This window comes from Lissotriton helveticus, chromosome 8 (genome assembly GCF_964261635.1).
Source record: "Lissotriton helveticus chromosome 8, aLisHel1.1, whole genome shotgun sequence".
In the NCBI taxonomy this organism is placed as follows: domain Eukaryota; kingdom Metazoa; phylum Chordata; class Amphibia; order Caudata; family Salamandridae; genus Lissotriton; species Lissotriton helveticus.
The window spans coordinates 1,390,000,798-1,390,072,886 of record NC_136069.1 but is presented as its reverse complement, the minus strand read 5'-3'; positions in this window follow the sequence as shown (position 1 = coordinate 1,390,072,886).

The window sequence follows — 72,089 nt, the reverse complement described above, 5'->3', positions numbered from 1 at the left end:
GAACCACCTTCCAGGAGCGGAGCCGACGGCTGCTTCCACGTCCATCTTCGACTTCAGTCAAGACCAACAACTGCCCCTGGACGCTCAGCGCGGAAGACTTCACCTGGAAACCGGGAACCTGTGTTTCGTTGAGACTCTCTTTACCCCTGTGCCCTACCATTGAGATACTGTAGAAATAATAAACTGCGGCTACGAGATAGCCTCCTACATACGGCCTCCACGCTTGTTATTCCGGTCCGCTCCCACCCCACGCTCACAGGGGGATTTTGAGGGATGATGCTGAGGGAAAATTAAATAAATCATTATTTTTTGCCTCAGCATCATCCCTTGAAATCCCCTACACGCGGCCCCACCGCCCCACCGCTGTTACCTGCATGGTCCGCGGCTGTCCTACTGGTCCTTCAAAGGGTCGCTTTGGTGGAGATCTTTTTGTTATTACGCCATATGATGAGTGTGAGGTAGTGTTCGTGAAGTGATGAATGAATTAAAAGTGGCTACAGGGTAACATATTTAATGATAGAGATCTCTCTGTTGCAGTTAAAAAAAGAACAAGAGGTTAGTGGCTGCTAGAGGGTTGTAATGGCCCTAAGTAGCTATAAGATACTATGCAAGTGTGTACGTGGGGTATACTAGACATGTTTCACACTTATAATGGTCTTGGGAAGGGCTCCCTATTGCTTCATCAGGACCAAAGAAAAGGTAGAATAGAATGTTTTCGAGCTTGCAAGAGTTTGGGTAGGTGCAGTAGCTGGTGCCTTTCACCACAACCTTCGTTACGGAATGCACCCTCTCGTGTGACTCATGGGGACATCCTCTAAGTCTCATAGATTGGACCACCTTCAGGGTCCCACTGGTGGCACTACTTCATTTGCTGAGGCCATCTCCAATACGTGAATGTTCTATCCTACCTTTTCTTTGGTGCTGCTGAAGTTCTAGGGATCACCTCCTGAGACCATTATAAGCATGAAACATCTCGACCTAGTATACACCAGCGTATATGGTTTATCCTGATATTGTTTGGGATGGAATTATCACCGGATGAAAAGTAGGTGACAAAGTGCCTTATTTTGTGATGCCCAGATTTTTGGGTATTGGTCTGGGAGGCCGTGGTGTTCTTTTTAATTTTCCATTCTATCACTTCATTTACTCGTAGGTTTCTGTTTTTGAAGATTGAGGTATTTCGTATTACCCTTACTTTTGCATGATATTGGACAGCTGCTCGTTTTATGTCGCACTCTCCTGGTGTACCTGCCGTTTTTACTTAACCATGCTTGATTGGCTAAGCTGTGCACTCTTTGGATTTACTTTATATTATTATACTATTCTACTGAGTCACAAATACACTGTGAGCAATGCTGGATTCCATATGATTCATCTTCTAGTAATATATTTTTAGAAAACATGAGTATTTCTTCCTTTTTAAAATGATACATAGGAGTTTAGAGATGTGGATTCATCCACTTCGGGTTAGTGGATGGGTTTCCACCATGAGCATGGAGCTGATATAAATGCCAATCTGTGATTGGACAGTGATAACTCACAATGAAGTCATTTATTTGCTCGATGAACACCGAATATTGTGATAGTGTTACAGTGGTCTGTGTTTTCATTTGTTTACTTAGCCTTGAGAAAGTTGCGGGAATGAAACATGTGTTGGCTGACTAAGAATCCAACACAAGGTTAAAGAAGAATAAAGGAAAGAGGAATGCAACGAGACTGATTTACTGTCAACTGTATACTGATATACTTGACAAGTGCATTTTGAGCGTGTGCTGGGGACTGTGTTAGTATGGAAAGGTAACTTTTTATGTGGGAATAATCTTGTCTCTGTATCCAACCCTCACTCCATTGCATTCAGTCTTAACTTGTGACTTTCCTCCAGTCTAGCATGACCGGATGCCCGTGAGTGTGGCGCTTTGTGTTCTTAGGCACTATACTTACCTAAAATTTTGAAATTGCAAATCTCGGGTTCTACTGATTGGATTTTTTTAGTTCTGGTATCATTTTAATTATTGATAAGTACTCAATTGTTCAAAATTAGTGTAGGTTTCTTATTGTGTTAATTTCATTGTAATTACTGTTTGTGTGATGCAGAAATCATAACACAGTTCCTTTATATTAAGCCTGACTGCTTATGTGCCAAGCTACCAGAGGGTTATGTACAAGTTAATTTAGTGACATTTATGGTACACCCTGAAAAGGATTGTGGTTGTTGCTTAAGAAGGATTTCCACATGCCTCAACCAATAACCCAATTTCTTACATATATATATTTTTTAATTCCAACATTTCCGATTTAAATAACCTCTCCTCCACTTCCTGTTTTCTACCTCTCTCCATGACCAATGGAGTTTTGTAAATGGGAGTGCCATTACACAAGTAGGCATCTTAATTTTATTTCCATATGGTGCATGGTGAACCTCATGAAGGTTCTCTGATTAGTCAAAATTGTCCCGAGTGTTAACCAGAAGATATCAACTGGAAGACTTTGAAGATACATTTCCTCCTATTGTCAAAGTCAAGTCATTGCTTGCCAATATGACACACCAAATATTGGTGACACCTGAGGATTCTTTAATGTATACACTTTGGTTTATGCTGCTTAAACAATCCAATCATTGATCAAATACTTGAATTATTTTTTGCACTTCAGCAAGCGAAAGGTGGCCTTCAGATCTCAGGGAAACATGGGACAGCATGCATGGATGCTATTGTATCTCTTCTAAACTTCAAACAGTACAGAATTCTGCTGCTAGGCTTGTTCTCAGTCTACCTAAAAAGGAGTAAATTTCTCCACATTTGTGGAATTTGCACTGGTTTCCTGTACACAAGCGGATTCTTTTTTTAAAAAGTCCCTACTAGTGCACAGAGCACTACACCACTCAAAACCAGACTATTTGTCCTCTAAGACTTCCTACTACAGCTCTTTGAAAAAGCTGTCCTCCTCCAATAATTACGTGGCCAAGGTACCGAGAGTCAATCTTGCAAGAGCTGGCGGGCGGTCTTTTTCTCTTTTAGAGTCAGTGGGCTGGAATATCCTTCCTTTAGAACTCAGGCTAACGGAGGTTAATAAACTATGCTTAAAACCCGACTCTTTGTGCTTTAGACAACTGGTTCATTCTTTTGCCCTTACTGTTCCGTTAACTCCGGGACACTCGTTTGAGTAGCTGTGCGTTTTATCAATCCTGCTTAACATACCATAACAGCTTACTTTCGATAAAATAAGTTTAGCAGTGTCAACAACTAGTGCTCCAACTGCAGCTTAAAGAGTAATAGAGCTTCATTTCTAGAAGATCACTAATGCTCAAAAGAGCCAACTGTTACAGTTACCATTCACTGGTATATATTTCTTTCATTCCTAACTAGACTGGATGGTCATGAAAATAATGTAAGATAGAAAGGCATCAATTGCTTGTTAGAGGCCCTCTACTTCTCCAGGTCTACATACTTTTCAAGGAAGAGATCATGGTAGAAATCAGCTGTTTTCAGAAATATCTCGACCCTAGCAGTCAGTCCTGCCTTCTTGGTTAGAACTTAATCCAAGATAAGAATTATGCAATCAATCTGGACAGAACCGGTGAAGTATATGTAATGTTCTTTGTAGAGCAGTGACTTTGGAAAATGAAGGGAGATTGGGTCAAAACTGTTTAACTAACAGACATGCAATGCAATTTGCACAAATGCCTCAGGGAAATCCTCTAACCAAGGCTCTAAGTTGAATCAAGAGAACAGACTTTTAATTTCAAACCAGAATCCACTGTTTATTGGAACTCATTTTAAAACAGATCTTGGCCTACTTCTTTTACCACAAAAAAGAGCTGTTTGACTTCAACCACTGTCGAAGAAATTCTGGAAGCACATCAAGGCCCACATGCATCATTGTGTCTTTTTGCATTTCTTAATTTGCGAAAAATAAGGAATCGCAAATTAAGAAATGCAAAATGATATGCATCAATATTTTCGGTATTCTTGTGGGATTCGGTAAAAATCGCATTTTTTACCGAATCCCAAAGAAATACCGATTTCTTAACTTAATTTTCGCAATTTCCATTGATTCCTATGGGCCAAAAGGCCCATAGGAGTCAATGGAAATTGCGAGTGGCACTTAGAAAATTTCATGGGTGCAGGGGGGGGTCCAAAGGACCCCCCCATGCACCCCTGAAATGTACTTTTCAGCATAAGTTACATACACACATGTCCTAAGGACATGTGTGTGTGTAACTTTACAGTTTAAAAAATGCATTTTTGTGCATATTTAATCAATTTCGCAATTTACCACGAAGTTGAACTTCGTGGTAATTTGCACTTCCAATTTTTAAAAAAGCATATTTTTCTATAATGATGCATAGCATTTAAGAAATCGCACAATTGCGATTTCTTAAATGCTAATGCAATTTTAGAAATCGTAAAAAAGATGCGACTTCTAAAATGGCATGATGCATCCCAACAAGCACTTTTGCATTCGCAAACGGCCGATTTTAAGGAATCGCACCGTCTGCGACTGCAAAAATGCTTGATGCATGTGGGCCCAAGTGTTAGGCAATCAATAGCTTTGTCTGCAGAGTCATATATCAGTGACAACAGTTGTTTTACCATGGGCCAGACTCAATCTGAGTTCTCATACGTCAACATTCTGACTTATTGGACACTTGCCTGTCGGAAATACAAGTGCGCAATTCCTGCCCTCAGTGCACTGTACTATATCTTTCATTGTGAGGTTGATGGGTCCTTGTTCTGACCAGCAATCAGGTGGCAAGGTCTCATATCAAGGGACAAGGTGGATTCACTCTTCATCTTTGAACAATGTTGCCATGAAATAATTATGAATTTAGGCCCAGATCTCTGTACTGGGTTTAATGTTTGACATTGTTCAACAGTCTGTCCATCAATTTTCCTTTTTGCATGAAATTTGACTATGGCGGTGACAAATCTAGAATCCCTGTCAGCAGACTATCTCCAGGGAGGGAGAATATACATGTCGATAGGTTGGAATTGAGGTTTCCATCCTCAGTTCACTTTTTACTCAATCTTCAAGTATTTTATGAGATCAACTTTGGATTGGGTTCCCCTACAAAAGGTTTGTTTGAGGGTAAAACAGATTCTCTGTTCTTCCTTTTCTTCCCAGTCCAGCCAAATACTAATATTTAGAGGAGAGATGTGATTACTTTTCAGCGGCCACAAAACGCCTGTAAGTATTCTTTCCTTATCTTCTCCTCTCCAGAATAGTGACAAAGATCAGGCACAAGGGAGTGTTAATAATGCATATAGGCCCTGGCAGCTGCAATACCTGAATTTTAAAAAAAGCATTGCTGATCCTAGCCCTGTCAGAAGCTATTTTTCCCAGACTGTATCTGATGACCTGGAAATTCAAATTCTAGGAGTTGCATATGAGAAATACCCATCCAGAAATCTAAACAGTCAGTGACACTGGACACTTTTCACACCTCAGTGGAAGCTCGGCAGGGGCCAGGTGCTAGTACGCCTACTGGAGGATTATGCTGTCAAAGCATAACTTTTTGAAAATTATTTTCACAGCTATTTATTAAAAATCTAACTTTGCCAGTGAATTGGGTGTTTATAAAATATTTAAATAGTGGTTAACTCATTCTGGTTCCTTAATAGCAAAGTTATGATTTATTCAAATGTTAGTTAGTTTCATAGGACAATTACCGTCTTTTACAGTGAAAATAGCTCATGGGAGCTATTTACTTGAGATACATGCTAACACAAAATGTTTGCATTTACCACTTTTAAATAATAGGCACCCTACCCTGTGGTACTATAAGACCTATGTAGGGGTAACCTATTATATAATTAAAAATAAAATTACTACCCATTAAACTTCATTATTTTACCTGCAGTTGTAAACGTTGCAGCAGTCAGGCTGAACAAGGAGACCAAAAATCATGGCGTTCCGTGTCAGCCTATTCAATTGCACAATATGTGCCAAAGTCTACAGGTTACATTTATCTTTCCAAGCCATCGGTGTATTTCCACAGTCTACAGGTTACATTTATCTTTCCAAGCCATTGGTGTATTTTTCTGCACCATGTGCTACGGCCGTACAGGAAAGTTAAATATTCCATTTTGGGATTAGTCAGTTTTATTATGTCTTAGGGGGACAGAGCATATACATTGGAGACTGGGCAGAAATGCCCCAGTGTACAGAGTTCAAAAACCAGAAAAAAACATTCAGCAAAAATTGGGCGTGACAAATATTTATTTTAACTCAAATCCAACAAACGTTGGAAAAGTGCGCACATGTAGGGTTCAAATTTACAACTCCAGTCTAACAATTATTGAAGTGAAGAAAGTGCATACATTAGATGGGACAGATTTATGGTTCTCAAACCAATCTTTGAAACCAAGGAGACGGGGCTCTAGTGATCCAAAGGGACAGAGCACCTAGGTAACTTAGTAGTTAAAAAACAATATCTAACAATATATTGGGAAAGAGCACATATGTGGGGGCACATTCACTACACCAATGTAATTTCCCCATAAAAATATACAAACAAATATAAAATGAATAAACTGTATTACATAACTCCCCCATCCCCAAAATAATATATTGCAGTGTCCTCTCAGGCCCAGATACACCCAGGGTTTTAAATGGTAGGAATAATATTTTTTTTTCTATTGAACCTTGGATCCTCTGCAAATAAATTTTCTGTAAAATGTTTACAAAAAATATGTTTGTGACCGTGGGGTCTAAGGAGGCAGAGTATCACTAGCCAGTACCCCTAAAGTTTTTTTAACTTATTTTCAGGACAGGGGACTACCATCACATCTTCAACCCAAGATCAAGGTTCCCTGTAACATCTGTGAAGCCTATTGGGGTAAAGGTCCAGATTACATGCAGAAATTGGCTGCTGACCATGGTCCAGAACCCTCTACTCATTTGCTTTTCAGCTCACTCGCAAATGATCATTCAAGCGGATAATGCACAAAGGAGAGAGTACAGAGTTCCTTTATGTTGAATGGCATTACCCCCGCCCAAATCAAACCACCTTTCATTCAAGACACTCCTGATGACTAAGCTCTTTAAACTTGTTGACTAACTACATTTCCCTCAGATAAGGGATCATATAAAGGAACATTGCATATGAGCCTAGTCCTTTAAATTGGACTAATATCCCTTGTTATCACATATCTGGCAAATGCTAATTCCCTAATACTCTGAATTAATAGAAAGGTAGCAACCAAGGCTTAATAAACCTTCTTGATAAATAAATGAATACATAAATAAGAAACAAATATGGAAAATTCTGGTAGCCTGCCGACACCAAGCCAAGGGAATGCTTTCTCCGGTGTACCTGCAATCCTGAGCCACTGTCACCTAAAACTGTATTGCGGCACAATCAAGTAACAGAGGGCACCTGCAAGACCAGATATAAAAGGACAAACTTTTGTAAGGCCTGAATTTGTAGTCAATTGTTCCTTGGTCAGGAAATGAAAGTACATATACACCAAAAAGCTGCAAACTGTCAATACCAATAGCCATTTAATAGGTCAGAAGCTGATGCTAATATTGCAGAAACCTACTGCCTGAATACTTCCTTCTTTCCATGCCACAGACTGTGCAAAGTTGCAGCTACTTGCCATACAGCCTCCGCAATATGTTTAAGAACTGTAGTAGAGTGCAGCTTCAATATAACAACAGTAGACTACTCTCACAAGTTCTACAGGTTTTAGACAATTGGAAACTGACATCACCAAAGGTCAAATTTTAAAATATGATATATCGTCTCATATGATGCTGTTAAAGCATTTAGGCTCCAAGGTGAGAGTGCTTCAGGAAGCCAAATGGGGTATCTATGCAGGCAGATTTGCAGAAAGTCACACCACAGTCACTCAGACCAAGATCCGATACTGACGACTTAGATATCTTGTCAAGGAAGGAGGGGTTTCAAAGGAAGGGACTGAAAACTATTCACAGCTTTAAAACTACATGGCAAATTGGAAGGATATTTTGATTTTCACAACTGTAAGTGATCAATACGAAGGCATGGCACTGCCTATTGCAGACCACAACAGTATATTCTGGGTACTTTTGTGACTGCTCCAACTGTACATGTTGGAGGGATGGTATTTAGAAGGAAATGGAGAAAAGGATTCGGTATGCAAGTTTTCCATCAGCCTGAATTAATCCACTCCTTATACATGAAACAACTCTTAACAAATCATTGAAGCGAGCACACCATTGGTGCCTCCCTGTGGCGTCTCTGGCAGGAATATTTGCAAGATACTGTGCTAAACCTATTGGGCATTTTTTAAACATTCTCGTTGCCTGCGTTACTACAGTAATACATGGACCTTAAATGTACATTGGTCTGATGCATGCCACTCTGCATCTCATGTTAATAACATAACTCTGATGCAATGTAGCATTGTTTGCAACCCTGATATGATCTTGTCGTCTTGTGACATGCACATCTTTTAGAAATATGGACAACCAAGGGCCTGCTATACAACCAAATATCATGTAAATGCTGGATCCATCTCAGGTTTTCAGGCTACCAACATGAGCTAAGCGTACATTAAATGTTTCTAGATGGTTCATGTGTTACACAGTTTGTTAAAATCTAGCATTGAACCAACCCTCCCTCTGATGTAAGTTGAGAATTCCTGACATAGTATATGGCCAAAGACTTTATTATTTTTAATGGGGTGCCCTTTCACAGTCTGCATCTGACACAGCCAGTTTTGGGGCAGGCCAGTTTAATGTATTCATGTATGGCACTTTCCACGCCCCAGACATAAATGTTCAAATTAGTGCTAAACAGAAGGAACCTATAAAGCTTTTTAACAGTATTGCAGTGTCAATACAAAGAACATTTACAGAAATAAGCTAGTGTAGTACATGGAGAATGAGAGTAAAAACGCCAATAAGTTGACTCATTAGTTTAACACAAGTTTATATAAACCTGTAACACTAATTTATAATAACCTGTTTAAAGAGGCACCTGTCCCACTATATGAACTTAGATATTAGGTGACAATTACCAAAAAAGCAAACTTTTTGCATACATGCAAGAAGCAGTTTAGTTTCCCTAGATTCATTTTTGTGCTGGCTAAATCTAGTGTATAAGTGCTTTGTGTTCCCAATCTTTAGATAATATGATAGGACATGTGTGTATCCATTCGCATTCTGAATGTCATTGATCTCGGAGTGAAGAGATGACCCATTTGAATGTAATTTGCTGGATCGGCTGAAAAGTTTACTAATGTCTGTACTGAAATGCTAGGATGTCGTGTGTAATATTAGACAAATATGCAGGACCTGCAGGGTGCGGCGGCTGGCACAGGTAAGCACAGTGGGGCGGTGCAGGGCGCGGTGGGAGGGAATCCTACAGACGACGGAATAGGTATTATTTATTTATTTAATTCCGTGGTCTGTCGACTTCCCCCTCCCATCCTGCCCCCACCCCACTGCATTTACCTGTGCCGGCCGCCTGTGCCTGCAATGTCTGGGGGTATATATGAATGGCAGCAGGCGTAGCGCAAACTAGTTGAACATCAATAAAGTGCTGAACAAGGGTAGGACCTCTGATGTATGATTAAAAATTATTTACTATGAGGCATGAAAAATAGGTGTTTGGTGGATCCTAATGTGCATCAAAGTAATGATCTCTAAACGTGTAAGTCTTTATTTGCCCGTAGTACATCCTAGACAACATACCATGGCCATGGCATCGGCAAAAACGGACAGCTCTCTCCAGCACAAGATTACGGTTAGCACAAGAGGCATTGAATTCAGTAACTAAGAAACAAATAAAAGCAGTGGGCATTCATTATACAATGATGAATCCTCAGGCCACCATTCAATGATGGCAGGGCAGCGCATTTGTATAATTGTATAAGCAGTGACCTATTGAAGGATCAATATGTTACTCAAAACTCAAATCAAAGTTGTCCAATGCTAAAATTGTTTTGCTAATTTTGCTGGCCCTGTGAAGTATGTCCTTAGATCCTTACATGTTGAGGCTATTCCCAACCTACCGCCAGTGCTGAGCCTTTTTTTAAACTTGGATAAGTTCACGCTAATACTTCATAACATTAAAAAAAAGATATATATATATATATATATGTCCTTTCTTTCTAACATCTTGGGGATTTTAAAGGTACCCAGGGTTTTCTGGATTCCCATGGAGGAAACTGTGAAAATAGCCAAAATGTAGCAACCTTTTGTATTTTTGGGGGAAAAAATGGGACAAATGCTGTGCAAGAAAATGGGTGTTTTGTATTCTAAAATTAGCATCAACAATCTTTTTGATGTGCTAAGATCATCCTCTTCCTAGATTGCAAGAACAGGCAGAGTTGTAAAAAAAAAGTGTGTTTTTTCTCAACACCATGGTGCTATTTTGTAAGTGATAGTCTTTATATCTTATTTTGCCTAATCTACCTACTTGCAATTTGTAGTGGAGCATGTGCAAATCCCATAAATAAACTCAGGAAAGTAGAATAAACTATAAGTTCTGCAAGAGTTTATTTGTAGAGATCGCTATTAGTTTTTTCTAAGAAACACATTCTTGAAATAAAAAACTAATGGAAGAAAGTAGATAACAATAGAAACAGTTGACAATGTTTGAATATGTAATTATTTAAGCCAATAGCCGATTTAAAAATAATTTTACTGTTGCTATGATCAGACTTTCCGGTCCCCTATATATATAGTGTTTGTTAGTTTTCCAAAAACTCATGAAATCCATAGCCATCAATAGAGACTTAGCTTTCATTGATTTTTTATTGCATACAGACCATGCATTAATTTGCATGGTAAAATCCAATAGATAAAAAAATGGGAGTAATGGAAAGCTATGTATTGTTGTAGTGCAGTGAACAATTTGAGTACACAATGTGGGGATTTGCACAACTCTGAATTTGGAGCTGTTCATAGCATAGTTGTTGATCCTGGTCCACTCTGCAGGATCACCCCCAAACCTTTTGGTTTTTACCCTGCATTTTTTGTGAATTCGTTTTAGTTGGCCTTAGGACTTTACCATTGCTAACGAGTGCTAAAGTGCGTGTGCTCTTTCCCCTAAACATGGTTACATTGGTTATACCCAATTGGCATATTTAATTTACTTGTAAGTCCATTGTAGAGTGGTATATTATATACCCAGGGCTTGTAAATTACATGCTACTAGTGGGCCTGCAGCACCTATTGTGCCACCCACTTAAATAGCACCTCAAAACATGTCCCGGGCCTGCCACTGCAGCCTGAATGTAGTTTTTGCCAGGTCTTAAACTCCCCTTTTAATACATATAAGGCACTCCTAAGGTAGGACCTTGGCAGCCCATAAGGCAGGTTGCTGTGTATTTAAAAGGTTGGACATGTACTTTTAAGTTTTACATGTCCTGGTAGCGAAAAAGCCCTACATTTGTTTTTCACTGCTGTGAGGCCTGCCCCTCCCATAGGATAGCATTGGGTTTTCCTTATTACATTTATTAAGCTGTAATTTCTATTTGGGAGATGGTAGTTATATCATGTTTTGTATATTTGGATTTGTGGTGAAGGCTATTTAATGGTAAAGTTGGGTTTTTGATCACAATTATTAAAATACCGCTTTTAGAAAGTTGGATTTGTCTGCCCTTCTGTGCCTATAGTCACCTTGGATCACATGAATGGGTGTAACTAACAGTTACACTTTGTAAATTCCTCCCAGACAGCAACCACTGTAGAGGGATTAGATGTGCCTGAGTGAGCCAACTTCTGGCAGGATGAGGCAGAGCTGAGCAAGCCCTACTTACAACGGAATAGCCCATGCCCTGACATCACACAAAGGACCTAACATCACTTCAGCCAGCTTATACCCAGGAAATGGGAGGCAGGGAATTCCATACACTTCAAAGTCACTGTCTAGTAGCTTCTCCCACCTTTAAGAACTAGGGCCGCAGGGTATAAAATTAGGACCTCAGACAGCAACTCTTCAGTACACTTTTGGACCTGTGGATATTCTGACAGAAAGAAAGACTGCTGTACTGCTACAAGTTCTGCCATCTGACTGGACTGCTGCTCTAAAGGAAATGCTGCCTTGCTGTGCTCACATGCTGCCTTCTGTCCTCTTTTCTTTGGGAAGGAGAACTGGACCTGCAACTTCATCTTGAACCCAGGAACCCAGATTGACTCCAAAGGTTAGTCTGCATTCCTCCTGATCTGAGCCATAGGGACATAAAAGGCTCCCTATACAGCCCCTGGACCCAGCTGCAATGAGTTCCTCACCTCCAAGTGGTGCCGCTCAGGTCCTGGACCCCTGATGTTGCTCAGCGAGGTTAAATCAAGCTTTTAGGCTCTTTGCAACCATAAATTAGCCTGTTTGTACAGAGAATGTGCCGCCTTCACTGGAAATCAGTTCAAAGCACCAACCGCCCATATTTCTGCACTGCAGCATCAGCCGCTCATGGGGTACCGCCAACATGAATCTCTAGCCTGCCTGTCTGCGGAACCCAGCTTGCTCTTTGCTCTATTCTGACAGTCTCCTACAACACTCTCCTTGCTCCTAGCAGCCCTCGCCAACTCATGCGGGACTCTTAGCACAAAACTTGAGAAATGAAACTTAGCAGGACTAATCTTGGACTGTAGCCAACCTGCGCTTTATCACAGTCGGCCTGACCTTTGGAATTTGACCCGGTGCAGCATGACCAGATATCCAGAGTTGGTGCTTTGTGCTTTTTGGTGCTTTGTTCACTTTATTCTTTAAAAATTCATAATTCTGGTCCTACTGATAGGATTTTTGTAATTTTCATCTTGTCTTATTTATCACTTGATGCTCCATTTTTCTAACTTAGAGTGGCATCTTTTTGTGTGGTGTTTTTACTTATCTGTTGTTTGAAGTGTTGCACAAATACTTTACACATTGCCTCTAGGTTATGCCTGACTGCTCTGTGCCAAGCTACCAGGGGGGTGAACACAGGTTTATTTTGGGGTTTGCTTGGGCCTTAACCTGACAAGAAGTGTGGTAGCTGCAGAATTGTGGTAGCTGCTTGACCAGGAATCACACACCAGTCAACCAATTACCCAATGTCTCACAATAGCGTTCTGCACTTGGAAGAATATGTGTTCTTTCTTGAACACAGACTTATATTTGGAAGGATAAAAAACAAAGAGAAATTCAATTGATAGTAATACATATTATCCTTGTCTATATTCCCACATATCTCATGATAAAAATGGTTTCTCCCTTGTATTGGCTGGGTCTACTACCTGCAACAGGATAAAACCACAAAACACAACATGGAGGCATCAAGAATTTCCTTTTGAATTTCAATCATTTGGGGATGCAGGTAGCTGCTATATTTTATATTTAGCCCAAGGTCAACTGATATTCAGTCTAACCTACCAACCCCAGACATTTTCTAAACTAGACAACAAAGAGAGTCCACGGTGATGTGGCCTATTTGGGTCCCACCATTCTTTCATACCCAGAATGCCGTGATGTTCATGGCAGGAAAGGCCCAAAAGTGTAATATGGAAACATTTAGATTTTTCCTTTGAAACTTTCATTCTGTGGATATGGGATGCTGTGTTATTTGTGTTTGGGATAAGGTGACACCCATGGAAGCCTATCAATCCAAGACATTTCTAAATACTAGACAACCAGCATAGTCCAGTATCCCATGATTTGCATGGAAACTGCTATATTTTCTCACACAAATGCCTTGCAAAAAACTAAATTTGGCTAAAATCAGATATTTTGCTCATTTTTCAGTATTTACAATTTCTGGAATCCGTTGAGACCAACAACATTTCTACTACTCAGCATTCCCACAGTCCTCTAAATATAAATGTTGTCATACTTATGTGAGTGAACCTATCTTCTGTAACAAGAAAGGCCCCAAAATGCAACATTGAAACATTATGATTTTTCCTATGAAATTCCACTCATTCTGGAGATGAGGTTAGCATGGTAATTTAGCCTATTCTTAACTGGCAACCAGAGAAACTGACCCATCCCAGATATTTCCTAAAACTAGACATCCCGCTCATTCCAGAGTGTTGAGGCTTGCATGGATTGTACTATATGTTCTTGCTCCACATGGCATGCAAAATATCACACTTTGCCTAAATCACAAATTTCCCCTCTTGTCAGAATTTGCAAAGATTGACAGAATTCTGACCATCCACTTTTCCCAACCGTCTCCTGGAAAAAAATTATCCCACTTGTGAGAATGGACCCATCGCCCATACCAGGTTCCTGTCAACACTTGGACAATGTGAAGTCAAAGTAGTTTCAATGTGGTTGTCACACAAGTTTAATGTTGGCCTGTTGCTATTCTGTGCATTTGGCCTACACACTCATGAGCGGAAGTATGGGAGCACAAGGGTTGGCCATTTGCTGGACTTTTCTATCAAATAAATATAGGAAAAAGAGTGTTTCAGAGGGCATTCTGGGTATGGAAATTAGTGGGGATCCATTTCAGTCAACTCTAGATTCCGCTGGGTCTCTAGGTTTCACAAATGTCAAGAGTTTGTAGGGTTCTGTGAGTTACAACCGGCCCCAGGCGAAATTATTCCAGCCATCCCCTTAGAAATAGTGGAAATTGGATGTTTTAGGCGTACTTTAACATTTTCAGGGCTTCCTGGGAAAGAAACCATGCTGAGATCTATGCAGGCACGAAAAGAAAAATTGATGGGCAGAATGTTGAACAATGTCAAACATTCACCCCAGTACAGAGATCTAGGCCTAAATCCATAATTTTCTTGCTCCATCATTTTCTTGCTCCCCATGCCATTCCAGTTTATTCCCAGCCATATGCAAATCAGTCCTGACCCTGCTGCCCATGGGAACATTGCAGCCCAAACTACCAGGCCAGGTCCTCCCTGGACCGGAAACAACCATCCCAGGCCGGTTACGAGATATCACCGCTCATTAACCAGGCTACCATGACTCCGGTGGCATGGACAACACAGGACCCACATCTGGGCATACACGTCCCAATCGGGATGACAAATGCAAAAAGAACAATTGATAGACACAATGCTGAACAATCTCAAACATTCACACCAGTACAGCGATCTGGGCCTAAATCCATAGTTGATTTGGTACCCATGCCATTCTAGTTTATACCCAGCCATATGCAATTCAGCCTTGACCCTGCTTCCCATGGTAACATTCCAGCCCGCACTGCCAGGCCAGGTCCTCCCTGGACCGGAAACAAGCATCAAGGGACTGGTTTCCCCTCATCAGCTAGGCTAGCTTGACTCCAGTGCCATGGAGAGCACGGGACCCTCGTCTGGGCATATCCGTCCCACTCGGGTTGACAAATACAAAAGGGAAATTGTTGGACAGAATGCTGAACATTGTCAAACATTGATCTATGCAAGCTGCACGCCTTGGATTCCCCTGGCTCTCAAGGTTTCAGATGTGCCCACTGCTGATAGTGGTCCTGATTATTGCAGTCATTTCCCATGACAGGTGTGAGGAAATTTGGTTTTCTTTGGACCTAGTTTAGATATATGGGCTGCAAGTGAGGAGATACATCCTCCATTCTTCCTCTCACTCGGGGCAGAAATATTGTCTAGTGCTCTAGGGCTGGGAGTGAAGGCCATGTGCAGCAGGTGTTGGCCACACATGGCAGGAATGGCTTTCCAGCTATGGCAGTGGTTGACCACCCACAGTGTGTTGGGAGCAGGTTTGAAGCTGGGCCAGGCCAAAGGGTAGATTCTGCTCAAATTCTTTCTGTGCATGATGCTTTCAGACATGTGCAGGTTGGGGGCATGCTTGGGCACTGGGGCTTGGTATAGGCCAGGTTCTGCAGCCTAGAATCTGCACACAGCTAAGGTACTGTGCTGTGGGGGTTATTTGCAAATGGGTTAGGCGCAGAGAGCATTTGTTCTGGTATATGTAAAAAAAAATCACAGATATCATTGTTGATGTCATTGAATATGTCATGAGTGATGTCAGATGTAAAGTTATAAGCAGTGCCTGGCAGGGATAGGGGTTATGGTTCTTAATGGTATCTAATTTTGAGTTATGGTACAAAACAATAATTGACACATTTCTGTGTTTTGGGGGGTTTGGAAGATGGTTTATTAGTAGGTACAGGTATGTACCTACAGCTAGTAATAACACCACAATCACAAATAAGGTCCAGTCAAGTCTCAATAAATGAATCCTTGCTAAACCCTTGGTAGCTTGACTGACGAGCAGTCAGGCTTAACTCAGGAGCCAGTGTGTAATGTGTTTAATATCACCAAAACAGTAAATAAGTAGCACACAAAACACACAATAATAATACAACACTAATTTATAAGAATAGGGAATATTTCTATCTTTAAAATTACACCAAAATGACAAGGATTCAATGTAGGAAACTGGAGATATGAATTTTTAAAGGTTGAATGCAAAAATGTGCTTTCTAGCCCCTAAAGTGAAAAGCACTAACTGTGGAAATCAGGTCACGTGGAACCGAGGCCAAGTCAAAGTTTCAGGCTTGAGCGTGGGTTGGATACATCGAGTGGTTGGGGCCGGTCAAGATTTTACCTTTGCACTTAGTCACTTTTTTGGAACTTTTTCTCTCAACATCATTCATTAGCTTTCACAACCCGGACTTCTGTTCAACAATAGGGGCCAGCTGCAGTGCAATGCATCAGTGAGACCTGAAGGTCCTTGTCTTCGTCGTCGATGTTGAAGAGCTAGGGAGCTTTCAGCATCACAAATCTGCACGGTCAGGCCAAGTCGTGGTTCGACGGGGTCGGATTGACTCTCATTGTTGAGGATGGTCACACTATGGAGCTGTTTCTCAAAAGTTGCCCAAAAGTTTCCAAACTTCCATAACTTTTCTGAAGGTCCTTTGAGGGCCTTGAAGTGGCCACAACACCAGCCAAGGGTCCAGAAGCTCTGATTTGCCTCTTGTGGGTTTGGGATTACAATCCCCACAATGCACCTGGTCAAATTCAGTAAAGTTGAAGGTGGAGCTGGTCAGCTGGGCTTGTCCTTGTTGGAGATGATGCAGTTGATTTCTTCCAGCACCTATCTTCCTGTTGCTGAGCCGGGAGTCCACTCCTTGATCTTTGAAGCCAGGCAAAGTCCTCTCATTGTGAAGCCTTGACAGTGTAGCCGGTACAATCCTTCTGAGTGCAACCAATGGAGTTCAAGTTGAAACCCTCCATTATGACCACTTCCTGGGACGTGTGGCATATTTCTATCCCGGCATGCTCATCTCCACAAAAATCAAAATGGAGAAAATCTTTCCTTGGAGTTCAGGTCTGGATAACACAGCTAAGGCTAACTTTTCCCTACACTTCCCTTCTAGCCCCTCTCCTAATCTAAATAGAGGGGCTCCCATCTGGCTGGGGGATGCAGGAAGTGGGGTAGGGCCTGGTTCCACTGCTATCTGGGCTTCTCCCTGTGAAGGCCACCCCCCTTCCTGTCCTGCCATCTGCAAGCAGCAGATCTCCTCCCACCAGATATTTATATTGGTTCATCCCAGGTAACTTCACATTTAATCAGGAGCAGATTGGCTCAGCCTGCCATAGGCTGGCCAATCAGAAGAGACTGCTACAGATATGTTTTAGGTAATTTCAGGAAAACAAGTGCTAAAACTACTTTTCTACATTAGTTATTTTAAGTCATACCTTTGCAAGTTGTTGGATTTATTGTATCTATTATTTTGATACTTTGAATTATGTTTCCAGCTCACTCCTGTCAAAGGGTAGGCTTTATTAAAGTTTAATAAAGCATTCACGTTAGCCTATGGAGATAGCAGTACTACAATCGGGAAAACAACATTGGAATTGTATTCCTCACCAGGGCATATAAAACATATTTTATGATGTCCCTGCTTTTAAATACAACACACCCAAATATTGGGGCTCCTAGGGCAGACCTTATGTGTGACTTAAATGTAATAGAAAGGTAGTCTAAGACTTGGAAATACTTTTAATTCCAAAGTCGAATTTGGACGTCATGTTATTTCAAAAGCAGCCTGTAAGGCAGGGCTGGCTTTAAAATCACAGTAGGCACTATAGCAGGGCATATTTAAGTGCATTAAATCCACAGGGGTCTCTAAACCTCCCTGGCTTATTATACACTAGGGACTTACAGTAGGGTGTCTTGGCCAATTACAATTATACCAAACGCCATCTACTTTTAAGGCCAGAGCACTGATGCTGGGCCACGTTAGCAGAGCCCAAGGCACTTTAAGAGTCAGTAACTACAAAGCATCAGTCGGAACACAGGGGGGTGATTAGAGCAAAAAGGATTACTTTCCTACAGGGGGGTTTAGTTTTGTAACCTATAATGCACTTTAACTGTGGTGCTTTCAATGAATGTCTCGGGTTTTTAATATGCATATTAAGGTCCTATCACCATAGGTAACCATTACTTTATTTTAATCTGAGTTTTTATTGAGCATATAAATGTAGTGTATATGTACATGTGCTGATTGTAATATGCTATGAATTTCCACTGATTGTAATCGGCTACTAATTTACCATAGTTGAGTATGGAAAGTAGCCATGACTCACAATATGCAAAACCTTGAGTAGATTGTAATGCCCCTACTCTCCATCAACAATGGTAACAAATACCATCCTACGTTTTGAAGCATCTGCACATATGCCATTTTTCATGCTTATTTGTATTATGAAACAATATTAAGCCAAAACCAGCATGAATGGGATTACATTTGTGCACTTGAAGATGTATCAAGACCTTCATCAGTAGTATTTCCACGTGTAAATATTTGTAATTTGTAATCTATGAGGCAATAAACAATGTTTCTTGCATGTAAAGTTGACTCTACTGTGGCACTAGCCAGGAATTTCACCTATTTACTTTCGTAATATTTGTATGAATGGGGATAAAGAATATTTGTTTTCACAAAACAAACAGTTTAAACTGCCAAAAGACATATCAGTGACCCTCTTGTAGATGCTACCACAACTAAAGACAATGGTTAACTCCCTTATATACTGTACACAAAATGTGCACTTTGGAACATATGTGGGCATTCCTGAAATGTACCTTGCAAAATGTGTTTTACAGCATTAGTGGGATTTTAGTAGAGGTGGTGGGAATAAAACATTTGAAACTAAAAAAGTGCCAAATACTTTATGCAGCACAACTTTCAGATAAATTGGGTAAAAATCAGGTGACATAAACAAAACATTCTACTACCATTGTGATGTGTCAAGAAGTCTTTAACTTCGCCAGCGCGGTTAGGATACACCCTTCTCAAGAAAATGGTACAAAGTGTGGCAAACCAATAGATTTTTCAATAGTATGACTCCTAAAATTGGCTAAATAGCAAGATGTATTTTAAGTAGGTAAGACTGTTAAGGTAGTAAAGCATTGGTTGTGATTCTGTAGAATGACGGGACAGAAGCTGGTGGTTGGTTTGTAACTGACAGGCCTAAAGAAATACTGAGACTAGAGACCAGCACAGAGAGTGCTATCATTATGCTTGTGTGAGGAAGCAGATGTAGGGTCCCCCCAGACCAAAGTTCTGGAGGGAGAAGTGCAGAAAACAGGAACCTCTGTGTTTGGTATGGAGCCCATAGTGGGTGGATAAGAGGTCACTGTCAACAGGAGAAAACATTGGGTTGTAGCATCAGAACAAAATAACTATACCTATTTTTCATCAAAAAGCCCACTCCAGGCAAGGAAGAGCAAACTCTCTTACCTAGGAAGAGAGAATGGGCAGGTTTCAAGGAGAGGAGACAATCCCTGTGGTAAGGAGATATCAGAACAGCAAGGATGCCATAGGCTTTATTTGTAAGGAGAAGGGGCAGGTTTGGAGGACAAATTGTGAAGAGAGGAGGAAGGCCTTGGGTTTGAAATTTCTAATGTCAGTAATGATATAAAGTAGGAACAAAAGAAGGAAGGAGATGGGGTCTGGGGCTATAAAAGCCAGGCTTCGATTTTCTAAGATTTTAGATTGTGGTTGCCATCTTTTCCAGGCACAGCAATGATGGAAAATGCTACTCAAGATTTACAAAGCCAAACAAAGGCAGATTAACTGTCTCTTTTTTGGCTTTGTAAAAAATAATTACTGCAATACAGTCCTATGCACAGCTTTGCATTACACTGTGTTGGGTTGGTGTTACATGGTGTTACATGGGTGGAACCTGGGTGCGCCTATGTATATACCCATGTTTTTTTTAGCAAACCCTGATTTACTTAAGGCAGTAAACCTGGTTCTCCACCAGAATGGATTGCCTACCTGAGAGAAGCATGACGAAGAGATGTTTCTCCTCATATCTTTGTCTGCAGTGCACACAGAAAGAGGAATATACCTCTAAGGAATGTTTTTGTACTCTGTTGCAAGGTGCATATATTGGTGGTAGGCTGCCTGATGTGCCCCAGCACTATGAGAGAGCAGAAGTGCACCATATCTCAGTAGATGTGGTGCACTTCTGCTTTCTCCCTCTCACAAAGAACAGCAAGTTGCCTTGTTGTGTTGTATTGTGTGGAACATTAGTAAATCCGGTCCCAGGTTTCTATCTCTAAAGATGTAGACTGACTGAGAGTCAACATCCTTCTTTACCATGGATACTTAGTCTTTCCAGACGAAGGAAATAGTGCCTGCTAAGAACTAGAAAGTCACTGAAGTGAGATTACTGAAGTCTAAGGGCCTGATTACAACTACGGCAGTCCATAAGACCGCCATAGTCGCAGTGGCGGTTGGACCCCGACAAGACTGCTGCAACCACCGGGGATCCATGACCATGTGGGGATGTGCAACGGTCAGAGGCAGCAATATGCTGGTAGTGCAGCTACGGCACTGTCACACATATTACGAGTTGCCTCACTGCCATCTTTTTCATGGTGTTGAGCCCTTAATGGAAAGGATGACGGTGGGGCAACTAAGGGGGCCGTTGCCTCTGAACCTTGAAATGCATGAGGTGGGGCACATATTGCGCCCTCCTGTATGTTAGCACCCCCAAGTTCCTGCCAGGCATGGACTACAAGACATGGTGTACTCCATGCTGTGCAGGAACGTACTGCGACGGTCCCACCTCGGTGCCTTTCTAAAGCTCTACTATGAGCCTTTTAAAAGGTACGGCCTTTGGACCACTGGAGCACTACCTGCCAGACAAGGAATAAACTCCTAATCTGGAGGGCGGTGTGAGGACACGTTTGACAGTCCTCCTGCGGAGTGCTGGCTTGGCGCTCTGCAGGAGGAGAGTCAAACTCATAATCAGGCCCCAATTTCAAAGGGTCAAGGTGAGCAGGACTCCATTCAATCACAGGGTCAAAGTTAACCACAAGAAAGCATAAGAGCACAATAGAAAATTAAAGTACTGTAATTCATAAGTATGACTAGAGTTACAACCCTGACTCTAGATTAACAGGACAAGGGTAATTGATTCATGACTAGGGTTTTAGGAATGAATATAAATAAATATGTGCATGAACATTAATAAACCTGCTCATCACACCACACAGCCTGTCTCTGTGTCTATAACTGGCCAGTTCACAAATGTGCTACAAAAGATGAATTTTAAACAGTATCCTAATTTGAGCAATATGCATTCCATTCAATAATCCAATCATAGAGAAAGGGAGAAAGAGCTCTACCGGGATGAGACTTGCATATAAAATGCCCTTCCTCTTAATTTCTTATAATGAGTCATTAAAATTTACACTAATTTATCAGTGACAGACATTAGACATTTGCTGGGTAAATATGGGACAAATAGCTTAGACTGGTAATTCAATGATCAGTGCTGTACAGCATTGTGGATGTGGCAGATCGATTTGAATGTGCTCTTTTCCTTAAGTGGAGCCACTTGAGGGCCTTCAAAGCAGGTGAGATGCAGTCTTGTCACTTCATGCAAATGAAGAATGAAAACCCAGCCCTGAAATATTTTAAGTTTAGATACTAATTTGTTATGGAGACCAGTCTAAATAACCTTACAATAATCAAGGTGGTAGGTGACCACAATGAGAGTTAGAGCAATTTTCTGAGATAGGTGACAACGAGGAAGACCCCATAGCCCTTGAGGAAGCATAGCTGGTAGAAAGCAGGTTTTCAGACTATTTATTTGGGATTTTCAAAAGGGCTATAATCAACACACCATAGTTGCAAACATTATTTAATTGGAGAGTGGAGAAGTGATCTTGTAGATTCACTACATAGTTGTGGGTCTTGGCTGACCACTCCTGATAACAAGATGTCTATGTTCTCACAATTTAGGCATAGGCAGTTTTTAGGCATCCAATTCCGAATATGGGATTAAAGCAACAAATTGGGTGTTATCTACATACACATGATAGCTCACCTTGTAAATTTCCCTAAATATAGCCACATTGAAAAATACAGGGGGGTGTCACAAACAGTCAAGTGCAGTCCGCTGTGTTTAGCCGGTATCGATGTCCATGCATCATTGAACGGGAGGCAAATTCGATAATAGACGGACAGTGATGGTGGCTGCTGCAGACTACACTCAGCAGTCTGTCACCGCCTCTGTGTATGTTTAGCAAATGTTTTACTCCAACATTGAATTTAAGGTGTTGACATTTCTGTGAGCTACCTATGCAGATCACAATCTGTTTGGAAACAAGAACAGGGTGTCTGAAGAAGCCCTTGTCCTACAGCTATTGCAGATTTCATTCATATATATATTTTTTTATGGATGACTAGCTGGGCAATACATATGTGTTGAAATATTGATAGAGTAGAAGTGGCCATGTTCACATAGGCTGGCTTTGGCCCGATATTTGGCTAAGCCCTACAGCCTCCTTATCTAATTAGCACTAGAATTTTTTAGGGAGTCCTTAATTGCTATTTGTAAATGGAAATATACACAACTAGCCAGTGTTTATTTGGCTACAATGAGCCCTGCAATGTATGCAATTGTATTGCATGGTATTTACATACATGCCTAATATTGATTATTATCTAGCCTAAATGATTCTCTACATACTTTTGAGAAGAACCATTGTTGTTTCCACTCACCTGGGTTTGTGAGCATTTACCACCATGTTGCATGCTGTTTGCCATCTATGTAGAACTTCAAATGTACCACCTTTGGGTTAAAACATCCTCACATTAGATGTTAGTGTGACTGAAGATGTTTGCCACTTTTGCAACAAGTTTCTTTATGTGAACTGAACATCTGTTACTTTTCCTGTATGCTGTTAGGAATGTATGATAGTATTCTATGTGAATCAATAAAAAATCACAAATTTACTTTTAACAGAAGTAGATTCCTGACCTTTATGGATGGACATTTGTGAACGAGGCCTATGGTTGACAGCCCCCTTTTATAGCTGTTAGTGTTCCATGTAGGTGCCCCAAAATGGGCTAATGAGCGCATATGTGCAACACACACCAAATTAAGTGAATAAATAAATATATTTTGTATATTCTGTTTTGTTCGATACAGCCCACACGACTATCATAGTTATTGCTACAAAGCCAAGTATGAAAAATTTTCTCATCAAAGAACACCAAAAGGTAGTGAAAAATATCTTCACTGCTATATTTCTGCCTTGATAAACATGAACTGTTGCATTATTTTCCTAAACCTAAGCATGTTGTACATATATTTAGTCATTATTAAGGTAGCTGTATATTGAGCATTTGTTATATCTCACTATTGAGGATTTCAGAAGAGGAAAAGTAAAAGGAATGTATCTTGACAGATTTGCAGCAGGTAGAAGGTGTTTAATTACACAGAATTACTGTGCGAGATAAATATTCTAAATGTCTGCTATTTCAGATATTCACGGCAATGTCTAATACGTTCTGGATCTTTCATAGATCATTGGAATGCTTGTAAAATGTAACAGAACAATAAAGTATTCGACACTGATTCAGCTTTTCCAGTAATCTAACACCATTACAGCCAAAGCAATCCATTTGTCTTCCTTCTACTACTGCAAGGAAAGTAGCATTTAGAAAAAATTTATAGTCTATATATCTTATTAAACTTTGCCAAATAAAGTGTCGATGTGCACTGTTAGCTAGTTGTTCTTTGTTAGATAATATTTCTGAGCACATATTGATAGATGTGAGTCAAAGATTCAACATGTGTTTTATAGTAAAAAGATAGCTAAGTGCTTTTGTCAATTACCCTTAAACTAAACAAAACAACCACATTGACAAAGCATGCATTCATCACCTATCTAAAACACAAAACTTGCTAAGCAAGTGTTGTCTACAAAGAAAGTCAGAAATTGAGACCTTTAGTGCATGGCAAGCAGTTTTAACACATCTGTGATGTCAAAGATGACAAATTATCATGAGTATGCAATGAAGGCACATGTTTGAAATTTTGCAGAAACTCAGCAATCACAATGCTGTGATCTAAACAGTTTACTCTTTTAGCCAGTGCGGTTAGGCTGTGGGAGCAATGTAGCAAGAGGGCTTTGACAATATGGGTGTTTTCACATGAAAGTTTCCTAATTACCCTAGCTTCTTCAGCCTTTGCTGAAAACATGATAGAATTGTTCAAACATTACTTCAGACCCAGTTACGATCTTCTGAGGTGTCTCCCAAGGTTCATTCTCGGATCCAACTTTGCTTATTTAGATATGGAACTACTGAAAGATGTTTTAGGAAATTCTAATGTTACAATTCATAAATATGCCCACAACACCAATCTTTCATGACTATATCTTCCTTCACTGATGTTTGTGTTTGAAAAACTGTTATTCTAAACTTCACAACTGGGTGTCAAAGAATTGTCTCAAGCTCTAAAAAACCTGACAAGACCAAATGTACCCTCATTCACCACCATTGTGAATCCAACAACTGGCTACCAAAACTGCACAATATAGACTTCAAGTTACAAGTCACCAGGATTTTGGTGGGATATCCACTCCTTGCTGTCCTCGCACATAAATCATGCAATACAATTTGCAAGAGAAGCTCTATTATCCTTCAAAAAATTAAAACCATTGCTTCAACCAAAAGGTTTTTGAATGGTCATCCATATCATGGTCATTTAATAGCTGATGTAAAGCATCACTATTTAGACAGACAGTTGTAAATTCACCTTTGCAATTCTCAACACTTTACTGAACTCTTCTTCCAGACTAGTTTCCACAGAGCTAAGAAATGGGACCACAGCCCCCTAAAACGGCAATGAAATACGAATTAAGTTCAAGCCTGCCTACATCATATATAAATCAATTTGTAAGAGAATGGGTTATCAGATGGGCAGTCTTAAGTAATGAGTCAATAATCACAATTCCAATAACTAAACCTTGGCTCTACCCATGGTAGCTATGGCACAGAGCAGATAGGCTAAACTTACGGAAAAGTGCGCAAAATATTTAACATAACCAAAAAAAGTAAAAGTCAAATTACAGTACAATAAAAGTCTCAAACCTATTTCATAAAATTGAAAAAGAAAATTGAGAAACAACACCAATATTGAATAAGTGGAACAAGAGTTATGAAGTTTTAAACATGTAGGGTAAAAAGCGGCCAGAAAAAGAAAATTGCATTCAGAAAAGAACTGTTCACATTGACTGGGACCTAGCATGATTTTAGGTCAACCTTGGTGGAGTGCAAGTTGGATAAGCCAAGCACATCAGACTGCTAAGAATTTTTACCTTCTGAATAAGTCTTCGAAATAGTAGTCAAAATGAGGCCTGGGTGAAATTTTAATTCAGCAGGCGTAATTGGTGTAATCTGGGGAATTTCATGGTATGCTTGTGGCACAAAATTCCCAAATTAATCCATTATGCCACTTTGTATAATTACATGACATGCCATTTATGGTACACTCTTTCAGTGAACACAGCATTTGCAGGAAAAGCAAAATATAATTGGTTGTTTTTCAAGCTGCTTTTGGTTTTTTGAAGTTACTTTGGTGTGAAATGAGTCCTTGCATTAAACATTTACTCAAGAACACACTCCGTGCTAACGTGCAGTGTAAAATGACATTTTGAAGAAATTTCAGGAAAGTAAATTACATGAAATTCATACATAATTAGTTGAAAACCTCCAGTGGTGCAAGGATGCAGGCTATATCCAGCTAAGTCCTTTCGAAGTAGCAGAGCCATTGGACGAGGTCCTGCTAAAACTGTTGTTTTTTTTCGTTGAAGCTCATAGTGGGAAAATCCATAGTTTGCAATCGCTAAAGTCCTCTTATTCTTCAGATACTTTTCGTGCTCTTCCCTGGTGATAATTTCTATATTCAGACTTCGTTTTTTTATGGGATTCTAAATCCTCCAGCAGGGTAAGTATGCAGCTATATCAGGTGAAGTCCTCTTGAAATAGGACACCTTTGGTCTGACGAACCAGGGATCTTGGAAGTTCAAAGTTTTTCAGCCTTTCTACAGCAGATCCTCTTGGTCTCTTCTAAGTATCCCAGCACCACTTGGAGTGCACTTAGTGAGCAGGAATCACTCCAGCAGAGACCGTAAGATCAAGCCAAGATCCAGTAGCTCCTGGTCAGCCAGGCACTTTAAATAAAAGGCCTCTTGCAACTTATTTTTCTGTAGCAACACGAAGTCAGTCAACTAGCCCTTGGATACAAACTTATGGCAGACCACACTGATAAAAAATACTTCCGCCCTATCTCAAATATCCTGACCCTTTCAAAATTACTAGAGAAAGGTGTCCACACCAAGCTATCACATTGATCAATTCCAACTCTGAGACCAATGTCAATTTGGTTTCCGTCAGGACCACTGCACTGCAACAGCCCTAACTCACATAGTTGATGATAAGCTACAAATGCTTCATCAAAATGAATCTTGCCTTCTAATCTACCTAGACCTTTCATCAGTATTCAATACGGTCAAACATGACAGCCTCCTTGACTTACTGGAACGCAGGATGGGGCATTCTGGTCTGGTCCTTGACTGGTTTGCCTCCTTACTCCACAATAGATCACAAAGAATAAAGAGCAATCATTCCCTGTCCAACCCCACACTTGTCACATTAGCTGTTTTGCAGGGTTCCACGCTCTCACGCACTCTCTTTTACCTCTTCAAGGAGCCATTAACTGAAATCATGAAATCATCAAACATCTATTATCACATGTACATACACAACACGCCCAACTTTACCTGAAAATCTCTTCCCTTGAAGATATTAGGTTTCTTAATGCAACTCTACAAACAACTAAAAATTGATTGACTTGCAACCACCTCAAACTAAATATTCTCAAAACAGAAATCCTTTTCATTGCACCCCCAAACAATCACTTGACATTGCTGATTGGATGAAACATTTAAAAGTCCTCAATTGCATTCCACACATTATCGATTTCAAAAAATCATTGGGAATAATGCTCAACAAAAATTTGAACATGCAGGAGCCCATCACCTCACCCACAAGAGGAGCTAACTTCCAAATGAGCATCTTAAGGAAAATTAAATCCTTCCTCCCCTTGATGACTTCAAATCAGTTATTCAAGCCCTAGCAATCTCCAGGTTGGACTATGGAAATGTAACCCTTTGTGGCCTTCCTAAATCAAGGTTAGCCCCCTTAGGGCCTCCCTTAACTCAGCTGCAAGGCTCATTTCTGGATCTAAACAGAATAACCACATCACACCGGATTTGTAATTACTAAACTGGCTCCCTTCTGGGGTAAGGGTTCAGTTACAAATTGCCTGCATGACACACAAAGCCTTACATTTCAACACCCCAATGTACATTGCTATACTATTGAAACCGCAGAAATTTTAGAAGACGAAACCTACAATCAAGCCTTCTCTGGCATTGCCCCAAGAATCTGGAATGCCCAACCTTCTGAAATTTGAATTAACCCTTCACATGTGTCTTTCAGATAACAAGTAAATGTGCTAATGATGAACAAATGACGGGTCTCACTCCGAGGATCTACCTGTCATTTTGGCTAGTTCCGTTTCCCCCTTTTTGACTATAGGGAGTCTTTCACCCCGCCTTGGTACTACTACTTCCTGTATCGTTATTGTGATTGTTATTATCACTTATTATCGTCTGCAGTATCTGTTTCTCTCACCCCGATCTTCTGTAAAGCACTCTGATACGCACTTGGGTAATGTTTGTGCTATATAAACTCTAAATACCAAAATGGATATAAGTGCGTACAAGTCAATCCCCTCAGGTCTTCACACAGCTCACAGTCAGTAGGTGCAGTCATCTTCTGTTTCTCCTCAGGTCTAGCTGTGTTCTGATTAGCTGTAGGTGAAGTGCCACATTTGTAGGATTCACTTGTATTGCAAAATTACCCCTTTTTGTGTGGTCTCCCCCAGTTATCCATTTTTTGAGAACTCATCGAATGGCAATCTTCAACTCCAACACTGTGACACTGTTATCCAGTGACCAGTGTTTGAGCTCTGAATCCTAAAACATGTCAAAATTAGCATAAAACCTCATTGTCACATTAACTTTCCTAAAGCCATTGAATATGGCGCTGAAGTGAAAAGTACACACATGGCATGGCAAATTGAATGCCACTAGTGGACTGCAACACCCATTGTGCCATTCACTACAGTGGCTGTGAAAATATGGCTTCAACCATACCATATATAGCCTAGACGTTGCAGCTTGAACTCTGCTTCACAGAACAGTCAAAAATCCCTTTTGACTGATAGATATACCTGAATTTAAATATTAAATAAGTCTCCCTAAGCGTACCTTGCTTCTCACAAGGTTGGGTACATATCTTTTGAGTGGAACATGTGTGACATTAGAAGTGGCATGTTCCCCTTTTTGATTAACCCAAAAACACATTTTTCACTGCTTAGGCTGTGCACATAGGAAAATTCAAAGTATAGCTTATACACTTTAGTTGATTAATTTTGACCTGTACCAGCCATTGACTATTTTTAATAAAAATCCAATCGATAGGGTTAAGTGGTTAAGTTGGATTTTATATTAAGTATCTAGGAAATGTACCTTATAGTAAGTTACCTTTGCTATGCCAGTAGCTGCTGGAGACTATTTTGCATTAACTCTCCTGCAGCTGCCAAACGGGTGCTTGGGCTGAATACAGTGCAAAAGAGGTGTGAAATTCTTCAATGGGAGGTGCACAATAGGTTGACTTGAATGGGAAGAGATGACTTCGCTGAGCTCAGCAGAATATAAAGTGTAGGGTCTATGGGCATCCTTTTCATAATATATTGTAAAATCCTGCCTGACAGGTCTGTTTGAGCTTCATACATCACTTTGTGAACTTGAAAGGGAGAGAACAGGATGCCAGGACAATTCTTGTGTATCTGCTGCCTGTTTGATGTAGGACCATGCTTTTGACTTACCGAACTAATGTCTTCTGGTTTGTTGGGGGTATGCTACAAACTGGATTTTAGTGTTAGTTGTGGGCGGTCACTGGTAATTTTCATTGACCACCCCCTTACACAACCACAGTGCTTATAGCCCATGTTTAGTGTGGCCGAAGACTTTCATAATCCTGGAAATGCAGTGACACATGGCTATGTGGTCCTGTTTGCAGTAACACCCACAGGAACTACTGAAAATGTGGGTAGGTATATCCCGGGGAACTTTTGCCCCATTGTTTATGGAATGCCCTGGAATCACTCACACCCATTAGCTACTGTTAGGCATAAATGACACACCAGAACACTTGAGGTTCATCCTCCGCATCTTGTTATGGACCTGTCTTCAGAGTCCTTAAATGGAAGACTAGAGATGTATGAGATAGAGCAATCTGCTGTTCCATAAATTAGTTATTTCACTTGTCTATATGAAGGACTGGAAGTACTGTGATGCCAGTTAGCCGTGTCTTGTAATCAATATGAGGTTAATGTATGTTTGGGTGTGGGGGCATCAGTTGCGGCCGGCATGACTCAGGATGGGGGGTCATGCGGGGAGAGGGGTCACACGGGGGGTTAATTTAATATTTTAAAAAAGAATTTACTTACCTTTCCGCCGGCCGGGTCCCATGTCGTCTCTGCTCCTGGCAGGAAGCAGGCAGCCAGGCTCCCAACCCTAAGCCAATCACAATGCTGCAAGCAGGGTTGTGATTGGTTGGGACGCCGCCCAGCCAGGGGCTAATGGCTCAGCCATGTTCTCCATGTAGACTGCATTGCAGCTTTCATGGAGAAGGGCAGAGTGTGCATGACTAGTTTGGTCAGCCCTCTCTTCCCTGCCCAGCCCTGCTTGCAGAGCAGCCCCACCCACTTGACCACACAAAACTCTTCTGCTTTCTCGCAGTGTGTGAAGCAGAAACATAAAATGATAGTTATTACCATTTTATGTTTCTGCTTCTCACACTATGAGAAAGCAGGGGGGCGACGCTCCTCCACCCTAGTGGAGGATCCGCCCCTGGTGAGCATGCAAAGGTGTTTGTGTGTATTAGTGTATGAGCACTAATGCTTTGATCCTTGAAGTGAACTGGACCCGTGGAAAAATTAAGGAGAATCTCTAACGCTGTAAGATCTGTTGCCTTTCGGTGAATTCTGAAGAAACAATGTGGACGCCAAAGGAGCAAACGCCACTTTTCAACACTGACTGTCAAAATGCTCTCATTAATATTTGTGGAGACAAGTCTGCACAGAAAATTGGAGAAAGGGGGTACTAAACAAGAGGGAGAAAACATATACCACTGAACGAACACTGGACCCTGGTATCGTACTAAGGGAACACTTGGACCATCAATCAAGCCAGCCACACTTCTAAAACTGCTCCATGAATACAAAAATAATTAATTACTTTTCTGCTAGTCTTGAACTATTGCACAAAATACAATTAACACTACTAATTAAATCACAGGAACAGATGGCACAAAGTATTGCATGGCAATGCTGGGTCAGTATTTACTCTAAATTATTTGATTCCACTAAGAATGAGTCAACAATACCCCTGTCTCTACACATCTAACATGGGCTTCGATTGGAATTCATAGAGCATATTATCAAGCACATTATCATCACTTTATCGACAGTTTCCTGCCGATAAAAGCGGCGATAATGTAACGCCCTTTCTTGATAATATGCCCCATAGACCATAGTGATTCTTGTTTTGAGTTAGAAGAACCAATAAAACACCACTGGTGCAACTGTTTGCTTTTCAGTAGAAACAGGAAAGCACTAGATTTGTGTCACTTCTGGTCTCAAAGCAATACAATTGGAGCAGCTTCCTCGTAGCACTTTTGTTAGATGATTGGTCTTGCTAGGACACTCTCGAGCAAGGGTAAGCAATTAATATGCCCTGGCACCCTGAGAATCTGCTTTCACTCCCATGATAAGATTCTCCCTTAACTCATATTACTTCAGCTTACAGTTCCATTTATTTTTCTGACTGTTTAGTGGGCACAAATGTATACTTAAAAGTGATACATGGAATGTTTGAATTAAACTCAGCCCCAGCAAATTACTTGGCCACATCCCAATCCATCATTATTTTGCACAGCCTGCCACCTCAGTTTGGACCAAGCCATATGCAAATTAGTTGTGGCTTTTCTCTGAATCGCCAGGCCAGGTCCTCCCTGAACAGGAACACAAGCAACCTAGGACTGGGTTTGCCCTAGTAAGGGCTCATCAGCCAGGTAGAGTTTGGCTCCAGCGACACAGTGTGCACGGGACAAGCTACAGAAGTAGTTACTAAGAGGTTGCAAGTATTCTAAGCTTATGGCTGAGGGCTGAGTAGGATTCAATTTACCAGGCATTTTATTCGACAATACCTAGTAAATTGAATCCTGCTCATCCCTCTGCCCATAAGGTTAGGAATGCTTGTGATCGTATTTCCCACTGTTATGTCTTAGCTTTCTCCCATTCACCTTTTTCTTTCCAGTGTAACGGCTACTCATTTCTTCTTAATTGTATTGTCTACATATATATCTTCACAGTCTCAGCAATCCTTCCTTTCTATGGTCTGCCAACCATTATTTTTATTATATTTGTAAACTTTTGTGATGGTGTCTATTTATACCAGCTAGCAGCGTAATCTTGTCAGCTAGATAACTCCACGAAAATGGCAGCTATGCAACCCAGTTTCCAACTGTAAAACATGTATGTGCTTTCAGTTATTCTTCCTGACAACATAACATTGTACCATCTAGGTCAATTTGCTATGGTTGTCTGTTTACCATCCTAAACATTCATCTTTATGAAAACCCACTATAATACATATTGTCAAATATGTAAACCAGGATGATGTTTTCAATACAAACCAATCACCCATTGCAAAGTTCCTGTTTTCCATGGGGATAGAGTCTGTGCTATATAGAGTGTAACTGTGAACACAAATAGCTCATGTAATTGCCTAAAAGCAATTAAGCAATTAACTAACAAAGTATACATTTATATATGTATTTGCTCCTAACGAATGTAACTCTATTTTAAAGCATTACAATGTGTCTTATGTGTAGTTGGATTGAGACATTGTCTTTAAATAAGAGCTAACATAGCTAAGTTTTTAACAGAAGCAAGAAGACATCCTCTTCTTTGTCCTCCACATACAATTTGTAGTTGTACTACAGATGCCATCCCTTATTTCAATCTGATCAGTCAGAACGTTCTGTGATCAAGAACTAATGCATAAAGTGCTTAGAACAACCAATTTTAACATTCTACAATTTGACTTTATGTCAGTAAAAGATATTAATCTGTGCAATTCAAAATCCTCACAATATGTACCTTGCTTAATGAAACATATCACTTTATCAAACTATTTCTTTAAAAAAATGTCATTTTGTTAAAATTACATTTTACATTAAATGTTTGAACTATCTTTAAACTATAATTGGATTTTGTTATTCATTGGTTAGACAAAGTTTGCAATTCATAGCATTAATCAAAATGTCAGAAGACATTATGAAAATACTAAATTGCCAAAGAATTATTAAAAATGGTTTTTCTAGAACAATATATGTCCTGTCTCAATGTGTTCATTGAATATAAAATCAAATAATAATATGTAATGAAATAACATTCATATACATTTTATGTACAAAGTGACAAATTAACCCTTTCTCAGTTTTAACACCCAGGATGAATGCCAACAGAGACTAAGCCCAGCTTTATTAAAAAAAAAATGTGTGCCAGGCAAGGGGCAATATTCCTGAAGTTTGGCTTGATGTTTAGATGGGTGCTACCATATGTAGTTATGATACTCTCTAACAGTGCATGCACACACAGCTTCAATGTGTCCATACACCCTTCCTATGAATAATACTTGGTTGTCTATGCCCATCAGTATTTAATAGTAGTGTGTGCAGTACACTCTGTCAGTTAGTCAGTATAAACTTTATTTGATTATCTCACAAAATCTTAAAAGTACAAACAGTACACCAAAACCTGTATAAAAAGAGAGAAACTCTTTTGATAAATACAGTTAACTACAACATTTTAGCAGTTATCACATAATTGCCAAGATAAAATACACTAACATAAATCAAATACAGTACAACATAAGCGCCTTCACAGAAATACAAAGTCTGGCTAGAAATCATACAAATACAGTCTAAAATTGCCATAAAAATACTCAACAGCAATGAAAAATTCCAGATAAAAAATGGGATACAAAGTAGCATGCCCTAGGAGATTGTAAGAGTTGTAAAATAAGAACGCTAGTCTCACCTGTCTAAAGTTCAGGTGCAGAAGTAGTGGATGGAGAAATAGATAACATAAACTATTGAATCTGGGACCAATAATAATAATGTGAAATGTATTGGGAATAGAAATGTTGTCACAGAGACATGCTTGTAGCTCTGATACTTTTGTCTAGCCCCCTCTTAGGAAGCAACAACTGATGAAACAAATTTAGGGCCTGATTGCGAGTTTGGCAGGCAGGGTTGCTCTATCACAAATTTGACGGATATCTAGTCCGCCGTATTTCAATTCCCTTTTATCCTATGGAACTTGTAATTTTGGCAGAAAGGATATTCATCACGTTTGTGATGGAGTATCCTATCCGCCAAACTCATAACCAGGCTCTTAGTCTAAAATAAGTTAACAACCTGCATTGGTAGCTGGTCATCCCATGATTCAAGTAAGGTTCCATCCTAATAACCGATTTGCTAAAAAAAAATTGGTGCATCGTACGTTTGCTCAGAGCAAAGGCCTCTCACTTCACTGCCACCCTAGGGAAGAAGCCTGCTTTACTCGGACAATATCCCCTTTCACAATACACCGGTAAAATAGTACATAGTCCTCACTGTTTAGCTAGCCACAGGCTCAATGCTAGAAATGATATACAAGCTGACTGGCAGCCGATTAAATAGTGTGAAGGCGGTCTTTATCTATCCAGCAATTCAGAAAACAAGCAATGAGAGGATGGTGGCCATCTTGTGATGGTGATGCAACATGTGTGAAGCATTTGAATGTAAATGCATATACAAACATACAATAGTTTGAACAAAGGTAAGTGCATGAATTAATTACAGAAAAAAACCCAGTAAAACCAATTTTGAATAAAAACATTTATGTTACTTTAATATTCAGATGACAAATGTAAGAATCAAACTTCTATTTCGAGAACTTCAGGATATAGCAAACAGATATATTGCACTGCAGCCTAGGAGTATTTGGCTGTCTGCAAAAACAACGAGTATGATGTTATAGCAAGTTACATACATCTTTTATTCACTCATGAGAATACATTGCTTTTTTAATGTTCATGATCCCCCTTTTCATGAATTTTGAGGTACGGGGCTCTTTTTTTTCTTTTTATGGAATGCCTTGTACTAGCGTTAGGCTTCTATTTGAGGAGGCTTTGCTTTCTTGGTATTTCAAATCTGGCAGCACATCAGTATTCGTCAAGCAGCAGCAAACAGGGAGGGACACATACAGTAGGCAATTGGTGGTTGGGGGGCACAGTGCTTCGGAACCCTAGCAGGAGGTAAATTGAATAATGGGAGTTCTGTGAAATGGGGAAGTGAAATCAGGAGACAGGAAAGTAATGCAGCTGGATGACTCAAAGAAGTAGCTCACTCTGCTGCCTGTGAATAACACACCAGCCGCGGCCGGTAGTGGGAGTACCAGCGGGGTGGTGACGTGGGGAGGGGGAGGGGCAGGGTGGGGGGTAGTAATGTATGGATTATGGACTTTAAAAGGTAAGCAAACATAAAACTAAATAAAACGAATTTCGTTGCACACACTGCATCGCATTTGGTGATGCAGTGTGTGCAACGAAATTTGTTTTATTTATTTTTATGTTTACTTACCTTTTAAAGTTCGTAATCCATACATTACTACCATTCCACCCTGCCCCTCCCCCTCCCCACGTCACTGCCCGGCCGGTACTCCCACTACCGGCCGCGGCTGTAACACACAAGTGCTCACCCAGCAAAGTGGGCTTCAGGCATAGATGCTTATTGGTTCCATGTCATGATTGGCCCCCACAGTCACTCTGATAATTTCAGACACCTGCACAATGTATTTTGGGATGGGTAATTTTGATTTTTAACATGCCTAGCAGTGTTTAAGTGTGCAAGGTCCTGTACTACTGAGTCCTCTTTCCTGTCTTAGACAGTGTTGTCTCTGCAAAAGAAATGAAGGCTGTATCTGACTAAAGCCATTGTGGAGGGGGTCTGGGGAAAGAAGGAGTAGGACCAGTAGAAGCAAGATAATGACATGTAGGTGAATAATGGTGAGGAGGTGGACCACCAGGAGGGCCAAGATGACCAGAGTCGCACCAATCAGGAGAAGAATAACCAGTCCCAGGGAGACCTAATCTCTGAGAACTAGGGTTACCAATGCCAGAGGGGACCAGGAATAAATAGACATTAAGGAATAACAGGACAAGGGGTATCTAGACCAGAGTGAGAAGAATGAGGAGGGCCAAGAGGGCGTGGAACAGGGGGTCTCAATCCAGTGGACAAGGGCCTAAGGGCATGAAGGAACAGTAAAGCCAGAGGTAGAAGGAACAGTAGGCTAAGGACCATAGCACTGAGGAGGGCTAGGAGAGCCTGGGGGCACCAACCAGGACCAGAGGAACAAGGACAACCAAGGTAAGGAGTAGCAGACCAAGGTAGAACAACCAAAGATGACCACCACCAATAGACCAATGGAAGGAAGGACCAAAGACAGGAGAGTCAAGACCACAGAGATCAAATCATGGAGCACCAATGGGCCAGAATCGAATGGACCACTACCAGGAAAACTTGACCATAGACGACCTGGGCTGGCAGGATGTGGAGACCCTAGATTAGAATTATCAGGGTGGATATAAAGGAGAAGGAATTCTAGGCCCTGTGGGTCAAGGATCAGAAGGTCTATGAGGATCATACTCAAGGGGATCCTATTCCAGGTTGATATACTCCATGAAGCATGGTGTCCAGCAACATGGAAACCCAGGAGAACCAGCGTCAGAGGGATCGGAAAATCATACCCAAGAGGGCAAGTGCCAGGAGGATAAAGAAAGAAGGGACCAAGGTCGGATTGACATGAAAAAGGTGCAATAGGCAAAACAGGAGCATTAGTGGGAGGAACAGGGAACTGGGGGATCTAGGGAAAGCAAGGACAGTGGTACCAGCACCAGATGACTCAATATGTGAGAACCAGACAAAGGAGTACTTGAACTAAGACCGGGACTGCATAGACCATCAGATCGAGAAGGAGATTGAATAGAAACAGCCAAAATAAGGGAATAGATAAACCAGAGGATCAGGACCAGGAAGGCTCATGGACAGTATTTAGTGGGGGGTCAAATGGTCCAGGCCCTGGAGCCTGTGATACAGGAGAACCAGGCCACAATGCCAGGGAATACAGGGGCATTAAGTTATAAGGCTAGCAGGAACATACAAGGGTGAGGACCTGAAGGGTAACATATAGTAGTATCAGGAAACAAGGATAAGAAGTCAGGGACTAAGGGTATTCGGGAGACTATAGCAAGGATGTCTAGGTAAACAAAAAGAATCATGACCAGGAGGACCAGAAACAAGGCTAAGAGAGCCATAAAAACTTGGACTTAAGGGACCAGAACTCGAATTATTAGGTGGGGCAGAGCAAGGGGACTGGACAGTGGTGGCCAGGAGGACAAGGAGCAAAATGACCAGGCTCAGGAGGACGTGAACAAGGAGAGGTTGGATCAAGAGGTCCAGGATCATTGGCTATAGTAGGACTAGAATAGTAAGAAAAAGATCCAGGAGTCCTAGGCCAACCCAAGACAAAGACTAAGAGGGCCAGAACACAAGAGGCCAGATGGACATGGACCTGTGATACCAGGACTAAGAGGTTCAGAGTGAGAAGAACAAGGACAAGGTGACCAGGGTCAAGAGGGCCCAAAAGGAACAGAGTCAGATGGGCCACTACTGGGGGAACCAAGAAGGACCAGAATGGCTAAAAGGCAAGGTTTATGATTGCAAGCACAGGAAGGACCAAGACGACCAGGACCACGAAGACCAAGGCTACGGTGGCTGGTGAGCTAAGTCCATGAGACATAAACCCAGGAGAAACCACACTATAAGGACCAGGACCAACAGGCACCTACTTTGCAAGGACAAGGACAATTAAAAACAGGAATAGCACAACCTTGGCCAGGAGTGCCAGTGAGGTGAGTCCAGAGACATGGGCCACCAGAACCAGAAGGAAAATGTCTAAAAGGACCAGGAAAGAAAGGACTAGGGGGGCCAGGAAGAACAGGGCAACGATGATCAGAACCTTCAGTACAGAACCAGGTTGGACCATTAGTGAGACTCCTTGTGTGATGAAAGTCTAAGTGCATGGATTAGTGGGCTGCATTTTGCATAATATTATGGGAGGTAGATGCAGCTTCCCTACACAGTGGGCATGTATAGACTGCATCCCTGTGAATGGAGGGTGGAGACCCAGAATTAAAGTGAGAGAGTATGGAATAAAGGTAACTAAAATAATATCTGTGTGGGCATGTTTAGCCAAGGGGTGCGGATTTGTTCTTTCTGAGTGACAACATAGAGTAGATTGTAGGAGTAAGGGGGAGGTCATAGGTTTCTCTTATTAATGGTGTCAAAGTTTCTAAGCAGAGTTGATATTTGATCTGTGCCTGATGACTGCACAGGAATTTCAGATGACAGCCAGATGCTGATATCTCATGTTGTGTCCTTGTTTTAAATACAATGTTCTGCTTTGGGCCAGCACTATTGCTACTGCTGTGGGAGCCATCACTCAGCACCTAGGCTGTGTCTGAGCTACAGCCAGAAAATGATAATTGAACTTGAATTACCCCCAAATCAGTCCTGAAACCTCAATCGTAGATTCAGATTCCCTGACGAGCAGATGAGTATTAAAGTGGAGCTGTGAAATGATCAATCCGTGGTTTGATAGAATGGAGGTAACAAAATATCTCTGTGTATTCAGTCTCTCATTTCTTACAATAATTGTAATAACGCCAATGAATTAAGAGCTCTGTGAGTTTCTTTTCTTCTGTGTCTTTGATGCCTATATGTCTTTCTCTGTCACCACTCTCCTCGACCACCTCGCAAACCTTGTACTGAAGCAGCTCATCAACACACCCACCCACAGAGCGGGTCACACCCTCGACCCCATCTTCACGGGACGAAGCAACATCCGCTGCAGCCACACCACCCAGTCCCTCGGGACGGACCACCACTGCATCCACTTCCCTTTAAACACCACCACCGCACCCAAACCTACCCCACGTCCACCACAATGGAACTGGAGCAAGGTCACAGAGGAACTCCTCAGCACCACCCTCCATCAAACCCCCCCATCACTATGAATGACACCAACTCGGCAGCCAGGGAATTTCACCGCTGCATCTCCTATTGCACGGACACACTTGTACCCCTCAGCCCCCTTGCCAAACAATGCCTGCTAAAAGCCGCCTGGTTCACCACAGAACTTCAAGAGGCCAGACGCTCCTGCAGACACCAGAAGCACGGAACAACCACAGGAGCATCCTGAAGGGTTACCACCAACGCATAGGAGACACCAAACAGACCTTCATAAGAGACAAGGTATAGACCTGCATGACCAATGCCAAGGATCTGTTCAACATCATACAGTAGCTCACCAAACCCACCGGCAAAGCCACGGACGTCACACCCTCCCAGGAACTATGCAACAAGCTCAGCTCCTACTTCCATCTAAAGATCAAGGCACTCTACGACAACTTGAATGAACCAACGACGAACATCAGCCCCCCTACCGGCCACTGACGATAAGCCTCCCATCACGTCCTGGACCCTCACCACTGTCTAACTCATCGCCGCGATCATGAAGAAAACCCCTTCAGACTCCTGTGCACCGCACATATTCCACAAGGCAACCACCATCATCGCACCAGAACTAGGAAGAACAATAAATGCCTCCCTCAGATCAGGCATCTGCCCAGAAGACTGGAAAAGGGCTGAGGTAAAACCCCTCCTCAAGAAACCTAAGGCTGACCCTACAGACCTCAAAAAACTACCGGCCCATCTCTCTCCTCCCCTTCATGGCCAAAGTCATCGAGAGAATCATAAACACCCAGCTGACCTCCTTCATAGAAGAGATTTCCATCCTGGACGCCTCCCAATCCGGATTCCGCAGCAACCACAGCACTGAAACTGCCCTCCTCGCCACCACCGACATCTGAATGTTACTGGATCAAGGACACACCATGGCCCTCATCCTTCTAGACCTCTCCGCAGCTTTCAACACCGTCTCACACCGCATGCTCACAGCCAGACTACATGATGTGGAAATTCAAGGAGCTGTTCTCGACTGGATCCAATCCTGCCTCTCCGACAGATCCCAGAGGATCCGACTGCCTCCTTCCTCAGTTAAGGAGTCCTAACTTTACTACTCCTTAAATGAGAAAAATCCTAACTTTAAGACTTTCGGTATTCACTGAAGGCATTTAGGAGTCCTAAAGATAGGACTCCTAACTTCTGTGAATACCGAAATGAGTAAGTGCCTTCTATGAATACCAAAATGAGTAAGTGCCTTCTGTGAATACCAAACAGTAGTAAGTTTATGATGTTTTCTTAAGTTAGTTCTGTGAATCAGGCCCATAATATTCAAGATTTTGAGGTGCATGTGTGAGTTGCCCATCTAGTTCAGTTTTTTAAATTGCATCCTGGGAATGTGGTGCCACTTTAAAATCAGAACTGTAGAATCCAGAATAGAAAGAAGCAAACTGGACTGGATGAGATACTCAGGACACAACACCCTAAATTCAGTTGAAGAACAGTAGTTAGAGTTGTGTGAGAATTTATAAATGTATATCTTTAAAACATGTAAAACTTCCTGTTCACTTGACTGTTTTTGCCCTCTTAAATTCCAGCAGTGGGAAGCACACTCCTTCCATGCCCCCTCTCTACTAGCAGGCTACAAAAGTGATAAATAGCAAATGCTTTGTCTCCAATCATCTCTATTTAAACTACAAATTCAGAAAGATACATAAAGAGAAGCATAGCTGTCCGTAGGTGTCTCCGCTGAACTAATATTTCCCTGATTCTACAATCCCTTGGCCCTCACTAGCCTACTGTCCAGTGAGATCATCTCCCAGTGCCCTCAAGGCACCATGATGTTGCAGTAGTGATAACTTTGTACCACAGGGTTGGACTGACCTGTGTCACATTAGTGCCAGCCCCACTGTTCTCTTTGTTGAGCTCAGTATATGACAAGACCTTCCTGGTCTGTAATCTGGAGAAAGATAGGTAACCTACCCATTCCACATGCTGCTAGGAACTTGAATAAAGCATTATGCATGCCTCGCCTGCTTCTCTGGGCACTCTGGTTCAATACCTGTGGGCAGCATTGCCAGCAATCAGATCACAGGGTGGGCCCACGTGATACACCTGCTTCGGGGCAGCAGCAGGATGAAACAACTTAATGGCCCAATCAGGGCACAATGGTGGTTGGAACAGGAAAATTTAATTCACTGGATCAAGAAAGTATGCCACATGAGGACACGGGGGCATGAGGAGATGGGAGCTGGCCTGGAGGCACCTCTGTTAAAGTAAACAACTTAAACGGGGTCATGTTCAATCAATCAATCAAACATTTGTAAAGTGTGCTACTCACCCGTGAGGGTCTCAAGGCGCAGGGGGGAGGGGGGAGGGTTGAGCAGCTACTGACCATACAACCAGGTCTTGAGGAGTCTCCTGAAAGTCAGCAGGTCCTGGGTCTGTCATAGGTGGATGGGGAGGGTGTTCCATGTCTTGGCAGTGAGGTGGGAGAAGGATCTGCCACCGGTGTTTGTTCGGGGGATACGTGGAACGGTGGTGAGGGCGAGGTCAGTGAAGCGGAGCTGCCGGTTGGAGGTTTAGAAGATGAGTCGATTGTTGAGGTATTCTGGTCCTGCGCTGTAGAGTGCTTTGTGAGCGTAGGTGAGGCGCTTGAAGGTGATCCTCTTGTTGACGGGAAGCAAGTGTAGGTCCTTCAGGTGGGCGGTGATGTGGCTGTGGCAGGGATGTCGAGGATGAGGCGTGCAGAGGAGTTTTGTATGCGTTGGAGTCTCTTCTGGAGTTTGGCCGGAGTTCCCACGTAGAGGGCGTTGCCGTAGTCCAGCCTGCTGGTGACCGTCCTTCTGTTTTTGGTGGGGATCCATCTGTAGATCTTGCAAAGCATACAGAGGGTGTTGAAGCAGGAGGAGGAGATGGCGTTGATTTGTTGGGTCATTGAGAGCGTTGAGTCCAGGATGAACCCTAGGTTGTGTGCGTGGTTGATGGGTGTTGGCGAAGTTCTAGCGAGGCTGGCGACCAGGAGTCATTCCAGGCAGAAGGGGTGGAGCCCTTATGAGGACCTTCGTCTTGTCCGAGTTCAGTTTCAGGTGACTGCTCTTCATCCATTCGGCGACTGCCTTCATCCCGGTGTGGAAGTTGGTTTTGGCGGTGGCAGGGTCTTTAGTGAGGGAGAGGATCAGCTGGGTGTCGTTGGCATATGGGACTATGTTGAGGTCGTGTGATCGGATGATGTTGGCGAGCGGTGTCATGCATACGTTGAAGAGGGTTGGGCTGAGGGATGATCTTTGGGGTATGCCGCAGGTGATCTTGGTGGCTTTGAATCGGAATGGAGGGAGGCTGACTCTCTGGCTTCTGTCGGTGAGGAAGGAGATGATCCAGTCCAGGGCTTTGTCACGGATCCCTGCGTTGTAGAGTTGTGTGTGCAGGTTGTGGTGGCAGACGGTTTTGAAGGCGGTTGAGAGGTCCAGGAGGATGAGGGCTGCGGTTTCGCCATTGTCCAGCAGGGCCCTGATGTCATCAGTGGCGGTGATGAGGGCGGGTTCGGTGCTGTGGTTGTTGTGGAATCCAGATTGGGACAAGTCCAGGGTGTTGTTCTCTTCAAGGAATTGTGTCAATTTTCTCTTGACGATCTTCTCAATGACCTTGGCTGGGAGCAGGGAGATCGTCCGGAAGTTCTTGAGGTCCTTTGGGTCTGCCTTTGGTTTTTTGAATAGGGCGTTGATCTCTGCGTTTTTCCAGCTGTCTAGGAAAGTTGCGGTCTCAAATGAGCTGTTGAAGATCCTACAGAGTTGGGGTGCGATGATGGAGCTCGCTTTGTTGAAGATGTGGTGGGGGCAGGGGTCTGATGGTGAGCCAGAGTGGATGGTATTCATGGTCTTGATGGTGTCTTCGACATTGAAGTGGTTCCTGGAGATCAGGTGACTGGTGTGACTGGGGGAGGTGAGTCTGGGGTGTCGGTGGCTGTCGGAGAGGTCTGGGTATTGGGGAAACACCCGTTACAACGAATATATCGCATCACGCTGCCATTGCAACTCGACTATTACATCGCGGCCGGCATCACAACGCCTGTCATCGGGACGCATGGTACTGCATCGCAATGACATATACATCGTTAACGATTACATCGCAAGTGATGCCAAACACATGGAAATCTAAACAAGCAGCAACGATGCCAAGTGTATTGTGTTTATTTTTATAGGGCACATGAAAATCTAAACAAGCAGCAGTGGCTACATATTTCAGCGCGCGCACATGATAATATGTAGCAAGATTTCATAAGGGATATCTATTTTTATTGCTTTATGTAATAACAGCGCAGATTTTTATATTTAATCTGTTTTTTAATTTTCATAATGGAATGCAGAACCAGTGTATTGTTTCGAGGTAACGATTGAAGCAACAATTGGCGATGTAAATATAAAAGAAACATTTACAGCGCACATGATCATCTTTTACAATTAATAAACATCTGCAAACATTTACATATATATGTTATAATTAACACATCATATATGTTTGAATATATACATACATACATGTGTACATACATGTGTACATACATACACACATACACACACTCACACGACCACACACACACACATGCACAGTGTGCGGTAATGACTTTCAAACACTGAAAACCATTCTAATTGTCTTCTTTTGCTCCTTCTGCTGAGACCATGCAGTTGATCTACGCTGTCTGAAAGAAAAAGATAAATTACTTAAGTTGTTTCTGACTTTAGAGACACTTGTGGAAACTAGAGAATACGTTTCAATTCTGGTTTCAAATCTGGTTCGATGGATCACCTGAGTTTTCTCACAGAAACAAGACATCTATTTCAAATTGAGGAAAGCATCAGGATGCTGGGACAGTCTTCTGAAAGCCAGAACTGTCTGGGAAAATCTGGGACATCTGGTCACCCTATATATTGGGACCAACAGGAGACTGATCACAGGAGCGTGCCCTGATCATCTCCCTTGTGTGCAGTTGGCAATTCATTCTCAAAGGCACTAGACCTATCTATAATCCAATGCAGCAGCCTATTTTTTTTATAATACTAATAATATATTTAAATGTTTGATCTACTCTATACAATTACGCACCAGTTTGAATTATATTTAAAATGTGTTGCATTCATTTCACACAGATTACACCTGTGGACCTAAATTAGGCCCCTTCTGCTATAATTTCAGTGTTGTATATATTGTCATATCATGCTATGAAAAAGAATGACACACCATTTTGGCAACCTCCTGTGCATCTGTTGATGTACTATTCACGCCTCATTGTGTAAATTCTTTATTTCACTTTATGTTCCCTCGCAATTTTAGTAGACATGAAAAATCTCCGACAAGAAACCCACTTAGCTGAGACTTGCATTTCACTCATCACTTATACATTCTGCAGACATGCAAATGTACAGTGCTTGCTTGTGAGGCCGGGGAAAGTAATCAATAATGATTCATGGAGCAGCGACCTGTTATTACTCATGTCAGAAGTGTAATTCCGTTCATTATCAAATCATTTGGCTGCTCATTTGCTTCATTCGTGCACAGGAGTATTATAAAACATTTCACGGTAGTTCAGTGGAAACATTCCACTGAAGGTCAGCTTGCTGTATCAGTGACACGCAATACTTCAAGCTGTTATATATTCTGTCAGTCTCAGAGGTTCTATATTCACAAGTATTCTTTGGTCTGCCAGTCTCAAGAGGTGTAACATTTATAATATATGTTCTTCCATACCGTCTTCGAAGGTTTTCTAATATTTATCTAAGTGTTAGTTGCAAGCAGTCCACGTGAAGGTAGTGTGCATATATGCCTGATATTTCAAAACAGTTATCCAGTGCTTAGTGGAAGGTAACTTGCCCTTCTTTAGCGATTTTAAAATATATATAGTGCATTACATGAACTATATTGATATATATAAACTGAACAACCCGCAAAGTTAGATTGCTATCAATAAAAGGCATTAGTGATTTTGAGAAAATGCCTAATGTATTTCCTGAATCTCTACAAAGATAGACAGACAGAGAGACAGACAGACAGACGGACAGACGGACAGACGGACAGAGGGACGGAGGGCTAGGCAGTTGGCGGCTGGCGGATGGATGGATGGATAGATGGATGGATGGATGGATGGATGGAAGGATGGATGGATGGATGGATGAATGGAAAGACTACTGAAGTGACAAAGGTGCATTTGTAGTGCTGTTTAGCTCAGACTTTCCATTTAAAAGGCATTATGTTTTACTAATTAGTTTTTCGCCATTCAACAAATCTGCACAAAAATGTTCATCTGATTTGGGTTTTGCAGGGCAGGATTTGTGCAGATCCATAAAACAGGGCAACAAAATGGGGGATCCAAAAAACTGACTGTTCCTATTTATTTTCCCATAGGAAGGCATTGATGCAGCTACAGAACAAAAGCCGCTGAACTGTCACCAAACGTCTCATGATAGTAGACCTTAACTCAAGGGCAAGCTTCTGCTTGATTTGGTGTGAATTTGTTCTGTAAGTTTTGTGAAATTGCCATTTCTAAGGTGTTTTTGTAGGCCACTAGTTGAACCGACCTGCCAATCCGAATATAGATATCTATCTGGACTACTAGTCTCCAAATGGCCCGTAAACCTGGTCATGGACCGAAATTTAACAAAATAATCTGATTGGACAAGGAAGATATTTTCTCCCCCGATTTATCTTGAGAGCACAAATCAAAAGTGGTATGTAGATTGAGCGAACTCTGGGTATTCACCCTTCGTTCAGTTTTACAATGTATACCTTTAAAGAGATCTCTAAAGCATTTCCTTAGTAAGACATTATACTTACGAAGCCTTAGAAGGCAGGTCGTGACTTTCATTGTCCCCCATTAATTGCCATCCCATCTGCCTTATGGCAATAACCCAGTACCGAACCAACTTTCATTGTTCCTGTATTTCGTCTCTATTGATAAGCTGATGTGTTTCACAGTTTGTCAGTAATAGGTGAAAAAGTACTTGGGTTTTTTGAATGATTACTTGAAAAAAGCAAAAATCTCTATCATATGAAGCATGGGACACAACTTTCCTACTGTAGTCAATCACTAAGATTGACCATCCTTGTTATTAAGGAGTACTTTAGGAACAATTTCAATGGATTGTTTCTGTATTGCCTATTGTGAGAAATTGGGTTGTTGGTTAAGTGGAGTGTTAACCCTCTTCAAGCTATAACGACAATCTCTGTCAGGGTGAACCACAAAATACACTAAATTTACTTGTGTTTAACCCTCTGGTAGCTTGGCACAAAAGCAGTCAGGCTTAACTTAGAGACAATGGGTAAAGTATTTCTGCAGCACACAAACAGAAATAAAATGAACACACAACACAAGAAAAATCTCACACAAATTTAGAAAAATAGAGTACATTTTAATCAATTATTTGACAGCAAAACATCCAATAATCCAATCAGTAGAATCGGGGTTATGATTTTTTTAATTTTAAAGTAAATTCTATCCCCTAAAAGATCAAAGTGTCAACCATGGACGTCTAGTCACAAGAGACCGGGTCAAAGTTGAAATATATGCCCAAACACTGTGGAGCATGAGTCTGATACAAAAAGTGGATTTGGCTTGGTTGGCACTAACCTTCAGACTTACAAAACATTTGACAATAAGTCAGTAAGAAGGTAGACTTTCATTGACGATGGCCGCAGTTGTTGTTGAAAGAGGGGGGATCGTCATTGGCAAGTTGTATTGAAGATTTAAACGGTCAGACTTAGTTTTGTTTTTGGAAGACATAAATCTCTTGGGGAGTGAAGAGATGAGAATTCCATGACGCTGGATACTCCTTGGATGAAGTACCACTAAACAGTATTTTCTGATGTGGAGAAGAAGTTAGAGGGAGCTGCAGCAAATTCGGGCCGATCAGTAGTGCACCTTGAGCAGATAGACAAGCAAGTTGGTCCTGATCTTCTCTTGGTTCTCAAAGCAGTTTTTAGCTAACATTGTTTTAAGTCTCAAGTTTTGGATTTGGATACATGGGCACCTTTAGCACCACTACCAAGGGTCATTACTGGAGAGGCATCACTTGAGAGTTTATAACTCACTCAGGCGTAGGTTCAAGATGGTTGGAGCCTTTCCTGTCCCTGAGACTCTGATCAGGGGGCCAGCCAACTAATCCTTGGAGTCATGCGAAAAACTGGGGTCAAGGGTCGAGCAGGGTGGAAGCAGCAGGGCAGACCTCTGGGACCCCAAGAAGGCTTCAGGCATCAGAGAAGTCCCTCTTTGTGAAGCAAAGCAGTCTTGTGGAGTACACAACAGGCCAAAGCAACAGGCAGTCCTCTGAGAGTACCTCCGTAGGATCAGAAAGTGAACTGAAGAGTGGGTCTGAGTGTCCTATTTTTAAACCTGCTACCTTCTTTGAAGTAGGACAACTTTCTAGGGAATTCCCTTTGAAGTGCTTGAAGTTTTCTGCTTCCCCTGTCCTGGCTCCAGGCTGTTTGCATGAGCAATGCAGGGCTGATAAGTTATCTATGTGAAGGCCACACACCGCCTATTCAATTGCAAGTAGGGCTGAGCGAAGCTCCACCCCCTATCCTGCCAGAGATGGGCCATCCAGGCACACATAATCTCCTCATTGTGTGGCTGTCTAGGAGAAATAAGCAAAGACCAACTGCCAACTACACTATTCATGTGATACAGGAACAGGCACCAAGTTTGGGCAGAAAAAATCAGACTTTCTTAAAGTGGCATTTTTAAAATTGTACCTTAATATCTGACTTTACCAACGAAGAGGGTTTTAACGTATAAATTCTCATACATCAAACATGAAACGTTTTCCTGTTCAAAATCAAAAGTTATCACTTATGAAATGGAATAAGGCAACCCAATCTTATTCTTTGGGAGAGGAAGGCCTCCTAGTAGAGAAAAACAAATGTAGGAGTTTTTCACTACCAGCACATGTAAAACATAAAATGAACATGTCCAGCTTTTTAATTGCAATGTACCCTGACCTATGGGCTGCCAAGGGCCTACTTTAGTGGTAACCTACATGGAATAAAAGGGGTAGTTAAGTAAAGGCAATGGGGTTATATTGCCAAGAAGGTTTGGCAGTTTAAACCGGGATCCAGGCGGCAATGGCCGCCTGAGACATCTTTTAAGTGGCTACTTTAGTGGTTGGCACAATAAGTGCTGCAGGCCCACATTCAGGCTTAACTTAGAGGCACTGGGTAAAGTATTTATGCAGCACACAAACAGAAATAAAATGAACACACAACACAAGAAAAATCTCACACCAATTTAGAAAAATAGAGTACATTTTAATGAATTATTTGACAGCAAAACATCCAATAATCTAATCAGTAGAATCGGGGTCATGAATTTTTTGAGTTTAAAGTAAAAGCTATCCCCTAAAAGATCAAAGTGTCAACTATGGACATCTAGTCACAAGAGACCGGATCAAAGTCGGAATATATGCCCAAACACTGTGGAGCGTGAGTCGGATACAAAAAGCAAAGACCAACTGCGAACTACACTAGCCATGTGACACAGGAACAGGCACCAACTTTGGGCAGAAAAATTCAGACTTTTTAAAAGTGGCATTTTTAAAATTGTAACTTAATATCGGACTTTACCAATGACGAGGGTTTTAAATTATAAGTTCTCATACAGCAAACATGAAATGTTTTCCTGTTCCAAATCAAAAGTTAGCACTTATGAAATGTAATCAGGCAACCCAATCTTATACTATGGGAGAGGATGGCCTCCTAGTAGAGAAAAACAAATGTAGGAGTTTTTCACTACCAGCACATGTAAAACTTAAAATGAACATGTATATGCTGTTTAATTGCAATGCACCCTGACCTATGGGCTGTCCAGGGCCTACCTTACTGGTAACCTACATGCAATAAATGGGGTCGTTAAATATTGGTAATGGAGTTATATTGCCAAGAAGGATTGACAGTGTAAACCAGCATCAAGGTGGCAATGGCAGGCCTGAGACATGTTTTATGGGGCTACTTAAGTGGTTGGCACAATAAGTGCTGTAGGCCCACTAGTAGCATTTAATTTACAGGCCCTTAGTGTATGGTTTACTGTTTTACTAGGGACTTATATGTGAATTAAATATGCCTAACATGTGTATGCCAATTTTACCATTATTTAGGGAGTGAGCACAAACACTTTAGCAACAACAAAAATGAATTCGGGAAAATAAGAGGGTGAAGACAAAACCTTTGGAGGACGACCACCCTAAGGCTGACAGGTCTAAGGACCTATTCTTCACTTATTTCTTATCATTGCTTTGCTGATTGCAGTGCACCCATTAGTTCACAGTGCCAGAATATATAATGGCGTATTTAACCCACTACCATGTTTCAAAACGGCAGCACTTACATTACTGTCCCAGAGCCCAGTTAGTTCAGGGGGCAAATTTCACAGTGCCCCATTAACCTACAATCTATGATTCCAAAATACCAGAGTTAGTTCACTGTGTCAGATTCATTAAGAATCAAACTGTATAATGATCCAATTAGCTCAGAGAATAAGAAAACGAGCTGGTGTGTCTTCTCTTTGAAGTCCTCTTCAAAAATGTTATGTATTTTTTGTAGGGAGGTGAATAGGGGGTAAATAGTATTATCTAGCAGTGAATGCTTAAATAAGGTTCCTCAGTTTTCTTGAGAGGGAAGTAAACTAGTTACTGCCTACACTAAATTGGTGTGTCTCTGGCATTCATATTTTCTGAATGGATTCAGCTGGTTTTTATTACTCACAAGTGACACTGAGTCCTCATTGGGTTGCTAAATGATAACTAATATTTGTTTGCTAAGAATCTATCCAACAAACCATATCAAATTGGCACCAGGCACCATTGTGCCCCCCCACCCCCACACTGTCCTTAGTAGTAAAAAGATAAAGCTTAGACTGGTTTATTTCTTGGTACAGCAACCAAGCCTCCATGTGCTCAGCTATCCGTTATGCAATTACTCCGGAATGCTTGGGACGAAGCTCCTTAAAGGAGTCTGATCTCATGCAAATAGGTTCTGCCAGTGATGAGGGCACTATTACTCTAAACAATGCTGCAATAGGAATGTTCCACATGAGGGGCATTCTGGCTTTCATTGTTAATTGTGTTATTGTTCTTCAATTATCTAACTTAAAAATTGTAACAGTATTTTAAATATTTATGCTGTCTCGATGTGGGACATTTTTTCCCATTGGTATGTTGTGTTGAGTTCAAAGGAAAAGTAATGAGTTCATTTTGACACAACTTACCCTGTTTTTCCTAGAGCACTCATTTGAAGGTCCCAGTAAATACCACAGGCCAGATTTCTCAAGACTTTTCACTGACATAATGACAAAAAAGTGATGCAACCGTGGCACAGTCTTGCATTGGAGTTCAATTTTCAATGTAAATCTTGATTTGTGGAGACATATATTGAGCCAAAGAGGTGTGTTACATTACTTTGCATTAAGTGGGCGTCCCATGGGTGGTACAACGATGTTCAACATGCAACTATCCATCATTTCTGACACAAAACACTTTCAAGTAAAAGAGGTAGAAAGGGCTTCAAACAAAAATATACCTCTCCTCTAGGCAGGCATAGATTTTGAGAATAGTTTTCTTTTCTCAACAACTTTGACTTTGCATGCAGGTAATGTGCAGCACACATGCAAAGTTACACAAGTTTTACACTATGTCTAAGCATAGTATTTGCTACTGCAAGGGTACCCTTAAAAGCGCAATGTAGCCTAAAGTGAACCAGCGCATGTTATCACAGCATCGCCATATTCTGAAGAGAATGCACTGTTCTACTGTACCCCTTTCCCTAGCACAGCATGCTTTACTTGAGTTGCAATCCCTCATAAACCAAACAAGTTATAAGCAAGTGATATAGGTAGACCTTACATCAACATGAAGGAAAATGCATATAGTGGACAGCACAGAATTGCACATTATCAACACTATGGGAAGTGGCACTGCTTGTAATCATGGAAGATCAAAACGCTACTGACAAATTTACCATATGCTCACAATTATCAATCTATTTCTTCTTTCTGTATATTTATCTAGTATCTGAGGACAGACCTGCTTCTTGTCATACTCAAGAAACCTCATTTTAACCCCGACAAACTCTCTACACACAACTCCATGGCGAAATCCTGAGACAGTTGTAGCAAATTAACTCCTCCAAGAGTACAAAGATCACCCCCACATGTTAGGACCAACCGGTTTGACTGTGGCACTGAAAGAACAACCATACAGCTTGATAGTTTGATAGTAACATCATGAGAACTTGTCATTATGGAGATCGTGTATTAGACCTTGTCGTGTCAGGAACTGCTGATACTCTTAACCTCCGGGACCTATAGCAGTCACTTTCACCATGCTAGAGCATTTCTGATTTTCTTCACCTCTGTCTTTTAGCACTGGTAGTATATTTTTTTAATGAACTGCTTTAAATATCCTCCTGTCCCATTTGCCAAAAGTATGGCACTATGTGTGTTCAGGACAATGTGTACGTACAAACCACAGAGAACAGTATGTCTGTAAGAAATGCAGATGTAAGGAGGAATTTGGTGATCCAATGGTGTTAAGTTTTGTTTTGGTTTAAATTTAATATTCATATTGTACCAAAATATCTACTGGAAATCATTATCATAGCACTTATAATTTTGATAATTAGATTAATTTTATTTTAGAAGGGTGTCAGCACATGCTTTATTTCAATAGGACTTATATTCTTTAGTATGAGGTCAACTTTAAAATTAGCAGGTTATAAGGATAATGATATTATTTACTACCAAAAAAAGAGTCTACAATCCCTTTAGAAAATCCTGTTGTTAATGTTGTTATTGCAGTCTAGATGTGAAATCACTAGTCAACTGTAATGAGAAAAGTATGTATCAGCTCAACTGTAACATTTTATTTTGTTGGGTTGTGAGGTCCCAGTGTCTGCTTCCAGGACCAGTATACCGAGTCATGGGGTATAATCACAGCTGCTGTCAAACAATGAAAAATGTGCTCTCACTGGCTATTTCAGCTCTTATAAACTGTTTTCATCACATGAACAGTCATTCGTAGGAGCCTTTATACCTATATAGCAGGATACATTTTTTCAGTATTATTGTTCTCAGAATTCCATAAATGCTTTGCTTGTTATCTCACATCAAAAATAGCTGTTTTTGAAAGATACATATAACATGCTTTGGAAAAATAAATTAGTACCTGTTGGTAAATGTATTTTCTCACCATGGCTTCCACATCTATACTACATATTCACAACTAGTTGCAAGAGACCAAGAGGGTTATTTACAAGCCCCTTGGGCCTCCGGGACATCCCTTTTTCCCATATTAAAAGTGATGCACCAGGGGCGCAAAGGGCTTATAAGTAAGGCCCCAAGAATCATGCAGTTTTCTCTATGTAAGAAGTATATTGCAAGTCGTCTCAAAGTTCCAGGACATTGTAAAGGACTCAGTCTTGAGCCGTGATCATTGCTCTGGTTACGGAAAATCTCAGTTGTTTCCAATATGCATTTGATGTATAGCAGAGGGTACTTTATCCCATAAATCCCCAGAACTCACGACAGGGATCAGACAAATACATTCTCAATTGTGTTAAGGAATGTTTTCGCTGTCTATAAATTCATTAATATAGTATGGTGTTACTGGTGGTATTTCGTAGCAGCAGATAAGGGATAACCTAAAACATAAATATAGACTGTTTTAGTATATTTAAGTTTGACGTATAATAGCTCAATTAAAAAGGAGGGTAGATTTAAATACAGCCAGGGCCTAACATGCATAGTTCATGACGTCCTTTGTCTAACATGCTAACATAGAAGTACACCCAATGAATACATTAAAGAAACATTGCCAATCCAGAGTATCATCACTGTATACCATTGCAATAAATATATTTATTAATGGTGTTTAATTTCTTTTTGTTTCAGAGTCTGTATCGTCTTCTAATCAATGATGCCCCATAGCGATTCTGTTGACACATGTTGGTGAGACGAAAAACGCATGAGATTGATAAGTATATTTTAGAGGACAAATAGTTTTGTGAAATAAACATAATATAGTACACAATATGTATAATAGAGGTTCTGAGATGTACTGAATACAATTATCATGTTATTGCTGCCACTTTTTTTTCTTTCCCTATAAACCTCATCATTTTGATTTCGATAATGATCCAAACGCTTCCGTTTTTAGCAATATTTTCATTAGCAGCCATACGTTTGAACAGTGTATAAATATACCAACATTCAGTTCGAGTGACTTTGGAAAGTAAAGTTTTGGTGGCTTGGTCGATCTATGAATGAAAGCTCCCGCACTTTGTTTTATTGCAAGTATTATTTTCACGTCTATCCCACAAGAATATGCAGAGATTATGTTGTATTGCCATTACATGAACTACAACATATGACTGAAAACAGAAATAAGGTGTTCTAATGGTGTACAACAAGGTGTTTATTTCACAAAGTAATATTACTGCAATTCGATGTTGATTCCCACCCATTTTTTAAGACTGTGGTCTATTGCCTTCAAGAAAGGATATTCTGTTTTTTACAATTTGTTAAACTGTGTTCCCATTGTTGTGCTGTGCGAGGTATTTGGACAGAGCAGTTATTACACAACAGTGTTATTGCTAACAGTTTTGCTTCTGAGCCATATTGTCACTTAATGCACGAATACACGTTTATTGGTTCATGCTCTGAGCCTCAATCTCGTTTTCTGGTTGAAAAGTATTGTGTGAGGTTGGAAAATCTTAGGACAATAATTTTCTCATGCATGTATACGTATTTGCTGATCTAGATTGCAGATTTTAGCCTTCAGAACAAAAGGGACATCTTTCAGCCACTTAAAAAACATGTCGCTGGGGCACTCTGAACTTGTGAAGTAACTAAACCATGGCATAATTTTATTGGATAATAGGTCTTTGTTACATAGGAAATATTTGACAGACATTTGGCAAACGAATTCACTATGAAATGATTTTGTAGAATGAAATTATATCATGTAATCAAATTCCTACAAAACATCATACTCAAAAGTCGCCTAGTTATAAGACTGATTTCCCAGGGTTTTCCCAGACGAAAACAAATCTAACTACTAAAACAGGTCTTTAATAATATCAAGAAAGGTTACCAAAATTAGGTGCTCAATGAGCAGTACACTTGTAGTCATCCCAGTACATTTAAATTATATGTAGATAGATTCTCAAATCTCTAGAATGTCCTAAAAGCCAATACAAAGAAATGTTTGTCAGGATTGTAAGAAAAAATGAAATTCATACACGATGTAAACAGTATTTTAAAGTGCTATTTTTTGGTATGTGGTGAGTAGAAAAGATCATGATATTGCCAGTGGTTTTGTCTTCAGTTCCTGAAAGATTGGGATTCTACTGCTATATATAATTTTTGCTATTTGTTAATGGTTAACAAAACAGTTAGTGGGAAATAGGCTGGAAAATTAATGTGTGCAGGGAAATGGTATAGTTGATGCACCTATCAGTCCTGATACAAAACATCTATGTTACTAAGGTGACTGTTCTCCTATAGCTTTTTGGGATTTCCCATTGTTGGAGATGATGAGTTTCAAACTGAATGTCTGCAGCTGTGTTTCAGTGGTGTAGTTGAATGATAGGAGGGCTGTTACTGTGATGCATGTTTTGCAGTAGTAAATTCTTCAATTCCAATGGTGTCTGGAAGTGTTTTCAATAGGGCATACTTAACATATTTCTTGGCACTGTTTTCAGGTTAGAAGTTGGGTACATAACTTCAAGGCAAACTACACCTTATGTGCAGAGGAATCTCTCTCCTCCCTTGGCTATATGCCGTTTGACAGCCTAAGTAGAAAAAATACATATACAAATGAGATTAAGTAAAAAAATCTCTTCAATGTTAGCATCTTTAACTTAAACAACTAATGTTAATCTATAAAGACTATCTAAGCCCTTCAGTACAATCTATAATATGAATGGATGTTATCCCCAAGGAAGAGGAACACCCATTTGTCTTTATGCATGCTCTCATTGCAGAGTCATACACAGGAACATAAAAGGCACCTTGAATTTAATAAATTGAAATTACCCCATGTTAATTCAGTAGGCCCCATGATGACATGATGAGCACAGAACTACACTGTATATGGAACATTGAGGGCAAGAGGCCTTCCTTTTGGTTAGGTACGGCCACATGAAAAGTAGCAGAGTCACAGCTGCTTGATATGCTCTCTTACATACATACTTGGTAACTATGAATTTTAGAATGTGAGGCCAGATGCCCATTGTTTATCTGTGAAAGTATGCAGGATTGTGCTCTGTACACAAAACAACCAGTGAGCACCTGTGCACTCCAAAACTTGTGACACTTTCTATAAAGATGCCCTTGACTGAGACTGAACCAGTCACGGCTGCTGAAAATTTTCAGTGGTAGGGAGGCAGGAGGGGGACTAAAAAAACAGAGGCTTACCTTATGCTGCTGGCCACCTTGGGCCTTGGTGCTCCTCTGCTCGCCTGCTACTATAGGCAGTCCCTGGGACAGACTCCCCACCCAATCCAGAAGCTGCTCTCATGCTATGAGAGCAGCGCCGGGATTGGCCCGAGCAGGCTGCTTTCAAGCTCGCTCGGGCAGTCTGTGCCATTTCTCCAACCAGCTGTAGAATACAGCTGGGTTGGAGAAACCTAAGTGTGCATGTCTATTTGTCTGGCCTAACACAGCTGGCCAAACCGTGGTGCGCAGTTCCAGTGCCCACCACTCCTCCTCCCTGCCATGAGCCAGATCTGCCCCTCCCTAAACACAATGGCTCAGCCAGTCACTTCCAAATTAAAATGATAATAAAATTGGTATAATATAATTTTATTTTGTAACTGCTGGCTTTGAGCAGTGAGGCGGCTCCTCCTTAAGGAGGAGCCACTGCTGGAAAGAAGCCCAGAGTATACATTTTAGAAGTGGAAAAATCAACACAAGTGGATAGAAGCTGTAGTCCAAAGGGCTAATGCACAGGCCAAAGTGCAGTAGAGGAGCTCCCCAAGTATCCACTATTGGTTTACGACTCCACGGCTGTCACATAACAATGCAGAAAATATTGGACCACATCTTAGGAGGCAATGAAAAGCCATAAGGTGGCCAACTCACTCCATATCATCATGGACATTCTTCCCAGTCTTGGGGATTCTTGGGACACTGCAATCCATTCCTGGAAGTTGTAGGCTTGGTTTCTTTTATTTATGTGCTTGAATGACCACATCTGATAGCAATTGTTATTTAACAGTCCAGGACTGGCCATGATTTATATGGAAAAGGTTGACATTCTACAAGGCGAATAAGTATTGCCCTTGACACAAGGCCACAGTTTTTGTTTTCAGCTGACTGTTGTGCAAGAACAACCAAGGAGACAAACTTAGAATGATTTCCCTTAATGCAAACAAAAAAGCATTGCAGTATGGCTTGTCTATACATGCACAAGTGTGGCAACCACCCTAGAATTATTTTTCTTAATGCAGAACAAAATTATTACATGATGAGTGATATGCATGCACATAAATGCACAGTTGCAATTTTGGAATGTTTATTCTTATGCAGTAAGAACAATTATTCTATAATGGATGCTGCACATACATACACACAAATGGTGGCCATCTTGGAATACATTTTCATAATCATAAGGAAAAAACACTATTCAAGAAGGCCACCTAGCATGAGCACATGCAGCTATCTTGTAATGGTTTAAAAAATATTTCAAGATGACCAACAATTTGTATAGATGTTTGCACAGTACAAGGTTGTTCTTCTAAGCAAATCACAATGAGGCCAAAATGCTTCATAGGCATGACAATCAGAATTCGGGGGAAGAAAGCCATTGAATCATCAGAAGGGAACTGAGGTAGACAAGAAAACCATCAAATCAGAAGGAGAGGGCAAAAACAAAGCCCACTTTAAGTTTTATTGGTTTTGTGTCTGTTGCCTACTGATACCTAAAGGTGTTCACACACAAGACCTAAATATGGCGAAATTTGTTTTTGGCTTAAAAGCAAAATAAATATCTTCTCTTTAGAATTAATATTTATTAGATCTTCATTTGCAGAAATGACAAGTGTATAGCTGCTGCATATATTTTCTCATGGTATTGTGCTGCAGTTAAAGGGGATCGTTTTTGATTTATTGTTGCTCATCATTTTTGTGAAATAATGAAACTTCTCACACTCCCCATCTCTCACCCAACCCAACTTTTTTGTTATTTAATATTACTTTGTTGAATGTAGGGCTTTACCATCTGCTGATTGTTTTTCATTTTTTTAAATTCTTTTAGTATAATTTACTAACATTTTCCTAAGACGGATTGTGGCATGAAAGACAATCAATTACTATTCCTTATTATGGGCCTCTGTTAATTTCGAAGGATCTGGTAATAAGACTTACCAAACCCATTAGAAATATGAATTTAACAGGAACGCCCAGGAATTTCACCTGCTGCGAGCAGTGGAAAAAAAGGGAACAAAACATGCAGAAATAGGTTTGATTTCTGCATTTTATTGGCAAAGGCTCATAGTAACTTTTATACCCAATTTACAAAATGTCAAATACCGCTGATTTAAGTTAATATGGGGTTAGAAATACCAGCTATTTTGGTAGGCGACTCACAATGAGAACCTTGGAAGCAGTCGCTGCTCCGAAATCTGTAGTTTCAAGAGTAAAAATGTGTTTTAGATCCTAGCAATTTCGACATGGTTTTTATCAACATGGTTTTACTCTAACTGAAGACTATCTGCTCACAAAATCACAAAGTCCTCTTTTATATTACAATAACATTTTATGAAAGCAATAAATAAAGGTGAACACATGGAATCCCTGAAGAAATGCCTCAGCTAAAGCAGGGCGATTAGACGGGCATCACAAAAAGGTGGCCTGCCAAGGAAATCACACATCGCACACAACAAAAGGAAACCTAGCCAACCGCAGGATTGTGGAAACAGCAAGCATCAACAACCGCACAAAAATAAGGGAAAATACCAAAAAGGAAGATCATAACTTTTGAAGAAAATACATTTAGAATTGTACACTAGAACAGCAAAGGTCTTCCGGAACAAAACCAGAAGGAACACAAATTAGCCTAAAAGAGGTCAAAGGAAATTTAAGCTCTAACGACATGATACAAAAGAATGTAACAGAAATCCTCAGAAAAAGAACAAGACCTTACCTACTTGTATTTAATCTGTGCTTATGTTACGCATGTCCACGTGTTTTGTAATATAACAAACGTGTGCTGAGGATTTTTGTTCCATATTCGTTAGTTATCTTAGGCCACTAGTTTTGGGGTTGTCAGTGGTTCTCCTCAGCTTGCAGCACCGTTACTAAGACTGAGAGCTAATACTTAATATTTGTGTGATTTCTCCTGAGTGGCGCCTCCTTTCCCCAAATCATACCAATGCCCATTACGTGAACAAAAGAAAGTATATGAGAAATTGGAATATGCTGTTATTATCAAAGGATGTCACCATCATGTAGATGAACTAAATTATTGTTGGTAACGAGAACATGATATTAACAGGTTATACTACCAGAATATTTCATTTTAAATATCTTTCCAGGCTTACCCTACTCAACTCCAATTCTGTGTACCTTTACAATATATAATATTCAAAGTATGAAGATCTAAAGTGAAATTACGAATAGTACACATACACTCACCTATATGTACTTTCACAATATATTGGTAGTTGCGCTTCTGGCTACAATAGGTTTATAGCGCAATCTGTTCAACCTGATTATCTGACACAACAGTCAAGAGAACCACACGAATTCTTACATAAAGGCCTGACCTGTATCACGATTAAGTTAGTGTCTGGCTTGAGAAGATCAAAGGAAGCAAGCCCAAAACAGAAAAGACAGGAGAGTGCAAGAGAAGAAACAATATGATAGGCTGAGCAAAGGGAGATCTCACTGAATGGACTGAATGGACCTTAATGTTAGAGTCAGAAGTAGAAATCTGGATTTTAAAATGGTTCTGGCCATCCAAACATCAAAACACCATAGAAATGTGCAAGGGAACAACTGAAATTAGATCAGGCAAATATTCATCCATGATTTCACCCCCAACTCCCAGCTTTATATTACCTAATTAATCAGTGTTCTAGTGTGTGCATTTTATTTTCCTGTATTATATTTATCCATTCCCGCCACTTTTTTCTTACTTTTCCCTCAGAAGTAGAATTGAATATTAACTATAGATATGAAACTTTTTGAAAGTATATTGATGCACAGTGACCCTGTAGCCAGAAGGTGTGGATTAAACTTGAACTTGATTTTACCTTTCATCCTGTTAGTTGAAAGCAGTTGTAAGCGCATCAGTGTTGTACATATATTATTATGTAAATATTATGTGGTATATATGTATTATTCAAGGGTAAGAATGTCCCACATTTCATGCAAACACATCATTAAGAGTGATTGGTGCTAGCCTACAGTAATTTAAAGTCTTTTTTTATAACCACTGCAGTATTGAAGTTGCAATTAAAAGACGATGATCACATCTAAAGCAAATCATTTGGACATAGTGTGAGGAGCAGATTTAGATAGCTTTTTGTGTGGCCAGCACTTTGTGTACTCATATACTATACTGGCTTATCAATGTGTTTTGTTTGCAATACACTCAGCAACAAATTCATTAGGCTTGAATGTTGTGTTAACTTTCTTTTGTTATTCAGGGAACCATTTCAAATCTAAATCCATTGAGAAATCATAGCTAAATCTTCTCAGTTACAGGTTCCACAACATTTTATATTTTATTTCATGTTTAGATATTAACAATTTTAATGAAAAAATAATTAATATTTTCTAACCTAATACATTTAAAGATTGGAACAGAGTGTGGTAATGTGTTTGCATAGAGGTGCAGGAAACTGAAGTGGATGACAGAAAAATGACAAATAATTGAAAGTCGCTGAATTGACTTCATTTAGCTGGTGACTGCCTTTCAAGAAAGTAGCACATAATGATAAACACAAGTAAACAAATACTGCAGTAAGAGAGTTTTAATGTGATGGTTCAGTGATTAACATGAGAATAATTATCTCCCTTGAGATAATTATATAGAGGCAAAAGGAATAAAACTTGTAGGGAATGTCATCACTGAGTTAAAAAAAAAAAGTTGTAGGACCAAAATGAAAATAATTTACCCCACAATACGTGAACAGTGGCTGCCTTCATGCATAACCATGCATTATTGATTGTAAGGGACAGACTTATTCCATTCTAAGATGTACTGACTATAAAAGTACTACAGATTGTGGCATTGACATATGTTAGACCTGACAGCCATAGGTTGGTCTTCTCCGAACATTTTGCTTGGTGCCAAATGTTGTGGTGGTGCATGACATCGATAAGTGGTTTTCTGCTTATGAGGTAGCCCTAAAGGGTCACAGGGTTCCTGAGAAGCACTGGGGGTGGTCTGTGAAAATACATGCCTACACTTGGGAGGAACACACTTCTTACATTAGAGGTTGGGGATTAGGTCAAGTACACACCCATGAAGGCTACCTTACTTGCCAAATTTGGAATGACCCCTGAGAAGTATCGCCAAAGATTAAGGGACAGCCAGAAGCTCCCCCAACCAATCCTGGGCAGATTTTGACAATTTCTCTAATAAGGCACTACATTGGAGAGTTGCGCCGGCACCTAGTTGACAGTAAGCTGGTGACCCCAGGAACCTTGCTGAAGAGGCGGACCTATGGGATAACACCAGAGTGTCCCAGAAGGTATCTAGGGGGGACACTCACAAAGGTGGTCAGGGTTCCCAATAGAAGAAAGAGGGGCCGAAAAACTTAAAAACAAGGAGGTCTCAAAAGACCCTCAAAATAATCCCCAAGGGAGTACTGGTAGTGGTAACCAGTCCCAATCTGACCCAAAGAAGAAAGCGTTGTTTGATCATAAGACAGGGAGGTTTTTACCCCGATGTACAGAGTGCTATAAATATGGTAATTCTAATGGTAACTTAAAATGTCCTAAAAGGGCACAGGCTACCACCGGTGGGCAGACACTTGGGTTGGCACGTGTAGTGCTTGGCGAGGAGGCAGTCCCAGATAGTATTGGGGAACGGAGGCAACCCTAGTGTCCCTGGGGGATAGAGAAATGGTGCCAAAAGACAACATGCCTGCAAATACTTCCAAGTAGAGGCAGTGGGCCACCCTTAATGGGCAACGGGTGAAGGCCCTGCGTGACACAGGAGCCAGCATGACACCTGTTAAGTGTCAGCTGGTGTCAGCAGAGCAGGTCCTATCGAACACATTCTTCCAAATCATAGTCACTTACAATCATGAGAGCTGTCTACCAGTGGAACTGGTTCTCTATGAGCGGGGGGGGGGGGTCTCAGGTTATCTGAAAGTTGCCTATAGATTGTCTGTTAGGCAGTGACCTGGATCACACTACCTGGAGGGAGGTAGAGCTCAGGTCTCACTTTGAGATGATGGGATTGCCTTAGTGGGTCTGCATAACCACATGAACCATTGCTTCCCGGAAATGGAGTCAAGAGAGTCTGGAGCCTGCAAGAATGTTGAGACAGCTGCCAAGGAGAGGGGTAAGGGGCCCAGGATATTGGTTCCTGATGTTCCTGTGGTAGAAGTTGAAGGGGTCCCTGAGAAGGAGGGCCCTAAGTCAACCAGGTAGACATTGCCACCCTAGATGACCTACCTGAGCTTGCCAGCTGGAAGGGTGAGGGTGAGCCCACCAGGGAGGAATTCTACCAAGTGCAGAAGGAGTGTTCCACTTTTAAGGTCTTGAGGCACCAGGCCTCAGCCCATGCAGCAGGTGAAGCCTCTGTGAATAATCTAATCTACTGGGATGACCAACTTCTTTTACAGTGAGTCTAAAGTTTATGGTGCTGGGGCAGCCCATGTGCTGGTGGTTCCCCAATGCTACCGAAACTTCCTACTGGGCCATAGCTCACAACCTTTGCCACACTTGTCTCCCACCTTTATTGGCCCTGAATGAACACATCCTCAGATGCATTCTGCAGGTCATGTCTCACCTGCCAGGCCACTGGCAAATCAGGTGGAAAGCATAAAGCTCCCCTGATCCCACTTTCCATTATTGGCACCCCCTTTGAAAGGGTGGGCATCAACGTCATTGGACCTTTGGATGCCAAGACTGCCTTAGGCAACAGAATTGTCCTGGTCTTGGTGGACCATGCCACATGCTACCCAGAGTCCATCCCTCCGAGGTTAGTGACTGGACCTGTTGTAGCAAGAGCTCTGATGGGGGTTTTGACCTAAGTTAAGTTTTCCAAGGAGGTAGTGTCAGGTAGAGCCACTAACTTCATGTCAGTGTACCTGAAGTCCATGTGGGATGCGTGTGGTGTTACCCACATCCTATCACCCCAAAATTAAAGGTCTAGTTGAGAGATTCAACAAGACTTTGAAGTGCATGATTATGGGCCTTCTTGAGCCCATTGGGCATAAATGGAATGTTCTCTTACCATGCTTTCTCTTTGCCTACAGAGAGGTACCACAGAAAGGAGTAGGGTTCAGTACCTTTAAACTCCCCTTTGGACACCCTGTTAGGGGACCTCTTAGCCTTAATAAGGAAGAGTAGGAGATAGCTCCCAAGAAATGCACCCAGGATGTGGTCAGCCACATGTTAGCCCGCCACAACCAAATGTACTGCTTTTGGAAAAAGGCAAAAAGTTACCTAGAGCCCAGCCAAGAGGTTATGAAACTCTGGTACAACCAGAAGGCCACACTGGTGGAGTTTCAACCTGACCATAAAATATGGGTCATGGAACCAGTAGACCCAGGGCTCTCCAGGACCCCCAGTCTGTCCCATATGAGACTATGGAGTGGAAGGGCGAGCCTATATGCCGGGCAGACCTCCGGACCCTTAGTAACTCCCTAAGGGTGCTCCATGTGAGCCGAATGGAGCCGCACTTCGGGAGGTCCAAAGTGAGCATGCTTCTGGTGATAAAGGAGGGAGGGCAAGAGGGGAGCAAACCTATCCCTACTCTCAGTGCAGGAACATGATGGGTTAGTGGAGGATGTCATTCTCTCTACCACCCTGACCCCAGAGCAACAAGATGACTGTTAACATTTGGTAGGATAGTTTGCCTCACTGTTCTCAATCACCCCTGTACTCACACATCTGTGCGTCCATGGTGTTGATACATGATACAGTCCTGATCAGAAAGGAGTAGTTAATTATGTTTTATATCTTTGAAATGGTAATGATGTTATGTTATGTTATGTTACCACAACTTGTAAAGCGCAGCAGCTGCCCCAGCAAAGGGGCGTCCCGGTGCTGACAGCAGAGCAACTTACACCTGCGGGTGGGACAGATAATAGGACTATGGTGCAGGAAAAGGGTGAGTTTTAATGGCCTTCCTGAATTCTAGGTAGTAGTTGAGTCCGCGGATATAAGCAGGAAGTGTGTTCCAGAGGAGGGCCGCCCTACTGCAAAAGGATAGGCCTCCGGCACGGCTCTCCTTGTCCTGGGGACCACCACCAGGTGTTGACCCTGTGAGCGTAGGTGTTGTGGGGGAACTCATGGTGAGAGGAGGTTGGCCAGGATACTAGGGGTGGTAAATTTCAAGGCTTTGAAAGAGATGCATAGAGCCTTGAATTCAATTCGCCTGGCCACGGGCAGCCAGTGAAGACGACGAATGGCGTCAGACACCGGGCAGGACCTGCACAAACCAAGAAGGGCTCTTGCTGCTCCATTCTGTGCCCTTTATAACCTCAGAATTTCAGCCTTATTGGACCCCAGATACAGAGAGCAGGCATAATCCAATGTTGGCATTACAGATGCCTGAATGATGACCTGACATGTGGGTGCATCAAAGAAACCCAGTAGGGGTCTAAGCCCCCGCAGTAGTCCGAAGCAGGTCCCTGCCACCTTTTTGGTTTGAACTCGGAAGCTGAGGGAGGAGTCCAGCTACCCCCCCAGATTTTTCACAACCTGCTTGGGTGGGGGGAACTACCAAGGCTTGCGGGCCACCAAAGTTCACTCCACTGACCATGGTCTTTCCCCACCAGCAATACCTCTGACTTGCTGACATTCAGCTGGGGACAGTTGGTGGTCATCCACTCGGTGACTGCCGCTAGGTCGCCCTGAAACTTAAGGGCGTCCCGCTCAGCGTCGTTCGAGAGCGCCACCACCAACTGTGTACCATCAGCATAGGAAACCATGGTCAGTCCTCTGTTCTTGGCCATTGCAGGCAGGGGTTGTACGTAGAGATTAAATAGCAGTGGGTTAAGGGAGGAACCCTGTGGCACCCCTTGTGTGATGGGGTGTTTGCCTGAGACATACGGGGGGACTGATACCACGAACAACCTCTCATGGAGGAATGAGGTAAGCCACTTTAGGGCCAGCCCATTAATTCCCGCCTCCTCCAGACGACGCAGCAGTATGGCATGGGACACTGTGTCAAACGTGGCACTTAGATCCAATAGATTCAGTGCCAACGTTCACCCAGTGCTGACCAGAGATGTTCTGTCACAGCCAGGAGCGCGGACTCCGTGCTGTGACCTGGTTGAAAGTCATTCTGGGAGAGGTCCAGCATGTAGTTCATGGTCAGAAAGTCCGACAGGAGAGAGTTGACATATGCCTCCGTGATCTTTTCCGCCCAAGGAAATAGGGAGTTGGTTCTCTGGTTTAGCCGGGTCAAGAGAAGTATTTATGAGCAGGGGTAGCACCTTGGCCTGTTTCCATGCCCTAGGCATGGTTGCCATGGCAAGCGACCCGTTTATCACCTGGCCCAAAGAGGATATGATTGCAGGAAGCACTTTCCAGAATTGGTCTGGTTTGAGATGATCTGAAGGGGATCCTGACTTAATTTTACTGCACAATGCTAGCAGCTGGTCGTCAGGGATCAGTGGTAAGGCATCTAAGGTATTAGCCTTTTAACAACAATGATAAATCCTCCTTACTGCTAAAGTTGGATTTAACATTATTATTTTAGAAATGCCACTTTTAGAAAGTGAACATTTTGCTGCTCATAGCTCTTTGCGCCTTGCAGCCTGCCTCCATGCGTCCACGTCTGGGGTGGGTGACTCCAAAGGCTTGCTGACTTCCTCCTGTTGTCTAAGTATCAGAGACACAAAAGAAAGACTTAGAACTCTCCTTTTCCAACCCATGGGCTCATCCACTGGTGAGTCTGTCCTGCCAAAATGTGCCAAGCTAGTCCTGGCTTCTTGGACGTGGACCTAGGGGTCTACTGAAATATTATCAATGTATCGTCTGAGGCCGCTGGATTTGGATCTGCGTATTGCACCGAGATCTGCTGCATCACACTCTGACCCAACGCACTCTAGGACTGAAGCTTCACTCATGTCCCTTCTTGCATCACTGCTGCTGCATGGGGGATCACCGAAGCATCGCTCGGCTGCAGCCCACCTCTGACAACGTGAACCTAGGATCAAGGTACTTTTGTTCAGCGGACCCAAGTGAGTCCCTGTAGCTGGCCCACGCTCCCTCGCAGTCAGCCCAAACTCTTAACGTTGTCCTGGTCTTTCACAAGCAGTTAACCCTTTAAGCCCTATTTGCTTCTAAGCACTACTTTTACATTTATTTATCTAGAATCCATATCTCAACTTGTACATATTGGATTTTCATCGTTTTTGCCTTGTTTTATTTATAAGATCCCACCTTATTTTCTAAACTGAGGTGGAATCTTTTTGTGATATTTTCACTGTTTTGAAGTAAACACAGAAGGCACACAGAGGTTCTCTATGACCAATATTTCTTGGTCAGGAGCACTCTAAGTGTCCACTATCAGTTTATGAATCCGATACTGTCACATAACCATGCAGAGAATATTGGACCATATTTTAGTAAGTACTGGTAAAGCCATAAGGAGACCACCTCACTTAATGCCATAATGGAATTTCTTCCCATTCCTGGGTTTTCTTAGGACAATGCCATGCATTCCTGGGAGTTGTAGGCTTGGTTTTCTTTTATTTATGTGCCTGGATGAACATATCTGAGAGCAATTGTTTGTTGTTGAAAAGTCAAGGACTGGCCATCATTTACATGGAAAAGGTGGACATTCTACAAGGCTAATAGGTATTGCCACTGACACCAGGCCACAGCATTTGTTCTCAGCTGACTGTTGTGCATGAACATGCGAGGAGGCCACCTTGGAATTATTTTCTTAATGAAAAAGAAAAAGCATTTTAGTATGGCTGACAGGTACATACACACGTGTCGCAACCATCCTAGAATGATTTTTCCTAATGCAGACGAAAATGATTAGATGGTGAGTGCTGTACGTTCCTGAAAGAAAAATCCAAGATGGCCATAGAGGGGAGTAAATGCAGCTATCTTGGACTGGTTTAAAAAACATTTCAAGATGACCTAACATTAGTACAGCAGTTGACAAAACACAAGGATGTTCATCCAAACAAAACACAGTGAGGGTGTAATGCTTAATGGGCATGACAGACATAATTATGGGGAAGAAAGCCATTGAATCAGAAGAGGGGAACTGAGGTGGACAAGAAGACCATCAAATCAGAAGAAGGGGGCAAAAACATAACCCACTTTGTCTATATTGGATATGTTATGTCTTTTGCCTACTGACAACTTGAGGTGTTGGCTCACTAGACCTAAGTATTGGCTAAATTGGCCCAGAACACTACAGAAATTTGCCTTATTTTTAAAGCAAACTAAACACCTCGTCATTAGGGGACACATTTTGCTTATGCAGAATTTGACCTATTGTGTGACATTGCTGTAATTAATATTTATTGGATCATCGTGATAATGCAGACCTGCAGAAATGGCAAATGTATATTTGATGCTTTTATTTTTTCAAGATATTGTGCTGCTGTTAAAGAGTATCATTTTGTATTTATTGTTGCTCAGTATTTTTGCGAAATAATGAACACCCAAATACACCCATCCCTCACCCAATCCCACTTTATTGTTTTACCCCAAAACAAAATTCAAAATCATTTTTATTTATTGAGATTTGCAATAAACAATTTCAGTAGAACTGCAGTAGAGTATGCATCCTGGACTTAAATACCATGTAGAGTTAGGTGACTGATAATCCATACATCACAAGAATGCATTGGGAAAGTTTATGGTATAGGAGAGGGGAGGGAAAGAGGGGGGAAGGAATGAAGGTGGAGGAGGAGACGGGAGGGGAAACAAAAAGCAAAGTTGCCATTTAGTAAGATCTACATTCTACACAGTCAATAGGGTCTGATAATAGCTCGTCTACCAAAATGGAGGGCTAGGACATCAGCCACATTAGTGGGACAAGCAGGCAGGGCATGATGTGAAGAGGGACAGTCAGGAACAGCTGCAATCGTGAGGGCACTGACGATTCACAGTTCTCAGTCGTTTCTCCATGTAGTCTGAGGTAAGCTGTCAAGGGGGCCCAAATGTTCCTTAGGCGTGAAAAGACAGGCATCAGTTCCCAGTACTCCTCTAGCATCTGCTGGCAAGAAACAAGATCATGACGCCTTTTGGTTCTGGTGGGCACCTGTCACCTACCCCAATGCATCACCACCCTGTGCTTTGCCAGCATCAACAACATAGCTTTCAGCCGATGAACCTCCAGGGAAAACTCCTTGACAGAGCCCAATAGAGCAACTAGGGGAGCGCGCTCAGGAAATTCGCCCATAATACCAGTCACATCACTAAGCACCACCTCCTAGAAGTCCCATATCTCGGGGGATTCCCATGCCATGTGCAGAGAATCAGCATGTGGCACCATGCAGCACATGCAGCGCACCTCTTCAATGAGACCCACTCACAGCAGACACTCTGGTGTGTGGTAGATTCTGTGCAAAAATTTTAAATGAATCAAGCGCAATCTGTAGTTCGAGGATAGAGCCTTGGACTGGGAGCAGCAGTAAGTCCATTGTTCCTCACCTATCACCACATTGATGTCATACGAACAATTCTGTTTGGCAAAGTTTGCTTGGATCGATGTGGCCTTCTGCATGTCAGCATAAATGCGAGTGATTAACGTATAGGGTGAGAGGTTGATAAGTATCTCCTCTAGTACTGTGAACATAGGACGGGCTGCTGGAAACGTGTCATGGAGATCTCGCAGTGATGCTCAGAGCTTATAGTGAGTCATGATGTCCAAAACGGAAGCAGCAGGATCACAACACACATGCTGATGGGCGACAAAGCTACCATCCAGGTATAACGCCCCAAAGAAGGTCAGCTGCATCAGGGGCAGACGCACTTGCATCCCGACATCAGTAGCCATTAGGAGTAGTGGATGTCCTGACATAGGAACAGATGGCCCAAAGATATATTCAAGAAGCGCTCTTTTCCACATTTCATTCTACACCCATAACGTGCATGCCACAGTATCCACCTGGTATCGAACACCCTGGGCGGGACCATATAAGAACGTCTAAAGCGGGCACAGGATTACCCTCAGGCACTGTGTATGGCTGAAACTGTATCGGGTATAGAATGAAGTGTGCAAAGTGCAACTGGGCACTGAGGAAATACAAGTCCATATCAGGTGCCCCGAGTCGACCCTGCTCAAGAGGGAGCATCAGGATCTCCCACGCCACATGTGGTTATTTGGGTAAACAGCCATGACAACGCGGGCTTTACCCCGCGCTGCCATTATGACGCTGCTTTTACAACTCAAGTCGTTACAACGACTTGCGGTGGAGGGCGCTGTTGGAAAAGGAATAGTTTAATTTTCTATTACAACACCTTCCATACCGTAACATGGGCTGGAGTTGGAATTGAAAATTAAACTATTCCACTATCCAGCGCCTACAGCGCAAGTCGTTGTAACGACTTGCGTTGTAAAAGCAGTGTCGTAATGGCAGCTCGGGGTAAAGCCCGCGTTGTCATGTCATACATCCGGTTATTTGATAGTCAATGCCAAAGAGACATGGTGGGATTGGAGTTTCTATTGAAAGCAGACTAGAAGAGGGAGAGACAGGTTGATAAATAAATCTAAAAATTTGGGGAGTATGACCATTTTCGCAATAGCCAATCTACTGGTGTGGGACAGTAGCAGTTTCAGCCAGATGGCCACCCGGTCTTCGATGCATGTCATCTGTCTGCCATAGTTTTCCTGCCACAGTTCCTTTATATCCCTGCTGAGCCAAATGCCCAAATATCGGCCCGGATCATGAGCCCATGTTAGTAAAAGTTCAGTGATGAAAGTCCGTGTGGGCGTGGTACGCGGCATTAAGATGCACTTTACCCAGTTAATAGTAGTACTCTTCATGCCGCCGAAGTGAATGAACTCCTGGACTACAGGGTCCAGATTATCCAACTGGTTTCAGACATATAGAGTAACATCATCTGCATACATGGAGACAAGTATGTCCCTGGGCTGGAAGGTGAGACTTTGGTGCAAATGGTGTTGCTGCAACTTGGCCGCAAGTGGCTCCATTGTGATGACAAATAAAAAAGGGGATAGCAGGCACCCTTCGCACATGCCACAATAACGTAACGTCCCATGTCTCAGTGTTTGTGTGACAGTGCAGCCCTCTGTGGAGCACCAACTCCACTCCCTGTGCATAGTTTGAGTATAGGCTACATGCTTCTCACCAATCCAGTTCGCTATCAGACGTGTCAGTGGTGCGTCCATCGAAGGTAACTATTGAATTAGGCAGACGTCAATTGTGTGTCGCTGTAAATAGGAACACACTTGTCTTGCCTTCTGTCTGTCATTAATGCCCCTAATATTTCAAGTTAAGCATTTAACTGCTGCCATTTGGGGACATAAGTAATGCCGGCAGCGCTCATAGTGTGTACAGTGTATAGAGTAAGTATCATGGTACTGAGTGCCAAAACAGGGGGAAAATAAACAAAAGGCATACAACAACATTGCCAGAACCCAAGACCCACAACCCAGTTTGGCTCCCCATATGGACAAAATAGGCCCATGCCTCCCTCCCTCCCACCCAGCATCTCCCAAAGGGAAATCCAGAAAAACATAAAGGGACTCATCCCAAGGGGGCAAGGTGACTGTCTTAACCCTAAGCCATCCTACAGAGGGCCAGGCGGCCCCCTGTGCCAGGATTCAGGCGGGGAGCATTATTGGGTAATCAAGTCACAGGCCTAGTATTCAGGCTCCTCCACCTCAAAGTCATGCAGGCCCAAGTCCTTTAATCATTTTCGCTGAGACTGCCTTGGCCTGAACCTATGGGATGAAGTCCAGTTTGGCAGCCTGTACAGCCAGGTTGAAATTGCGAAAAAATGATATCTGATATCTCACTACCCTAGAATTGGAGGGGCCAGCGCTCTCCAGCAAGGCAAAGTCTGGTGTCCCTGCCTAGTTGTTTAAAAGCCTTCCTTTGTTCAGGCAAGCTGGAGGCCCTCCGGGGCGGATGCTTTCCCAGTGATCTGCATTCTCTCTAGATGATCAACAGAGGTGAGAGGGCCTCCCTTAAGAGGGTACGCAACATCTTTTCTACAAATTCTTCTATGCAGTCCATAGTGGTCGACTCCGGGACGCCTGGGATTCTCAGATTGTTGTGGCACGACCTTGCTTCCAAATTTTCATTCTTATTATGAGTAACTTCAAGAGCTGTCTCCATCTGGAGCAGTGACTCCCTGGCCAAGGAGTGCATATCTTCAAAATCAGATGTGCGGTGTTCACGCTGGTCCAGCTTCCCTGCATACCTGTTTAGCTTCTCAATGGACTTAACCAAGATCTATTGACTGGGGGAGAAGGTTTGATTTGGTCTGCATTCTGTCAATCATTGGTGTGTCTTTTAATTGGAGAACTAGCAAGCATCAACAACCACAAAAAGAAAAGTGGAAATACAAAAAAAGTATAGTCAGAACGTTAATAAGTCAAGAAAATATATTGAGAATTGTACATTACAAATGCAAGCTCTTACCGTAACAAATACCAGAGCCAGAAGGAACACAAATCAGCCTAAAAGAGGTGAAAGGAAATATAGGACCTCATTTGCAAGCCCATTGCCCCACTGGTGCATCACTTTTTTTAATGTATCGGCAGGTCACTGGGCTTGCCCATATTTACAAGGGGGCATATAGTCACCCTGAGTAACTTTTCATGGCCTTGTAAATATTGGTCCCTTTCATGCTTTACTCTGTGTGAAAGGGTTTTTCCATGGGTGTAGCTGTGGGTGTTCTGATGCACCATCCATGGAACCTGACACATTCCAAGATTTACAATGTTTTGTGAAGCTGGCAATGAGTCGGAATCCTATGCCTCCCAGGGGAAGTGTAGGAGTGGTACAACGAGGAGAAATAGTTTATTTTTCCTCGTTTTTTCCTTCTTCAAAGTGTACTTTGATAATATATAAATCTTCAAGGTATGAAGATGTGAAAGGAAGTTAGGAATAGCACACACATTTAGCTATATATATTTTATATCTATTTGGGTAGTTGTGATTCAGGCTACAATATGTTTATAGCACAATATGTTATTCCGGATTTTCTGACATACAACAGTCACGAGATCCACAAGATTCCATTAAAAAAATTCTGGCCTGGATCACAATTAATGTATTGCCTGGCATGAAAAGATTACAGGAACAAAGCTCAAAACAGAAAAGACTGGAGGTGCATGTACAGAAGCAATATGATAGGAGGCAGCAAAGCGGATCTCTTCCAAGTAATGCACCTTACTGTTAAACCCAGAACTAGAAATCTGGATTTGAAAATGGTTCTGATTGTCCAAACAACAAAATACCATAGAAATGTGACAATGTATCACAAATATGGGTCACAAAGTAATCCCCATGCTTGCTTTTTATATTGCATGGGAGCTATTGAAATTAGAAAAGGCAAACATTCATCCATCCTCCCAGCTTAATGTATGCAAGTTGGTGTCTATGAATTTAAAGGAGTACACAGCTTTTGGTAATAACGTGCACACAAAATTGTAAACATTACCTAATAAATCAGGGGGTTCTACTGTGTGCATTTATTTTTTCCTATTTCCTTTATCTATACCCACCACTGTTTCTTAATTTTATCTCAGAAGTAGAATTGAATATTAACTATAGATATTAAACTTTTTGAAAGTATGTTGATGCACTAAGACCCTTGAGCCAGAAAGTGTAGATTAAACTTGTAATTGATTTTACTTTTTCATTATTACGGTTTTGGAGGTCCAGTGGACCACCATATCAGCAGTGGTGGTTCGAGCACAGTGAGGTCGGCCGTAATATGAGTTGGGCAATTCGGCTTTGCGAAGACCGCGGCTGGATCACTGAGACCGCAAGCAGACTGCCAACCGCCGGCTTAGCAGTCAGGAAAGGCAGCCACCATATGGCGGTACAGGAAAGTTGCACTGCAGTGCATATTACGAGTTGCCCTATCCGCAAGTGGACTTCAGTGGTTCAACTGCCTGCTTCAGGGTGGCGGTGATGAAGAATGTGGGGTGTGTACTCACCCCTTTCTTCTTATTCGAGGCAGATTCCAATGTGGATCCCTTTCTCCAGGTCCCATCTTCACAGCAGGATCTTCACCCTGAGGATTACGACTCTGTTTGCAGCGATCGTGAGATGAGTACTTTTGAACCATATGCCAGGACTGCCCACATATGGGCCGAACCCAGTAATGGGTATATAGTATTGTTCCACGCAAATCATGCATATGTGTGCCTTCGACACATAAGCAGGCAAAATGCCCACAGAGGCAATGATATCTTTGTGAAAAAACTCACCACTTCTTCAAGATCCCCACCT